We start from the raw sequence: 72089 nt of genomic DNA on the forward strand, positions 1-72089 counted from the left end.
CAGTTAGGCTGCTCGGGGGTCGGGGGTCAGGGGTCACAGAACCACTTGAGGAGGCAATCTGCCCATTCTCAGATCTCCAGCTGCATGCTCGGAGAACCACTGCTCTCTTCAAAGCTGTCAGACCTGGACATTTAAGTCTGCAGAGGTTACTGCTGTCTTTTTGTTTGTCTGTGCCCTGCCCCCAGAGGTGGAGCCTACAGAGAGGCAGGCAGGCCTCCTTGAGCTGTGGTGTGCTCCACCCAGTTCGAGCTTCTGGGCTGCTTTGTTTACCTAAGCAAGCCTGGGCAATGGCGGGCGCCCCTTCCCCAGCCTCGCTGCCGCCTTGCAGTTTGATCTCAGACTGCTGTGCTAGCAATCAGTGAGACTCCATGGGCATAGGACCCTCCGAGCTAGGTGCGGGATATAATCTCCTGGTGCACTGTTTTTTAAGCCTGTCGGAAAAGCGCAGTATTAGTGTGGGAGTGACCCGATTTTCCAGGTGCTGTCTGTCACCCCTTTCTTTGACTAGGAAAGGGAACTCCCTGACCCCTTGCACTTCCCAAGTGAGGCAATGCCTCACCCTGCTTCGGCCCACGCACAGTGCACTGCACCCACTGTCCTGCGCCCACTGTCTGGCACTCCCTAGTGAGATGAACCTGGTACCTCAGATGGAAATGCAGAAATCACCCATCTTCTGTGTTGCTCAAGCTGGGAGCTGTAGACCAGAGCTGTTCCTATTCAGCCATCTTGGCTCTCCTCAAATCACTGTTTTTAAGGTTTTCTGAAGAAGGTAATCCTTGAACAGGGAGACAGGTGGGAGGCTTTCATTAAATAAAATGTGTCATAGTTATCCCTATACAAATACCTCTCTCACTTACCCTACAGAATGCCTTCTTGAGCAGGAAGAAAAGAGATGTCATTACTTCTCCAGAATATGAGGTGGGAGGATGGGAAACTGGGCATAACTACACATAATATTATCTGCCTTGTTCCACAGCACAGGGCAGAATGTCAGACTGTGAGCTCCAGCCTCTATGCCTGTCTCAGCAGAAAAAACAAAGCCTGAAAACAAATGGACAAGGGCTAGTCATGGTGTGATAGAAACAATATGAGCTTTTGACTCAGAGGGACCTGGGTCTCATTTTTGGCCTTAAAAATGTATTAATTCTCATATTTGAACAAGGTACCAAAACACTCGCAGCCTCAGTTTTGTCTTCTATAAAATGAGACACACTGCTGTCAGGAATTGAGAATCATCATATAAAGAATGAAAGTATTTAACAAGTGCTTAATAACTAGTATCTATTATTATTTGTATTTTTATCTAATGTTTCTAGCATAATTCCTGGAATGGAATAAGTTCTTAACAAGTAGTAATGGCAAACATGTCTATAACACTTAACTATGTTTTGGGCACTATTTTAAGTAGTTTACTTATATTAACTAATATAATCTTCATAGTAACCTAAGGAAGAGCTCTTTTTTTCCTATTATACAGATAAGAAAATTGAAGCCCGAGAGCTTAACTTTTCCAAGGTCACATAGCTAGTAAATGGCAGGGCTAGGATTAGAACTGATGTTCTCCAGCCTCAGAGTCCATTCTCTTAATGGTGTTGTTATAAATGTTACTTCCTGCCTGCCTCTCCCTACCTCTGTGGTAGATGCTGTGAGTAGATATGAAAAGAGCATAAGGCATTCCACTCCCCTCGAAGAACACAAAGGATGAAGAATTCAGCTGCATGAGGCCACTGGAACAAATATAAAACCATGTGGACCCCAGTGGTGCTTCATACATTTTAAACTAAGTGTGTCCAGGGCTGGAGACATCAGAGTGAATGGTAAGAATCCAAGTCGTATTAGAAAAATAATGTGCCAGGAGCTGGCTAAAGTAGTTGACAGGAAAAATATCTGACTCAGTTTCCCCCTTGTCATCTACGGAACACACAGAGCTCTCAAAGGAAGAGAAGGAAAGAATGCTTTCAGCAATCTTAAACCCACAGGACTAATAAACATTAGATGTTATAGAGTCTCCTCATTTTACAACTGGCGGAGACAGTGACCTGCTGGAGCTCACAGAGGTAGACTGTGTAAGGCATCTGGGGGAACTGGAAGCAGCTCATGGCAGCTACAGTGAAGGGCATGTTGTGGAAGTGGGGATGGAGAAGCCTGCAGAAACTATGCATAGGAAGAGCTCACAGGAAGCACATTGGCAGCAGCCTTCAAGCGGTGCTAGGCACTATCTTCATGACAGCCATTATTTTGATAATCATTTTAGAATGCAGAGCATTATCTTTGAGGTGGAGAGATCAGTTAGGAAATTATTTCATAATCTAAGGCAGTGATGATGAGAGTTTGGATGCAGTCAGAGGCCACGGTGGCATAGAGGAGGAAGCATATTGAATAAATACCTCTAATATAAAATATTATATTGGTGTTATGAGCAACTAAGACTTGCAGATGTGGTAAAACATGGTCCTCCTTCTAGGTGGAAGGCTGTGGCCAATATGAGAAGAGTAAGGAAGCAGAGACCAGGGAGGGGACAGAAAAGACTAACCCTTGGCCTGCTTGTCAGTTTGGCCCTCTTCACTGCAGAGAGCTTGGATTTTGTTGAACACAGAGGAACCCTTTCCTCTTTCCAGCTGAGCACATCTTGTTTTGGCATTGAAAGGATCTGAGGTGTCAGGTTTAAATGCCTTATCTGACCAGCTAAAGAGGAGAAAGGATGGGAAGCATGTCAGGTCAACACTGTGACCTCCCTAGGGGCTGTAAGCGATCTCCTAATAATAAACATGAAGCTGTGGCCAGAGGAGGCCCATGATGGTGGTTGTTTCCCTGACCAGAATTTTCTATGCACACAAGCTGGAAAACCTGGTCAGAAGTCTTAGCCATGTGTTTCGTAAGGTCCTAACACGTCTCTAGACTCTTTTCTAATATTATCTCAGGGAGAAATGTAGTAGGGGAGATATGAGTCAGACAACCACCTCAATCTTTTTTGGAGAGTACCATTGATATTTGGGCTACTATGGTGAAAAGCCCTTTACATAGCTATGAAGGAATAGAGTTGGCAATTATAAAAATGGGGATAAATTTGAGAATCAACTTTGTTGCATCCACACTGTCTATTTGGTGATGTTTGTGCTTTGGTAACCTCTTGGATCTTGGAATGCTTTCCATTATTCTAACTTGCTTTCAGCAAAGTGTTAAAAATTAATTCATAGTGAGGTGTGAATTGTTGATGGAAGCTTAAAATGTTGCTCCTCCCTGGGTATTCACAGAAAAAAAAGGAGGAGTCAGAGATAAAGCAGTGGGGCTATGAGGTGCTGGGTTTCAGAAGCTGGCCTTAGTGGTATGAAGACCATCCCAACTGCTCCATTTGAAATGCACTTGCACCTGTTTCCACGGCCTAACATGTTCTGCAAAGCCCATATCAGCCACATATGCTTTTCAACTCTGGCCCACAGGAATTTCCCCTTCATTGAACTTCTCTTGGTTTTACTGCATGCTAGTAACTTAACACCTGTATAGAATTGCAAAAAAGCAAACTAGTTAGCTATCTCCTTTCGGATGGCATGGTCTAAAACTAGCTGAGTCCTTGGAGATGCAGAACTTTGAGTTCAAATCCCAAGTTCACCATTTACTAGTTGGGTGCCCTTAGGCTACATCATTATGCAGTACCTCAATTACCAAATTTGTAAACTGGGTATATGAATGCTCACAGAACAACTGTGAGAATTCAGGGAGACTGCACAGGGAAATTACCAAGACACAATAAAGGTTTAACAAAAGTTAAGAGTGTCCCTCTCTCTCTCTTTTTTCAAACTCCTAAAATGCGGGGAACAGGCAGCATGAAGTAGTTCAGTTATTTCCCAAGCTCTTGGTATTTGCAATCAACCTGTGCAATGTTTTGCAATATTGGTGTGCTACTTGTACTGTTGATGATTGAATATTTTTAAAAATCTACTTATGAAAATTTAAATTTAAATCTGCATGACAACTGTAAATGGAAAAAATCACTATCTCTTGCACTAAAGAGAAGGTAAAGCTAAATGCAATAAGGCAAAGCAATATTATTAAATCCTAAGTAGACTTGGTATTAGATTTGCTTTCTTAATATTGAAAAAGGAGGATTAGCAAATATTAAATAGGTTTTATAGATATGCTATTATGAAATTGAGGATTTTTCCTTGATGTAACGAGGTTTGAAATATAATTGAAAAGGAACAAAATGTTACATGATGAGATTTTTTGTCATTTAATTGATGTCCCTCAACCATTTAAGTCAACTTTTATTCCACTCATTCTTTAGAAGAAAAATTACAGTGGAAAAACCAAAGTTTGGAAGCTAGAGAAACCAGGATATAAAATTCAGCTCCACTCCTTACTTGCTAATTACACTGGGCGAGTTATGCAAAGTCTCTGGGCCTCAGTTCCCTCCTACGTAAAATTAAATATTAATACCCCAGTTGGAGGTTATTTACATGGATACAATAAAGAATGTAAAAAAAAAAAAAGTACCTAGTAAAGTGCCTTGAATTCATAACAGAAAAGCAAAATGATGATGACAGGGAAAATTGTCTTGTCAAAGGGCAGATAAATAAAATAAAGGGCAGGTTGTTTGTGTGCCCAGCCACCTAATTTGCTGGGACAAAGTTTTTCTGTAATTCTCATCCCAGACATCTGGACAATCTGTCAGCACATAACTGGGTGGTTTTGAAACACCCCAGGATTATATAATGTTGGATGGGAACCAGGACTGTTGGACCTTCTTCTTGTATTTCTTGATATATTGGTTTCATTTCTCAACCATACAAACTTAAAAAATAATTTTTTGTAAAAGTCTAAGAAAATACAATTAAGCAGAAAAGAGAAAAATAAATACTTGTGATCCCACTACCCTAAAATAAAAACTGTTAATATTGTCAAATATTTTTTGCATTTTTCTGGGCAGATTATAAGTATATAACTTTTCAAGTGAAAGGCTACTCTACCCTTTGCTTCATTATCAACTTAGTTAACTCAGCAAATAAAACATGTACTCACACAAATATTTGTATCAGTAAATATCATTCTACAACATGATTTTCATGCCTATGATAGAATATCCTAGGAATGCAGCAAAATGTCCTTTGTCAATTCTCTAACATTATTTAGCCTTCTCCCCTTTAAGTTAATAACTACTACTTTTATTTACTTATTTATATTTTTATTTTATTTTATTTTGAGACAGGGTCTCACTCCGTCTCCCAGGCTGGAGTGCAGTGGCGTAATGTCAACTCACTGCAACCTCCATCTCACGGGTTCAAGAGATTCTCCTGCCTCAGCCTCCCTAGTAGCTGGGACTACAGGCATGTGCCACCACATTCTGCTGATTTTTGTATTTTCAGTAGAGACGGGGTTTTGCCACGTTGCCCAGGCTGGTCTCGAACTCCTGAGCACAGGTGATCCATCCACCTCAGCCTCCCAAGGTGCTGCGATTACAGGCGTGAGCCACTGCACCTGGCTAATAACTACTAATTTAAAATATTGTAATTCATTTCCTTTAAATTAATCATCCAGAAACAAACATATTTCTTTCAAATGAATTATAAAAGAATTTCTTGTTAAAAAATATAGAGAGTTTAAGGCTCTGCTACTTTGTCATGTTAATCTTTGAAAACTTAATATCAATTTACAGTAAAAATATAAATAACACTCATTTCTTAGTACCCCTGCCCAAACTAGGTGGTGCAGCATAAAGATATTTTTGCCAATTTAGGTTAAAATGTTATTATTTTAGTTTGTACATTCCTATATACTTGGGGATGGTTTCTATTTCTTCTGATATAAACTTTGTGTTCAAATTTGTACTTTTTTTTTTTCCTTTTGGGTACTGATCTTATTCTTAACGATTTGCAAGAAATCTTTACACATTAAGTTCAGTAATTTGTATGTCTGAACATTGGCACTATTTTTTCCTGTAATGTATTGACTTCTTGTTTTTATACATACCATATGTGATACATAGAATGTTAGAAAATATTTTGTAGTCATAAGGGTTAGTGATTTCTTTTATGATTGCATTTTTGGTGTCAAGCCTAGAATGATTATGTAAATTTCCTCTATAGATGATTATATAAATTTTTGCTTATATTTTCTTCCAGTGCTTTACAAGTATTTTTAATTATATACATAAAACACAAATATAATTTTATCATAAAATTTAAATGTTTATGATAAGAATTACTGAAACATGCCCTTGTTTCCTTGATTATCTCATTTAGTCTCATGGCATAGAATGTGATCTGATGATGCCCAAATTTATACATCTATTTCTGACCTGTCCTGTGAATTCCAGAGTTACATATCCATCCACTATTCAATATCTCCACTTGGATATCTATTAATAATAAGCATTTCAAATTTAACGGATCCACAACTAATCCCTGATACCCCCTTTGAAACCTCCTCCTCGCAGTGATCCTTCCATGTCAGTGATTACCAAATCTACCTTCTTATTGCTCATAATAACAGCCTCAGAGTCCTTCTGCCTCTCTTTCTCTAACATGCTTCTCCTAATTGATCAACAAGTCCTCACAGCAACACTGTCAAAATATATCCAGAAACTAGCTAGTTTACACCACCTGCACTGTCACCTACCTGATCTCACCCACTGCCATCTCTCTCTCCAGTATTATGGCACACTCTTATCTGACTCGTCTTTGTATGATTCTCTACATAGTAACCACAGCGATCCTGTTTAAAACAAAAATGACTAAGTCGGATCATGTCTGTCTGTGGCTTGAACCTTCCACCAGCTTACTCGCTCACTCAGTGGAATCACTGAAGTTCTCAAGTGGCCTATAAGGCTCTGCAAACTGTGTCTTATCTTTTATGCCAGGCTCACTCTCTCTTGCACTCACTGTTTCTTCTGTCAGAGAAAATGCTCCCATAACCAGATGGGATGGCTCTCCCTCACCTCTTCTACATCTTTACACAAATGTCATCTTAGTGAGGACTGCCCTCCTTGTCTTGTATGTGTGTGTGCATGCATGCATGCGCTTTATTTTCCTCTGAAGCATTTGTCACCATTTAATATAGGGTAAATTTTACTTAAATATTTTATTGATGGTTTATGTCCTCCCCACGAGAATGTATGATCCAAGAGGGCAGAATTCTTGTTGTTATTCACTGCTGCATCCCCGCAACAAGAATACGGCCTGGCACTTTGTAGGTACTCAATCATTGTTTATTGAATTAACTAATTAATTTATGATGCTCTCCCCTTTTCTTATCACTCTCAAATTCAGTCTGTTCCCCACTTCCCAGAGGTAACTAACAGTAAGTGAAGAAAGTAAGTTGAAGAATACATTATATGCAAGAAATCTATAATGTAAAAGAAAAAATAAGTAAGTGCCAAAATAAAGTTATGGAAGAACACACACCAAACTAAGATGCTGTTATTCCACCTGGAACTTATTATTTTGTGAAGTGTGAGGGGGAATATATTTTTTCCCCAAGTGACTTGCCAGTTGTGCTATTATTATGAAAAACTCTCCATCAATTCCCCACTGATCTGTTATGCCACTTCTAGCATATATCACATCTGTCTCTACTCAGCTCAGTTTCCTTGACTGTCTATATCTGCAAAGCACAATTTTAAAATTATAGCTGTATAGCAAAGTTGCCTATCTATTAGAGTTAGTCATCTCTTATTACACTTTTTCAAAATGTCCCTGGCTATTTTCATGAGTTTATTCTCTCAGATATCTTTTGGAATTAAGTTGTTGGGTTAAAGGATTAGAATTTTAATTGGGATTTCATTAAATTTACAGATTAATTTGTGGAGCATTCACATACCTACAATACTAAGTCTTTCCATCTTGGAACGTGGTATTTCCTCCCAGTAATTCATCTATTTTATGGCCCAGAGTATAGTCATTCTGTCATCCTTAGGTTTAGTACATTTCCTATTAATTTTTAAAGTAAATTATTACTGGAATATAGAACAGCTATTCATTTTTATGTATTAATTTTTATCATAAGCCAATGTACTGAGTCTTATTATTAGATTTTTGTTGTTGTTGTTTTCATCATTGTTGTTGTTCCTGTTGTTGCTGTTGTGACTTTTTGGTTTTCCAGATAGACACTCATCATCTCAAAATAACAGTAATTTTGTCGCCCCTTTGATTAGCCTGGTTTCCTCAGAATTCAGAAATTGAGGTAGTGGTTTATATACCAGTAATTGAGTAGGGAGTACAATCCCATTTAGTAGCTTTTGCACACTGGAGGGCAACGCAGAGAAAGAATCAAAAGACGTGTCGCTGAGGAGGTCACAGCTAGAGGTGACCACTTGTCTTATTCCCGCAGGACTGACTGAGAAGCAAATGTAATACATCCCTGGATTACCTATGATTAGGAGAGCAAAGGAGAAGAATTTCTCCACTTTCTTGCATCTACCGTTTGTCAAAGTTTCATTCCAAGAAGTGTTCACTTTGCCTCACCTCTGGGTTTGCATGTGTGGGCACTGAGTGCAGTCCCAGCACTTTCCATGCCTCAGAAGTAAGAGAGAGGCTCCAGGGAAGGAGAGGCACATGGTGCAGGTCTGAGGTGAGGCTGTGTTGGACTGGATCAGCAATAAGTCAGTCTGAGAGTACATAGAACTGTGCTTACTGGAATAAGAGAGAGATGAAGCACAGGGGATGTGAAGTGGTGTATAAGAGATGGCTGATACAGTCCACCACTTGTACCCAAGATCCTCTAATGCCTTCCATGATATCCAGCTGCTATAGTGCAATATGGAGGTGAAAATAATGCCTTTACTTCATCTCTGAGAGAAGGGAGATACAAACCCAATCTTTTATAGAGTCACATTCAAAAAGGTAGCCAGCCAAAATCCATGCAAGGTTTTATAAGAGGGTTAATGAAACAAGGTCTAGTCCCTGTTTGTATTAGTCAGGGTTCTCTTAGAGGGACAGAACTAATAGGCTACCTATATATGTAAAGGGGAGTTTATTAAGTATTAACTTACATCATCACAAGGTTCCACAATAGGCTGTCTGCAAGCTGAGGAGCAAGGAGAACCAGTCCGAGTCCCAAAACTGAAGAACTTGGAGTCCGATGTTCGAGAGCAGGAAGCATCCAGCACTGGACAGAGATGTAAGCTGGGAGGCTAGGCCTGTCTCTCTTTTTCACTTTTTTCTGCCTGCTTTACATTCTCTGGAAGCTGATTAGATTGTGCCCACCAGATTAAGGGTGGATCTACCTTCCCCAGCCCACTGATTCAAATGTTAATCTCTTTTGGCAACACCCACACAGACAAACCCAGGATTAATACTTTGTATCCCTCAATCCAATCAAGTTGACAGTCAGTATTAACCATCACACTGTTGTTACAGCTACACCGATGATCTCTCACTTTCTGCCCAGTAGAGTCTCTGACTTCCCTTTTGGGATGCCTGCAGAAACACCCTCAGTCATTCTGATGTTATTTTATATGAGTACCATATATGTATTTATACTGAAAATGCCTTTCTTATAGGCAACCATAGAGTCAGGTCTTGCTTTTTGAATCTAGTTTGAAAATGATCCCCCTTTTAATTATAGTATTTAGGCCATTTAAATTTAATGTAATTATTGATACAGTGGGCATAAATGGTCATTTTGCTGTTTATTTTATATTTGTTTCTATTTCTTATTTCCTTTTATCTTCTTTGCTGCCTCCTTTTGGATTATTTTTTAGCATTTTACTATTCATCACTATTGGCTCAATAGTTGTATTTTTTTTTTGCTGTACATTGTTTAGTGGTTGCTTTAGGATTTATGATTTTCTATTTTAACCTACAACCGCCTTCAAATTATATTATGTGACTTCGTGTACTGTATAAGAATCTTACAATAGTATACTTCAATTTCCCCTTCTTATACTTCATCCTGGTATTGCCATGCATTTTACCTCTACCTATATTCTAAATTTTACAAATTAATATTATTTTTGTTTTACAAATTGATTTAAGGAGGAAAAAGTCTACATTTAAGATTTCTAAGGGTCATTCCTTTTGTAGATCTGAATATCTACCTGGCCACATTTTTCTTCTTCCAAAAGAATTTTCTTTAACTTATAGTGCAGATATTCTACATACAAATTTTACACTGCTTTGTTGGTATAAGTTTTTAAAAGAATAACTTTTTTTGAATAATATTTTCTTTGTTCTGTCCTAATGCTCTTTTTATGTTTCTTTCGCTTTTATGTATTTCATTTTGGGCAATTTCTACCATTATATCTTCAAGTTAATTTTTCTTTTTCAGGAGTCAATCTGTTTATTTTCTATTTTAGTTTCATTGTATTTTTATTTCTAGAAATTCCACTTGCATCTTATTTTTATATCTTGCATTTTTTCATCTTATTCTGTTTATGTTTTCACTTTCTTCTTGAAAAGATGAAACATTTTAACATATTTTTGGTCTGATAGTTTTATTATTTCTGTCATTTAAGGTCTGTTTCTATTAATTTTTTTCCAGATTATGGTCTATAATATACTGTTAATTTTGTATTGAATGTCAGTGTATTAGTCAGCATTCTCTAGAGGGACAGAACTAATAGGATAGAGGTATATATAAAGGGGAGTTTATTGTGGAGAATTAACTCACACAATCACATGATGAAGTCCCACAATAGGCCATCTGCAAGCCAAGGAGCAAAAAAGCCAGTCCAAGTCCCAAAACCTCAAAATTAGGGAAGCCGACAGTGCAGCCTTTACTCTGTGGCCAAAGGCCCGAGAGCCCTGGCAAACCACTGGTGTAAGTCCAAGAGTCCAAAAGCTGAAGTACTTGGAGTCTGATATTCAAGGGCAGCACAGCAGAAAGATGAAGGCTGGAAGACTTAACAAGTCTGTTTATTCCACTTTCTTTTACCTGTTTTATTCCAGCTATGCTGGCAGCTGATTAGATGTTGCCCACCCAAAACAAGGGTGGATCTGTCTGTCTTAGTCCACTGACTCAAATGTTAATCTCCTGTAGCAACACCCTCACAGACCCAACCAAGGACAATAATTTGCATCCTTCAATGCAATCGAATTGACACTCAATATTAACCATCATAGCCAGACATTGTGATTTTACATTGTTGGGTGCTGAGTTTTGTAGTATTCCTTTACATAGTATTGGATGTTGTTCTGGCATGCAGTACTTTGGAATCAATTGAATCCTTTTGATGTTTGCTTTTAAGCTTTGTTAAGGCATGTCAAGAGTAGCTGTAAGTCTAGAACTAGTTTAACCACACTACTATGGTGATTGTCTTCTGGGAATTTGACCTGATGCTCTATTACAATGTCTTTCCACTTGGGTTGGTTGTCACACAAACCACTTCAGCCCTCTGAAAGCTCTGGAAATTTTTTGGTTTACTAATTTCCAATGGTTCTTTCTGGATTTGGGTTGTTTCCTTTCATGTATGCATAAATTAGTACTTAGCCAAACATCTGGAGGACCTCTCTAGAGATCTCTGGAGCATGCTCATGGTCACTCTCTCTACCTGTGTGTGTGTGTGTGTGTGTGTGTGTGTGTGTGTGTATGTATCTCCCTCCACTCTTGTACTGTATCTATCAAGATTTAGTCACCTTTTACGTCCCCAGATATGATCTACTTGATCAAGTAGATATGATCTACTTGAGTTTTCCCTACATGCTTTGCAACTCTAGACTGTAAGTTGGGCAATCATAGAACTCACCTTCTTTGATTTCCTTCTCTTAATCTTTTGCTGCTTGTTGTTCAATGTCTAAAACTCACTTTTTAATATATTTTTCTGGAATTAAAATTTTTTAATAGAGGATAGTAAATATGTTCCCTGTTCTTCCCTTATGTCTTGGAAAAGAAAGTCATTTACACATAAATTATACTTCAGAAAACTTTTTTTAAAAAAGGAAAATGATTTTTGTAAATTAATCAGACTCTAAGTGTTTGGTAGTGACAGATACTTTTTGAGAATTCTTATTTCCTTTAATGATGCGTTGAATTTTTCAGTTTCACTCCAGAACTTGGGTATGTTAAAATAAAAACTATAAGTAGACACTTGTGGTTTATATTTTTATTTGACTAATTGTCAAGGGGAGAAAGAGCTTTGGGGTAAATCTGATGAGTTCAGTTTTGGATTTATGCTTGAAGTCCTGTTTAATGCCAGATGGCAATGGTCAACAATCAATTGGACCTATGGTTTCTGGCATTCAGAAGAGTCTGAACTGCAGATAGAGATTTAAGAATCATACTTGGAGAGTGGTAGCTGAAGCCCATCAGGATGGAGTAAATATGGATAGCTGGTAAAGAAGAATCAGAGGAGAAGCAGGTGCAGGACTGGAATCCTAGCAGAAAGGCAGAGAAAAAAAGAACTTACAAAGGAGTATAATCTATAAATATGTTGTTAGAACTAAATTCAATGTTGGCTTTCCCAAAGAAATTAACATCTAGATGAATAAAGAGTACTGTAATCTCATTTACTATTATTAATAACCCTGTGTGGTAGGCTGTTTCATAAGCACTTATTGTCATTTTTTATTCTCTCTTCCCTCTCTTTCTCTTCTCTCCAGTAGGAGGCAGTTATTCAGCCCTTGGATTCTGAGGATGAGATGCCTACATGAGTGGAATATTGCCTGAGATTATGACTAAGGGCCGTTCTGAATCTTGTTGATCATGAAAATTTGATAAAACACAGATTTTACAATAAAATAACAGTAAAAACCAATCAGAAAACTATGTAAGGTGCTCTGCCACATACACTATTAAGGTCAAAATAGAAGCTCAATATTTTTTCTATGACTGCTATAAATAAATTCCTGGAAAATATTGTAAACTGGTATCGGGCTCCTCACTTATATAACTCGTTTCTGTTTAATTTCTCTCCATCTGAGGTTGAATAACTCTGAGGTTAGAATTGTATTGCTCTTTATGTGGTAAGACAGTTTAGTGTTTGAAATTATGCTTCCACTCAGGGTTTTGGCAGCTAGTGGGTTCTTCCCTTCTGTAAATAATTTAATGAATCTACAAAAAGGAATTAGATTGGTCTTTGATTTGATCACATTTCTTCCCAATAGATATCATTTTATATAAAGACATTAACCCACAAACAAAGAAGAATTCAGTCTTCTTTGGAAGACTATAATTGGAAGATTTAGAATTATATGGGTAGAGTAAATTCCTTCTTAAAAATATATTCATTATTGGCAGCAAAAGGAGATAGTCATTTATGGAATGGAAGAGATGGTGAGTTAACATTTGTCAATTTGCCCAGGTGTTTAAAGTATGATTTTCATTCCTTGCCACTCAGTGAAATAAGACATATTATTCTCATTTTCTACATAAGAAAATGCCTCCAGGGAGTTAATAACTTGCTCAAGGCCATCAAGTCAGTCCATTGTGATTTGTCTACTCTGGTTCATAAGTCTCACTTTCTATATGTCCTGCTGCCTTCAGAGTGCAGGAAGGCAATTTCTGCTGTATTCTGAGATGTCAGAGAGTTTGTATCATTCCAAAAGACTCAGGAATGGAGAGTGGTACAGAAAATAATTTCTACCACCATACCTAATAGATATTTTGTTTGTTTGTTAGTACTGAAGTATGTAAGTACATAGAAGAAAGTAACCTATTTTATTATATGCACAAGAAACATGTACTTAGAAAATAACACAGGATTTTAACTCAAGGCACCTGGGTTCCAGTTCTAGATCTGACACTCACTAGCTGTGTGTCCGTGAACAAGCTACTTAATTGTCTTAAGGCTCGGTTTTCTTATTGGGAGAAATGGGGTAATACTGCCCACTTCATATTGCTTTTGTAGAAATCTGAATGTGCATCTGGCTTTAGCAATGTTCCAGAAGATTCAAAGAAGCACCTGTTGCCAGTAATTTTTATGTTTGGAGTCCAGAAACAGTTCACGAAAGGACTACCTTAAGGGAATGTCAGATCATAGCTCCTTTGAGTAATATGAAACTCTGTTGCTGATCTAATGGGTCACAGTAAGGAAATGGAGGCAGGATCCAAAGGTGATATGACAGATAAAAGTGACAGCCAGTAGAGAGGAGATACACAAAGGGTAATGAGGAGTGAAGTCTGGTAGAGTTTGCTGAAAGTAAAGTGGCTTGCAGCAGTTCTCACATTTATAGGAAGCCATGTGCTGGGCAAATGAATATATGAGAGTCAGTATGGAGTGGGAAGGATGAGAAGACATTTTAAATGCAAAAGTGTGTAGCATACTTCCTCACTTAAATAGTCTATAAAATAAATATTAGTACTTTTCCCACATCCTTTATTGGAAGTTTAGTCCTAGAGAGATAAAGGGTACAGATGAAGGGAGCTATGGATGTCAACAGGAAGAGTTTCACCCTTACATTGGCAACAACCTGGAGCACTACTGTATTGAGGATGGAGCCATAACATCTGAGTGGTGCTTTGGAAAGATTGGCCTTGCCCTGGTGTGAAAGATGAGATGGAGGGATTACAAGCTGAAAGATCAGTTAGGAAGCTGATGCAATAGCCTAGGTTTATGATATGAATCTGAGCTGGGGTGCCACTAGCAGAATAGAGCAGAAAGAAGGAATTTGGAAAACACAATGGAGAAAGACTAAGATTCTAAGATAAAAATTCGTTAGGGAGGAAAAAAAAGAGGTGGAAATGATTTTTAAATACTTAATCAGTGACTGGAAAAGTGGAGGAAACATGAACTGAGATAGAACTCACCGTAGTGGGGTTAGGTTTCAGGGCCAGCATTGAGACTGAGGGATTGGGATTCTGAAAAGTGTTGTAGTAAAAGAGGAATTGGAAATTTAGTTGTGGACCTCAGCAAGTTAATAAAGAAGATGAGATGAATCAATATCGTATAATTAAAAAATGCAGTCAGAATAGAGTAAGAAGGAGATTTCTGCTTTGAACTGCTACATGTTGAGCTAGATAATACTCGAGGACTTCTATGTGCAATATAAAGGAAGAGAGAGATGCAAAAAAAAATCACTGCATTTTCTGTGTACTATGTACACAGATATTGTTCTTTGCACTTCACATGCAAAACAAAATTTTACTCCCAGAACAATCTATGAAGTGGGTATTATAGGTATCTCTATTTTATAGAAGAGAAACTTGAGGCACAGAGGTGGTGATAAAGTTTCCTAAAGTGATATATCTAGTAAATTTGAGTCTGGGTTTCAAACCAGGAAACCTGACTCCAAAGCCTCTTATCTTAATTGTCATATGATTGTTTTCCCTATGGTACATCTATATATAATGGGGAAAATGAACACTAGTGATAATTAATATATGCATGAAAGTGTTTTATAAATAATAAACATCATATATTTAAACCGCTATTCTCCCTATTTTACAGAGGAGGGTGTTGAAGATCAGAAAGGATAAATATCTTTCTGTAGGGTAAATGGTTAGTAAATAGTTGATTTAAGACTCTTTCAGCTGGCTCCAGCCACTCGGAAAGCCATTGTTTTTCCTACTAACCAGTGCTGTTCATCTGTAAAGCCAGTTTGAGTGTGTGAGTATAATCTCATTGAGGAAAGCATTTATTCAACCAACATATGAATGCCCACCAGGCTCTGACTTAGACACTGGGAACAGTGACATAAGTGATCATTCTTTGGGGCTATCAATGCTCACAGGCTAGTGTGGGAGACAGACATATTAGAAAACAACCACAACAAAATAAGGATAATTCCATATATTGAATACTCTGAGAAGGGAGGACTTTGTAGTTTGCATTTTATTCAATTCACTATATACATATTGAGTGCCATTATGTTTTGAGCACTGGGCTGAGAGTTAAGGAAATAGAGAAAAATAACACAGAATTCCTGTCTTCAAGTTGGCCACCCAAAAGTGGCAGCATTGCTGAGATTTGTTTACTTGAATTTAAATAAATGTCTAGCTATTCCACTCTGAGATGTCTAAGTCCTATTTTGCTGCCAGGTTAAATTGAGAAATCTAATCTTTGCTTTTCTTGTGGCTATTACACCATGTTTCCTTTCCCCTACATGTGCCTAGAGACCCAAGTATCAGGTAAAGTCTTTAAGTTCAAATAAGTAGTGATGGATAAAGGTGATATACTGAAGAAATGACTAAACTGAATGTGGGTAAGAAAATGATACTTCAAAAGTGGTTTCATCTTATATGAGCATTGAGCTTTGGCCAGTTTTTACACCTCAGCACCTTGACTGTATTGTATTTCTAGAAGGTAGAGAATATTAAACATTGTTAATGATTGATTGCATCTCAGCTTTCAAGCGTTACATCAAACGGACTTTTAAAAGGAGGAATTTTATTCTTTTAAAGCATATTGACAGAACTTTTTGATTATTAAAAACTAATGCCCTGGATTTACTACATTTAATCCAAATTTGATCTGAGAGTGAAATTCCTTTTTGGCAGCGTCATCAGTAATTTACTGCATTGTGGGCTTTCCTTTCTGGGGCAAAAAATATTGGCTAGGGGAGTTCTGGCTAACACATTGTAAAATAAAGCTGGCAAATGGATTATATGGGACTTTGCCAATTCTATACCCATCTGAAGATTCCCAAGTGAACCAATACAGCTTTCCTTTACAGCTGCCCTCTGAGAACTGGTAAGCACCTCTGAGCACTCAAAAAGACCTAGGGCTGTGGAAATATACACCTGGAATGGATATTAATAGTCATCCAGCTTACCCATTCTCCTAAAGCAGGAATTATTTTATTTGAAAACACCCCGATAGAGGTTCATCCAGATTCAACTGAACTTAGTGTATTGAAAGGCTACATTTTTGTTATTGGTTAGCTCTAAATGCTAAACATCTGATAAAGGTCTCTCAGACACTTCTACCCATAAACTCTAGTTACTTCATCTGAGATCGCAATGGACTTATCTACCCCTTCTTTAGCATATAGCCCTGCAGATACTTGGAAGAGTTTACTCTTATCCTTACCCAAGTCTTCTCATTTTTCTGGAAAACATAACCAGGTCTTTCAACTATACTGATTGCTCTTTTCTGGACTTTCTGTTTTATCAGAATCCTTTAAAAACTGTGAGGCCCAAACAAATATCCAAGTGTTCAGTGAATTTCAATATACTGCCTATCTGTTGGGCATCCAGTTATGATCAATATGATTCATCTCATGTGCCACCTCTCCCGCCTTCAGTTAATTACCAGTATCTGCCTGGAATGCTATATTAAGGAAGATTCTAACGTTATCTCTCAGCTCCAATGTGATCTGGGTTCTGATATTATCTCTGCGCTCTGCAGTGTGCCATGGGCACATGAGGTGGGTGCATGAAGTGGAAATAGTTTTGCCCTATTGATACCTTAGGTTTAATGACTGTCTGAATGACCATGTCTCCAACTTCTCACATTCCAAATTTCAGATTTTCCTGAATACCAAATCTAAGAAGGCTTGCCACTTGTGTTTTCTACATTTCCTTTAAGCTTACAGTATCCTATTTACTCTCTGAAAACTGCACTGTACTACATAGTTCTCTGTAGCCCTGCTATTTATATATTGGTAGACAGCAGTGGTGAAGCTTTGAAATATTCTGGCATATAGAAAAATCATAGATTTGTCATAAGATGGCTTGTTGAAATAGTTTTTTAAAATCAATGGGCATCTCTGAAGGTTATAATACTAACAATGATGATAATAATAATAATGATGATAAAATGAGTGGAATTTCACTGTCTTGTAGTTTTTGAATAACTCTCAGATATACTATTTTCTTTGACCCTGATGGCATCCTTGACATTATTATTCCCATTTTAAGCTAAGAAGCCTATCTCAGAACATTTAAATAACATTTCCAAGAACACCTAATGAGTATGTCACATGGAATCCAGGGTTTGTTTTTTTTTTTTACTATGAAATCAGAAACATTTCCCAGGCAGGATGGGCTTTGGAAACGTTTGTTCTTATCTTTGCCAGCTAGGCTGCCCTGCTGGTTTAGCAGTAGCTGCCTTTCTCCATCTATGGCTACAGCTCCTTCCAGGTGCACCCTTTTCCATGGCTACACCGCTCATCCTGTTCCAGGTATTGCCCATTCGGTACTAGAGGCAGTAATGGCTTCCCCCATTGCTAGTCCCTTAGTCTTTCTCCATCCCATGTTGGTTCCCCTATCCCTGACCTTAACTGTAAATGGGCCTTTGATTAGACCCTTTTCAATTATCCCTTTGCGTGTGCCTGCCTGGGTGCTTACTGATACCACTGACCTCAGAGCAGACAACATCTCTGCTTCCTTTCTCTGGTTTACAAGGCAAGCTTGGGCCTCAGTGACATTCAGACTGGATATTAAACAGAGGCTGCCTCATGCTTTGATGGGAACAGTTGCCAAGGCACAACTCAATTCTTTTAGCTGGGACTAGTCCTTTAGCAGAAATACTTTCCAAAATTCAGGACCATATTGAAGTTCTAGGGAATTCTCTACAGTTAGGATTATCAGAATTGATTTTCTCTTTTGATACTCTGCCAAGTTTGATTTATTGAATCTATTTATATTTGCGTTAAAATAGCATGTCTTTCTTTCCTTATGTTCTTGGTAAAATAAAAGTTTCAATTATATTGTCTGTCATCTAAAGGGTTGTGTGTGTGTGTGTGTGTGTGTGTGTGTGTGTGTATTTCCCAACAAATATATGTGGGACTACATCTTCAAAAATAAAGCTAATGGAGAGAATACAGAAAAGTCTATTTTTGAAATGATCTACCTAAATCATTTAACTGTTCAATGAATCCTAATAGCAGAAATGGAAAGTAGCTCATTAATTCCTGAGCCTTCTAAACATACAGGTCATGATGGCTGAAATGTACTATTATATTTCCTATTTCTCTAATACAAAAGTAGTGGCTTTTCTCTCTTAAGTTATTAACATATTACAACGTATCATCCAAACTTACGTATAGAAAACATGTATCACTCAAGGTACCTTAAGGATCTTTTAACAGGGAATTCAGGCTTTCTGAAGTGTTCTAAGGGCTTAAAATGTGGAAAATAGCTGAGTCTTCAAAAAATGTCCCAGAATATCACAAGAATGATTCCAGCCACCACCCCCCTCCACACACACACACACACACACACACACACACACACACATACACACACACAGCTTCTGTTTCTGCCACAGTCCAAAAGGTGGAAAATTAGGAGACAGCCACTGGAACTCTTAAGAATATCCCTCAGTGGCTACAGCCAAGGATCAATAAGCCTGATTAGGAGGCATCTGCTGCTGTCGTCACAAATGCTCTCAACCTTCACAGATTTGGTAACTGGGCAGTGAACACTGAATCCACTCAGTGCTGTGACTTTTGACATATAAGCCTGCAGTCCAGTTGCTGGAATGCCACTGCAGAAAAATTGTCCAAGTCTCAAACAGGACAATAACCTCCACCTTATTCCCATCTTAAAAATCTCAATGTGAGTGCATCTAATTGAAAAATACTAATTGGTCTCCTGAGCCCCAGCTGCAAAAGAGCCTGGAAAAAAATGTCTTTTAACTTTATAGCTTTTTGACGTGCAGGAAGGACTGATACACTAAAAGGAGGTGGGACTGAATGTAGAATATTAAGCAACACTATGCACCCCAGTTTTTCATATTTATCACGTTTGTTCTTCCCAATAACTCCCAGTTTTGTATGGCCTGTTTGAAGAACCTGGACTAATACATAACCAAAGCAAACAAATACAGTAAGTGTGATTATTTAAGTATATATTTTTTCAATGTAAATATAAGTATTTATCTCTACCCCAGTAGTAGTGCTGGAAAACTGAGTACTAGACCTGATTCTAGTATTTATTAACTGTGTTACCTTGGTAAAATTACATAGCCAGTCTTAGCCTCAGTTTTCTCCTCTCATAAATAGTTAAATGGACAATACTAAACTGGAAGTTAATGGGAAGACCAGCGTGATAAATATGTAAGTCACCTATCGCTATGGTTCTCAAACTCTGTGGTAAGGTGTTCTGGGCACCACAAGTGATAGGGACACCTCAAGATATCCCACATTTTAAAGGAAAACACAGTGACGATTGACATTTGCAAAGTATTAGCTTGTGATAGTTTCCATTAGGTGAGTCTCAATATTAGATAATGCTTCATTCTATTTGATGATGTTACATCTTTGTGAAAATGGGTTTTTGGCAGCTACTGTGATGCCAAGCTTGTATTGTATAAAATTCAGTGTGAGGGTGGCAGTGATGAAGGTGATTCCAAGGAATGAGAAAATGTACAACGGCAAATGGGCCCACACACCGCGTTAGTAAGTGTTATTGGTTGACTTGGGCCTCCCCACCTTCAAAGTCATATGTTGAAATCGTAACCCTAGTACCTCAAAATGTGACTATATTTGAAGATAAGGTCATTAAGGAGGTGGTTAAATTAAAATGAGGCCATTAGGTGGGCCCTAATCTAATCCGACTGGTGTCCTTATAAGAAGAGAAAATTTGAACACACAGAGAGACCCCAGGGATGCTCACGCACAGAGGAAAGACCATGTGGAAACACAGTGAGAAGGCGGCCATCTGCAAGCCAAAGAAAGAGGCCTCAGAAGAAATCAAAGCTGTCAACACCTTCATCTTGTACTTCTAGCCTCCATAACTGTGAGAAAACAATTTTTTGCTGTTTAAGCCACCCAGTCTGGGATATTTTATTAACATCAAAACGAGTGATGGCTAATTTTATGAGTCAACTTGACTGGGCCATTGAGTGCACAGATATTTGACTAAATATTGTCTGAGTTTGCCTGTGAGGGTGTTTCTGAATGAGACTGACATTTGAATTGGCGGACTGAGGAAAGCAGATCGCCCTTCTTAATGTGGGTGGGCCTTGTGCAATCTGTTGAAAGCCTGAAGAGAATAAAATGATGGGTAAAAACAATTTATTCTCTCTCCCTAACTGTTCCCTAACTGTTTGAGCTGGCACCTTGATCTTCTCCTGCCTTTGGACTCAAAACTTGGATTAGAACTTACATCACTGGCTCTCCTAGTTCATGGACTTGGACAGGAATGACACTATCCTCTCTTCCGGGTCTGCGGCTTGCTGATTGCAGATCTTAAGTCTTGTCAGCCTCCAAAATGTGCAAGCCAATTTTTATTTTATATACATAGTCTCCTTGGAGAACCCTGGCTAATGCAAAGCCATAGCAAACAAATACGGTAAGTGTGGTTATTTCAGAATATATTTTTTCATATATAATATATAGATAATATAATATAATGCTTATTATAACAAGTTGTTTTGTACTAACTACTTAATAAACAGAATTATTAGGTATTTCTTTAAGCCTAGGCATGCCATGAAGGAATTACTGAGACACTAAGTACCATGAACTTGAGGAAGTTTAGGAATTTCAGAGCTATGATAAAACATAACAGGTGCCAATAATGGCTGTCATGATGAAGAATGGGAAAACTGTTTTCCTATTCTAAAATGGTGTTACTTATAGTATGAGGAAATGATTGAGAAGTCTAAGGAAATGGTGTAGATGAATTTCCCCAGAAGAATCAAAAGGCACTCTCAGTTAAAGTACCCATGGCAGAATTATAGAGAGTAGTGTCAATTAGCAGAAGCCTGTGGAGGAAGGCAACGTGACTGAGGCCAAGGCACCAAGAAGGGATAAAAGCAGGAGCTGCCTACACTAAAACTCTGTCCCAATCCTCAGGAAAGAATTAACTGGATTTCTCGGATACTCCACCTGTTGTTTGTATTTTTACACTTTTAGAGCCCATATTTATTACTCAAGCCGAGGCAATTACAAAAGAGAAAAAAATAATAGTTACAAGAAGGAATATAAGAGACAAGCTTATTACCTTGTGGCAGGGTAACTTCCAAATCTGCTACAGTGGATGACGGGCACCCCTGCCGGGCTCAGGTGGAACGCAGCACTGAAACAGGTGCTGCGAGCCATCTGCCTTCACCACATCCACCTGTGGATCAGCTACATCCACACCATACCCTCCTTTATCCAGAGCATCCTGTGGCCTGACGGTCCTAGGGCCTATAGCCAGTGGTGCACACCTACTACCCCTAGCTGTGCTGCCACCCCAAGCACTCCTGGGGCTCCCTGTGTGGCCAGCTCCTCTTCTCAGAGTTGATATACCCCTGGAGTCAAAGAGGGCCAAGGTCCTGGTCAGCTCTCCACTCTGCCAGGGTGGCATTAACTGCTGGGGCAGCACACTGCTCCCACAGTGGCAGGCTGGGCACTGCAGTGTGTGTTCCTTTATGTGTGTGAGCAGGCCCTGCTCTTTGTCTTCTTTGTCCCCAGTTCTCCAGGGATTTCACAGGTGCTGCCTGAGCCCTGCCTGTCACACTCGTCCTTCTGGTTCCCAGGTGGCGGGGAGAGTGATCAGGAGGTACGAGCTACCAGCCAGGTCAGCAGGCCTGCTCTCTGTCACTAGCACTGGTTGCCTTGGGACCTGCCTCCTGAAGTTGTGATCACCACACTGTTAAGCTGCTATCCCTAAACCACTAGGTCTGCCCAAGAGCCTCATCCATCCTCCCTCCCAGCAGAGCTGGGGTTGTCTCTTCCAGATTCTGGGAGAGAGAGGTTTGCAGAGCCTTGGCCTTTGCCCACAATACCCATTTCCAGTGGGGTGTGCTTCCAGGCCTCCTTGGCTGCTTTCCAGCGCCCGACCCTGTCAGGCTTCAGTGGAGGTTCTACCCAGGATGCACTCTGCATTCCTTGAGACTCTGACCCCAAGTATCCTCTTCTTTGGGAGTTTTTCTGCAGGATACACTCCTGGGTCCCTGATGCCTTCCAGCTGTCTCAACAGAGCAATTGCCAGTGGATCTTGGGGAAAGAAGCAGCCACTGACCCCAAGCCAAGACCAAACCATCTGGCCCAGCGAGCCAGAGCCCTCCAGGAGGCCAGCACCAGTGACCCTCATGCCCTGCATTGCACTGAGTTTACTCCTTGATGGACCCTGGAGAGATGACTGCAGAAGAAGCTGCTGACAGGTCATGGGGTGTCCCTTTGCTTGAAGTCAGCCCATATGGGGTGACCAGGGCTGCTCTGTTAGCAGCCTGCCCACCCTCTGTCCTTGTGGGAACAGGGCCCTTGGCCAAGTCGTCCATCTGCCCTAGCTAGCTCTAGAGGAAATAGGCCACTCCCCAGGTGCAAGAGACAAGCCCTCCTAGGCAGGTGTGAGCAGCTCTGGGGAGGTGGTCCTAGCATTTAGCCTGGGTCTGTTTGCCAGAGTCCCTAGAATCTGGGTGTGGGTGTGAGCGGAAGTGAGTGTGGGATGTGCCTGTGTGAGCACCATGATCCCCAGGAGCAGGGAAGCCTGAAGATGCCCAATGGTGTCCCATGCAGTTTGTCATTTTTGAGTTGGACATCTTTGAGATGTGCTGGAGACAGAAGGAGGCTGTGCTCACTGTCCATCTCTCAGGGGCACTTGCACTGTCTACTCCTGCCCACCAGCTCCTTTGCTGCAGGCCACAGGGACGCTTTGCACCCAGTTGGGAGAGCAGGCACTGATGGGGCCTAGGAGAGTCCCCACTAGCCCAACATCCTGCAGGAATGGATCCTGAATTCACCTTTTTATTTTTGCTGTGAATATAAAGCTTCCAAGATGTTAAAGAATAAGAATTTTTAAGAAAACAAAGCCTCCATATCATTACCTATAGCATGAAATTAATAATTTGGCTTCTCTAGGAAATGAAGCTGCACAATTCAGAGTCCAAGATCCAAATGGGGCCTTTGCCACTGAGTCAGAAATCCTGCTGGGGATGTCTCAGTGCCTTCAAAGAGGAAATGATGCTCCTTGACCCCAGCCATAACAAGCAGGGTGAAAGGAGATGGGACAGGACCTTGGCAGTTTCATGTCACTGTTAGAAAATGCTGTTAAGTAACCTCATATCTTAAACTTCTAAATATATTCTGTCCAAGTGTATGTTGCAGGTAGAAAGAACTCTATTATGCATAGTGAAAAAAGTCTGAGATACAGGATACCATATACCAAACAAAGGGGGACTTGCCTTTAGGAAAGTCCTTAATGTGGACCAACACAGAGAGGCTGGACACATGTGGCATATGTTAATCTTGAAGGCATCATTAATATTTACTAATTGCTTACACTTATTGAGAGCTTTTTACGTACCAGGTACTAATTTAGAGAATTTGCACAAATCAGCTCATTTAAAAATCACAGTGAATTTAGGCCAGATGCAGTGGCTCAAGTTTGTAATCCCCGTATTTGGGGAGGCCAAGGTGGAAGGATCACTTGAGGCTGGAGTTTGAGACCAGCCTGAGCAACATAGTGAGATCCTTATCTCTACAAAAAAATTGAAAATAAGCAGGACATGGTGGTGCATGCCTGTAGTCCCAGCTACTTGGGAGGCTGAGGTGAGAAGATTGCTTGAGCACAGGAGTTCAAGGCTGCAGTTAGCTGTGATAGCACCACTGCAGTCTAGCCTTCTAGCCTGGGTGCAAGAGCTAGATCCTGTCTCCAAACAAACCAACCAACAAATCACAGTGAATTTACGAGTTTGGCACTATTAGTATCATTGTTTTCAGATGAGAAAAGCTTACATGTAGAAGGGCTAGTAACTTCTTCAAAGTTACAGAGCTAGTAAGAGGTGGAGGAGCCAGGATACAAATGCAAGCGATCTGATTCCAGTACCCTGTGATGTGTCTATTACACTTTACTGTATACATGCAAGTCAGCTTAGATGAGCCCCTTGAAACTCTTCTCCCCACTTCCACTAGACCTGATGATTACACACAAAAGGGCTCCAAACTGATGATTCTCCACTGCTATGGTCTGAATGTTTGTATTACCCCAAAATTCATATGTTGAAACTTAATCCCCAAGATGATGGTATTAAGTCAGGACTTTCAGAGGTGATTAGGTCATGAGGGTGACACCCTCATGAATGGGATTAGTGCCCTTATAAAATAGGCCCCAGACAGTTGCCCTTTCCCTTCCACTCTAAGGACACAGTGAAAGTGCTAATGATGAACCAGAGCATGAGCCCTCCACAGACACTGACTCCGCCAGTACCTTCATCTTGGAGTTCCCAGTGTTCAGAACTGGGAGCAATACATTTCTGATGTTTATAAGCCACCAAATCTAAGGTATTTTGTTATAGCAGCCCAAATGAACAGGACAACCTCTCTCCTCCAGCCATTCCTTGTACCTTGTCCTATATTTCTATAAACTCACCAAACTCTTTATTTACCAACTCATTCTTAGGTTGATATTCTGTCTTTGGACCAGACATGTGGTCTGGATTTATTGACTTTGACCTTCAGTCTTTCAACAATGATTCCTTCCTGGCTGCACTCCCTTGAGATATCTTGAGTGATGAATATCCAGGCTCAATTCAGCTCCTGGAATTGTCCTAGCTGTTTTTTTCTCTCTTATGAATTTATTTATTCAATGAGTCTTTATTGATAAAATGAGCCATATGTTGTGCTAGGCATTAGTGTTATGATACGGTTTGGCTCTGTGTCCCCACCCACATCTCATCTTGAATTGTACTCCCATAATTCCCATGTGTTGTGGGAGGGACCTGGTGGGAGATAATTTGAATCATGGGTGTGGTTTCCCCCATAATGTTCTCATGGTAGTGAATAAGTGTCACGAGATCTGATGGTTTTATCAGAAGATGCTTTTGCATCTTTCTCATTTTTCTCTTGCCACCATGTAAGAAGTGCCTTTCACTTCTCGCCATGATTCTGAGGCCTCCCTAGCCATATGGGACTGTAAAGTAAGTCCAGTTAAACCTCTTTTTCTTCCCAGTCTCAGGTATGTCTTTATCAGCAGCGTGAAAATGGACTAATACAGTAAATTGGTACCAGGATTAGGGTGTTGCTGAAAAGATGTTTGAAAATGTGAAAGTGACTTTGAAACTTGGTAACACACAGAGGTTGGAAGAGTTTGGAGGGCTCAGAAGAAGACAGGAAAATGTGGGAAAGTTTGGAACCTCCTAGAGACTTGTTGAATGGCTTTGACAAAAATGCTGATAGTGATATGAACAATAAGGTCCAGGCTGACATGGTCTTAGATGGACATGAAGAACTTGTTGGGAACTGGAGCAAATGTGATTCTTGTTATGTTTTAGCAAAGAGATTGGTGGCATTTTTGCCCCTGCCCTAGAGATTTGTGGAACTTTGAATTCGAGAGAGCTGATTTAGGATATCTGGCAGAAGAAATTTCTAAGCAGCAAAGCATTCAAAACATGACCTGGGTGCTGTTAAAAGCATTCCATTTTAAAAGGGAAACAGAGCATAAAAGTTCAGAAAATTTGCAGCCTGACGATGCAGTAGAAAAGAAAAACCCATTTTTTGAGGAGAAATTCAAGCTGGCTGTGGAAATTTGCATATGTAACAAGCAGCCAAATGTTAATCCTCCAGACAATGGGGAAAATGTCTCCGGAGCATGTCATAGGTCTTCATGGCAGCCCCTCCCATCACAGACCCAGAAGCTTAGGAGGAAAAAATGGTTCTGTGGGCCTGACCCAGGGTCCCCATGCTCTGTGCAGCCTAGGGACTTGGTGCCCTGCATCCCAGCTGCTCCAGCCATTGCTAAAAGGGACCAATGTACAGCTCAGCCCATAGTTTCAAAGGGTGCAAACCCCAAACTTAGGCAGCTTCCATGTGATGTTGAGCCTCTGGGTGCACAGAAGTCAAGAATTGACGTTTGGGAACCTCCACCTAGATTTCAGAAGATGTATGGAAATGCCTGGATGCCCAGGCAAAGGTTTCTCACAGGGGTGGGGCCCTCACCTCTGCTAGGGCAGTTTGGAAGGGAAATATGGGGTTGAAGCCCCACACTGAGTCCCTACTGGGCCACTGCCTGGTGGAGCTGTGAGAAGAGGGCCTCCGTCCTCCAGACCCCAGAATGGTAGATCCAGTGATAGCTTGTACTATGCACCTGGAACAGCTGCAGACACTCAACACCAGCCTGTGGAAGAAGCCAGGAGGGGGGTTATTCCCTGCAAAGCTACAGGGGCAGAGCTGCCCAAGACTATGGGAACCTACCTCTTGCATCAGCATGACCTGGATGTGAGACACAGAGTCAAAGGAGATCATTTTGGAGCTTTAAAATTTGACTGCCCCACTGGATTTCAGACTTGCATGGGCCCTGTAACCCCTTTGTTTTGGACAATTTCTCCTGTTTGGAATGGCTATATTTACCCAATACCTATACCCCCATTGCATCTAGAAAGTAACTAGCTTGCTTTTGATTTTACAGGCTCATAGGCAGAAGGAACTTGCCTTGTCTCAGATGAGACTTTGGACTATGGACTTTTGGGTTAATGCTGAAATGAGTTAAACTTTGGGGAACTGTTAGGAAGGAATGATTGGTTTTGAAATGTGAGGACATGAGATTTGGAGGGGCTAGGAGTGGAATGATATGGTTTGGCTCTGCGTCCCTACCCAAGTCTCCTCTTGAATTGTATTCCCATAATTCCCATGTGTTGTGGGAGGGACCCAGTGGGAGATAATTTGAATCACGGGGGCAGTTTCCCCCATACTGTTTTCATGATAGTGAATAAGTCTCACAAGGTCTGATGGTTTTATCAGGGGTTCCCGGTTTTGCATCTTTTTCATTTTCTCTTGCCGCCGCCATGTAAGAAGTGTTTTTTCCCTCCCACTATGATTCTAAGGCCTCTCCAGTCATGTGGAACTGTAAGTCCAATTAAACCTCTTTTTCTTCCCAGTCTCGGGTATGTCTTTTCCAGCAGCATGAAAACAGACTAATACAAGTTATAATAGTGAACAAGACATAGTCCCAACCCTCAAGAGTTTACAGTCTAGTGGAGAAGTCAGTCAAATAATCTATATAGAGAAATATGTTAAGGCAGGGCTAGAGGTACATAGTGAAGGAACTTAGCCCAGTCTTAGAGATTAGAGAAGGCTTTTTTTTTTTTTTCTCACATGAAATAATATCTAAGCTGGAATGAAAAACAGGAATTATCCAGGATAAATGAGAGTAGTTATTATAGTTCGAGTTTGGGGCAGGGGTGTATGTGTATCTGGTGGGAGATAGGTGGAGAAGGTAAGAAAGATAAGCTATCTTAAGGAATTTGCACTTTATCCTGAAAGTATTGGGAAGCAATGGAGAGTTTAAACTATGTGGTTAAACTTGTGTGTTTGGAACATCATCTTTTCTATAGTGTAGAGAGTCATAATCAGGGCTTATGACAATTGCCGGAGACAAATAAGGAAATCATTACAGCAATGTGGGCAAAAGACAAACTTAGGAATTGGAAAAAGAAATGTACCTGATTTTCCCAGATAATTTAATGCCCCAGAGATGACAAAATATCATTCTTCTTTGGATTCTTTCTTTATCTTAATATTCCTGTTGGTGCCACTAGTAATTCCATGGACTTTTTGGAATCAGCAAGAATATTCTTCTGGGGCCCTTCTCAGCTACTTAGCCTTACATGGTAACTCCTCATTTTTCAATAGATTTTCATTTTCCCCTTTCACAGCTCCTCTCACCTCACCAGTTATTATTTGACCTTTCATCTTCTGAAGGCTGACTAGCATGCAACAGCTTCCTTGGATTTTTTTAGCTGACAGATGTGATCTAAAATTATCTGCCATTGCCTTAAAATAAAGGGATCAGAACACCAAAACTTCTCTGCTCTTTAAAGAAAGGATGATAAAATAAGTGTTGGGGTGGTGGTAATGGGAAGACCATACCTACTCCTGGTTTCCATCTGTGCACACTCAAAGCACTTACCGATGAGAAATCCCAGAGGCTTTGGAATTTTTCATCTAAGAATATTTTTAAATTTGAGATTCCATGTGGTCCAAGTTGCACATGGCCAGAATTTCTGCAAGAAAGGATTGGAACCTTCTATTTCTCAGTGTTATTGCTCATAAAGGAAGGACAGTGATTATTTTATAACTTTTTGAGATAGTAGAAACAAGACTGGACTTGTCAGAAAGCTGAGTTTGGAACTCAGTAGATGTGTGAGGTAATAATCCACATACCATAGGGGATTTCATAAAGTAAATCAGAAAGCATGAAGCCATTTTGGCCCCTGTGCATAGCTCTTGATTGAAATTACCCTCGTCAAGGTTACCAACAATGGCCATGATGTGAAATCCAATGACATTTTCATGTTTTTGTCTTCTTAAGCCTTTCAGCAGTGTTTAACGCAGCTGCTCATCCCCCCTTTCTAAAAACATTCTCCCCTCTTAGCTTCTACATTTGGCTGCTTTTCCACCTGGATTTCTTCTCAGGCTCTTCTGCCAGTTTTTCTTCTTTTATCTGGTGGAAACGTTGGTGATCTTAGTTGCAGGCTTAGTTGTCTAACTCATTTCTCCATACCCCCCTCAAAGTGCTCTCACTTGACATTTCCATTGGTATCTTTCGCAGACATCTCAAACTTAACATGCATATGCCAGATACTTATTGGTTGATTATCAATCCAGAATTTGCTCTCTTGTGGTCTCATGGATGGAGGACTGGAAGCCTGTAAATGACAGGCCCCAGACTCCCAGGCCTGCTGACTACCCATCAGGTTCTGCCAATAAAACATACTACAGGGAGATGAGAAAGGACAAGAAATTAAGAACAGTTCAGCAGTTGGCAGTACCTCTGGCAATGGCAACCCTGATATTTTCTGCTCAGTGGCAGTTGTGACCATTCCAGAAATTTCCATGATAGCACTTTGAGCAGCCGCAGCAATTGAGGGAACAATGGGGTTGCAGCATTTGGTGGTTCCAGTGCTATCAGCGGATACGTGCAGCTCACGAACTCTAGCCCATTGGTGGCAGGACATTAGTGTTGCTGGAATACCCCATTCCCCTTTTGCTTTCCCCTCATTTCAACACTGTTACGAGAGCCAACATATCCATCAGGCACAGTACCTTGGGCCCATGATTTAGAGGCCAAAGAAATGTTTTCATTTTTATTTTTTTATCAGAAGAAAAAAATAAATGTATGACAATGATGCTAGCTTAGATTATATTTGTCATTACACCAATATAGTTATAAAACATTTTAAAATATTAATGGAGGAAGAGGCCCAAGAAAACAAAAGTGCAAAGAGCTATGAAAGCTATAATGCGCCCCTGACCTTTGCGGCCATTTTCCTGCAACAGATGCTTCTTTGGAAGAAATATCTAGTAGTTTCTGTATTCTTTTCCTTTTAACTTGACACTAGCTAATTCTATGACCCCAGTGGTACTTTTGATTTCTGCCCCTCGAACCCCAGTTAGTCCCCACCCTTCTCCATCTTAGGGAATAGCACCACCATCACAGACAGAGGAGGCGATGAACCAGAAGTGATGTCTCCCTGTCAGCCCTCACATTTAAAGCATCACCAAATTCTGCCCATTCAACAGAAACAAAATATCTCAAATCTGCCCACTGCTACCACCTAGTCCAGGTCATCATTGGGACTTCCTTTTTGGCCTTAAAATAAAAGAAGTCCCCGTTAGCATACCCTACAAGGCCCTGTGTTGTCCAAATCCTGCTTACTTCCTCAATCTCTTTTTGTGACATTTCACTCCTTGTTTACTATGCCCCAGCATGGTGGACAAATTGCATTAATGGCCCCAATTCTGTTCATGCCTTCTATTCTGACATCCTTAGCTAATGTTTTCCTGCAATTGATAGTAACAGGAGGCAGCCAGATGCCTAGGAAGATAGGGTCGGGTCTCCAGTGAAATCCTACCTCCAAGCCGAAGAGAGTTTAAAGCCTGAAAGCCAAGCTACAAGTTAAATCCTCGGACTGGATTGAGAACTTGTCTTCCTGTTTGGCATGCTTTCCTCTGATTGATCTCCACCCTTCACCTATTTTACATATACCTATCCTTTCCTAATTGGTTTTCTACACTGTCATGCCCAACTTTGAGTAGTGTCTTTTGCTTTAACCTTTTTTGCATACTCACAAACAAATCAGCATGCATTCCGTGTCCTGTGCCTATAAAGATCCCAGACTCGGTAGGTAGAAAGTGAGATGGCCTGACCTTAGGGAAGAGACAACCTGACTTTGGGGAAGAGGACCTGACCTTCCCATCCCATCCCCAGCTCTCCTCTCTGCTGACAGCCATTTTCATTGCTCAATAAAATTATCTGCCTTCACCATACTTCAACCATCCATGTGACTTCATTCTTCTTGGATGCTAGACAAGAGCTCGGGACCCACTGAGTGTGGGTACCTAGAAAGGTTGTCACACTGGCCCTTTGCCTTCAGTGGCAGAGGGCAGCCACCCCATGCAATGAGGCAAGGAGCCAACTGAGCTGCTAACAGGCCACTGTCAATGGATGGTGAAACTAAAGAAGCACTGTAACGCCCCCTCTGGGGCTTCAAGGTCACAGGCACCCTCACCTGGGGGCTGCCGCATTCACCTTGAGGTGGCACACCTGCTTTGGATGCAGGCCCCGCATGGAGCTTGCTCCATGGAGTGGCCAGCCAGGTTCTGCACTTGCTCACTCATGTGCTCCCTCCAGCAAGGGGTTGAGCACAGTGGGCTGAGTAGATGGCACCCCTTCTGAGAGTCCAGTAAAGGGGCTGAGAAAAATCCTGCAACACAGTGACTCTAGGCTCATGTCCTCATGTCTTGCTGCAGATACTATCTCATAGATAACTTGACTGAAATTGCCTCCACTCCTCCAGCATTCCTATTATACCCTTGGAGATGTTGAACCTTGTTTCAGACATTAGCTCTAGCGTTTCATAACTCTGTGACCTCTCAGCCTCTGAGATCTTTTTTCCTCATATGTAAAATGAGAATAAATGTTATCTTATAAGAGCATTGTGAGAATTTAGTGGAATAAAATGCATAATGCTGATCCATGGTAGGTCCTCAATAATGGTATTTTTCCTGATCAAAATGTTACCAGCAATATTTTAAAATTAACTTTTGTTTTTTATTTAGGAGTCTACCTACTTACCAAGCATAGTAAATAAAACAAAAACAACATTAAGGAATAAAAACATCTTTTTCACTCTACTTTAGCAAGTGCTTTATAATTATACTGGAAACTGAGAATCTTGGGGTGCACCACTTCCAAATGCTTTGGTATTAAATATAGGTCTATGCCTACATATGTAGTATACTGGGGACTCATGAGACAAATAACATTGAATTCCTCACGTGAGTGTGTTTTATGAGTGTTTTCCTGAGGATCACAGTAGAGGCATTTATGGCTGCAGAAAAGGAGACTTTTCTAGAGTCATTTCATGGGGCAAGAGACACCAAAATGGTTATAAAACAGAAAAGCACCTCTGCATAGCACGTCTTTTGGAAAGCTGTTCTGCTAAGAACTTGGCATCACTACCCCTTTTTCCCTGGGTCATCTTCATTTGCTTTGTTCCCGAAGGAGCTGTGAGATGTAAAAAACAGGTGAGGTTTGATTGTAACTGCTTCTGCTACTGAAATATTACACTCTTTAAAAGCAAAAAATTTAAAGAGGATAAAACTGCCTACAAAGGATTTTTTCCTTTGGACAGCCCTACCATTTATGACACACACAGCTCAGCCCTTGGCTGCCATTGGCACTGAGAAAACTGTTGAGCCCTTTCCCATGTATTTTGTACTTCTAAATATTACAGCTGCCACTTGGATTTATGTGCTTCAACAGAAGCAGCAGACAAAGAAGTCTATGCTTGTGAAGGAACGAAGTAACAATCTAAAAGAGTAATCAAAGTGAGGAGCAAATCTGGATTGGATTTAGGGATGCCCCACCACACATACCACATACCCGCCCCACCACAAAAACACACACACCATGCAGACACACACACATTCCTAGGTCAAGTGTGGCTACCTCAAAGACAGAAATGCCAACTACTTTTTCTTACCAAGAAAGCAGTTTTCTTTAACAAACTGTTTACCGCTTGCTACACAGCATACTTTCTTTTAGCAATTGATATGATGAAAATTTATTTTATATTATAAAATTAGTGAACTCTACTACTTATCTATCACCCCAAAAACAAAGAGAAAAGAAACATTAAAGAAAGTAATGTATGAAAACTATATCAAGGTTTATTTTCCAAAATATTAGTACACAAATATCAATAAGTGTTCTAAAAAAAAAAAGAGTTCTGTGGTCAAACAGAATTGGGAAATGTTACTTTAGCTGAGGCTAAACAAATCTCTTTTGCAAGAGTTCTTAGAACCTTTATTTACTTATTTGCATTATGAATCTCTGAGACCAGAATATGTTATGTAAATATTTTGATAGAAACACATTAATATTTTATGAGAATAGCATGAAAAAAGAGTAAAAAAAATTAAAGTTCCTGTCCTTAAGACAGTCATTGGCTAGTGGAGAAAAAAACCCATAAACAGATTATTAAAATCAAGTGATTAAAATGTAAAAAATGTGGTAAATACAGAGAAGACTGAGGAAAACCAGAAGGAAGAAACTAGGCAGGGGAGTCAGTGCTTCCTGGATGAGGGGACACTGGAACTGTACCTTAACAAATGAGTGGCATTTTTCCAATTTCATCTACTTCAGTCTACCATCTCTGACCATCTACATGGAATAAACAATACTTTCTCTTCACTAAAGCTTATTGCTTTCCTCTTTTGGCAATTATGTACATTTGCCTTTTGTTGTCTTTGGAAGCTAGATAGATCTAGATCCAAATCTCAGCTCTGACTTTTACTGCCTCTGATCTTCAGCAACTACCTTAACCTCATCTGTTTTTCTGAATTGTCAGGAGAATTAGAGATCAACTAAGTAAAGCACCTAGCAAAGTGCCTGAAACATAATAGGCTTAACCATTTGGGCTATTATTGATGCAGGAGTTTTCTTGACCCCTTTGCTGAACTCATGGCAGGGGTGCCCCCTCTACTCAGCCTACTGCACTCAACCCCTTGTGGGAGGGAGCACATGAGCGAGTGGGTGAGGAACCAGCCAGCCGCTCTGAGTGCCGGTACAGGAACAAGCTCCGTGCAGTGCCGGTGGTCAGATCAGGTGTGTTGCCTTGAGGGGAATGTGGCAGGTGCCCATGATCCTGAAGCCCCAGAGGGGATGTTACAGTGCTCCTTTAGTTACACCTTCCACGGACGGTGGCATGTTAGCAACTCAGTTGGCCCCTTGCCTCATTGTGTGAGGTGGCTGCCCTCCACCAGCGAGGGCAAAGAGCCAGCGTGATAGCGTTTCTGGGTAACCACACTTGGTGGGTCCCAAGTTCTTGTCCATTGTCCAAGAAGAATGAAGTCATGCAGACAATTGAAGGATGGTGAAGGCAGAAAATTTTACTGAGCAATGAAAACGGCTCTCAGTGAAGAGGGAAACTAGAGAGGGGATGGGAAGGGCAGATGGTCTTCCCCAAAGTCAAGTTGTCTCTTCCCCAAAGGCAGCCTGTCTCCCCCTCTACCAACTGATTCTGGGGTCTTTATAGACACAGGATGGGAAGTGCATGCTGATTGGTTTGTGAATATGCAATAAATGTTGAAGCAAAGTCACTACTCAAAGGTGGGCATGACAGTATAGAAAAACAATTAGCAAAGGGTAGGTATAGGTAAAATAGGTGAAGGGTGAGGATCAAGAGGAAAGAATGCCAAACAGGAAGACAAGTTCTCAATCCAGTCTAAGGATTTAACTTGTACCTAGTCTTTTAGGCTTTAAACTGTCTTTGGCTTGGAGGTGGGGTTTCACTGGGGAGTTACCCCTATCTGCCTAGGCATTTGGCTGCCTCCTACCGCTTTTATTATTATTTTTATTAGTTCTTAAAATTGGAATAGATTTACAGACATCTAATCTAAGCATTCACTAGATATACCAATTCCATTCATGGTATGTTTATATTACAGCTTCTGCTTGAAACTCTACTTTTACACAATTTTGTTTAATATACTCTCAGACTCTGAAAGACATAGTGCTATGCCTGGGTTACATACAGAATGAATCAAGCACAGATCTTGTCCTGGACCATATGTTCTCAGTCTAATGCTAGGGCAGGGTGATGCTGGAGAAGGTAAGAGCATAACAATAAGCACAATAGATGGGGGAGCCCATGGGCACTAATGAAGAGGTGCAGATAAGACATCATAGGAGCAAATACCCCTGCCCATTGGCATATGAAAGGCAGATTCCTGAAAGGATTGACATTTAAGCTGAGCCTCAATATATGGTTTATATATGGTTTTAAGAGATTAGCAATGGAAAAAAATCCAGGAGAAAAAAACAGCAGAAGCAATGTAATAACTTGTCAATTTGGCCAAGTCATTAAGCTAGTATGAGTAAATCAATGGGTAATAAATATAAAACCAGAAAGATAAATTAGTAACAGATCACAAAGTGTCAAAACAGTTCACCATCTACTTCTGTCAAGATGTCACATTTGACAGCTCCATAAAACACAACAAACACCATTTAAAGGCATAAGTGAACCAACAAAAAAGAAAAATCCACAGAAACTAAAAAAAAAAAAAGAAAAACAGAAACAAAAACCCTGTACACTTCACCAGTAAGCTCATAAGGAAACCCTGGGACTAAAAAAACTCTTGAATTTGATGCATGCAAATGGATGAAGAAGGAGATATTAGGCCTGAAATGTTGGGATAGAAGGAAGCATAACTGATATCTATCCACAGTGTAAGAGCTTTCCTAGGGCTACAAAAATAGAATAAAAGGTTTAAGAAATCTATCATTATAGGAAGGCACAAATAAAATTTGTTTGTCAACCTGGCCGCAAAATTGAAATTTTCATTTCTAGTGATTTATTACGAAAGACTTTTGACACTCAAGATTGGAGTGTGACAATCTTTGCAACAGCAACAGTAGTGAATCAATGCTGTATGAATGATCTGGAAAACTACAAGCTGAGAAATTAACATAAAAGGGATACACACAGCTATTATTTTGGGGGCTCCAAGAAGAAGCAAGCACAAATCCATTTGATAGGACATACCTTCAAACAAGTTTACAAAATGTTTCCCAAGTTAAAACCTCACTGAAAATTAGCTCACAAAGAAAAATTACATAGTTCCTGAAGTAACAATCATTAGGGAAAGGTAGCAAAGCAATAGCAACAGGCCTCTAAGAGCTTTAGATAATAGATAGAAACTATTAGGTATGTTTAATATGATTAAAGGTACAATCTTTAAAATGATTAAAGATATAAAAGATATAACATATATGAAAGAAGGATGAGACATCATTAAAAAGATGTATTTGAGAAAGAATATATAAATTAAAAACACAGTTGTTAATATCAAAGTTGGAAGGAAGTATAAACAGTAGCCTAAAACAAGTTTAAGAAATAATTAGTGAAATGGAAAATAGACCTGAAGAAACTACTAAGTATGGACAGATAAACATTTAGGAAATTTAGGAGACATGGAAGATGGAATTTAAAATAAGATAAACAAGAAATGGCAGGAAGAGTAATATGTGAAAAATGACAACTATAATTACTTTTTTTTTCACTAACTTCACTCACCACTATGAATACAATCCAACCACTATCATTGTTTGTCAGGATTATTTTAGTAGCTTCTTCACCTGGCCTCCCTGATTCTGTCCTTACCCCTAGGGTCTGCTCTCAACATTTGAAACTTAAAAAAAATAAAAGTCAGGCTCTGTCAATCCTCGGCTTAAAACCTTCCAGTAGCTTCCTATCTCATTAGTGGTAAAAGTACTTAAAATAATTTATACCCTGTTAATTCTCAAAATATGTTCCATGTTCATTCTGCTCCAGCCATACCTACTTCCTTGCTGCCTCAAATACTTTAACAAACCAGCACATGTACCCCGAACTTAAAATAAAAGTTAAAAAAAGAATACAGATGCTCCTCAACTTACAGTGTAATTACATCCCTATAAACCCATCATAAGTTGAAAATATTATGTGTTAAAAATGCTTTTAATACACTTAATCTACTGAACATCATAGCTTAGCCTAATCTACTTGAATGTGCTCAGGACACTTACATAAGCCTTACATTACAGTTGGGCAAAACCACCTAACACAAAGCTTATTTTATAATAAAGTAACATTTCATGTAATTTATTGAATACTGTACGTTACATTGACATTGTGAAAATTTCACATCATTGTAAAGTTGAAAAGTTATTAAGTTGAATCATTGTAAGTCAGGGACCATCATACTGATAACCAACAACATTTCTTATCACACTTAGGGTATTTTAGATTTGAAGATTTTAGATTCAGAAAAATTATATCTATGGAAAATTATAGAATTATCTAATGTTCATTCAGTAGTGAATTTATAAACATATGGAAATTGAACTAAACAAGAGTTTAAGTTTTCTAATTTAAATCTGTTTTCCTAAATGTGGCACTTATTTCACTGGTAATATTGAATGATTGTAGTTTTCACACAGACAATTTAATTATTATTAAATTTATAAATTTATCTTAATAAATATTCAAAAAACAAGTTCCTGCTTAGGTTGAAGCTAACATAAGTGGTACCTCTACTCCATCTCTCTGCATTTTTTGGCAATATATTATACACTCTTTGGGTGGTATGTGAATAAGGTAAATAACAAGAAGGTTATTTGCAAATGTCCAAAGTCTGAAAGTCAGGAAACCCTGCTGCAGGCCAAACTTTAGTTTAATATATAAAGAAATGGAAACTCTAGAAAAAAATACTTTAACCATGCTTCTACTTCAGTTTTTGAAATTTCAGTTCCCTCTCTTTAAATGCTTTTCCCCTAGATATTGGCAAGGGTGCTTCCTTCAAGTTTTTACACAAATATCATCTTGTGAGTAAGGCCTTGCCTAATAATTCTATTTAAAATAGCAAAAATCCCATCTCTACCCCCAGAATTCCTCATTCCTTTACCTTGAACGTATTTTATGGCATTTGTCACCTATAAAATGTATTTTACCACTTATTAATTATTTTTGTTCATCACCTTTTACCACTCCACCCAAGAATATAAACTCTGTGAATGATAATGTCAAAACAAGTAGAAATCAATTAAAGCAGTAATTGGAGAAAAAATTGTAACTTGACATGCTGTATTATAAACAAAAGGCATGAAAATTAAAATGCTAGGCTTAAAATTTAATAAACTGGAAACATTTTTGAAGTGTAAACCCAAAGAGCACACAAATGAAGAAATAAGAAGTATGAAAATAGAAATTAAAGAAATAGAAAATAAACCTATAATAGAGAGAATTATTAAAATCAAAAGCTGTGTTTCATTATAAAAATTAATTTAATATAATAAAACAAACTCTGGAGAAGTTAGTCAGGAAACAAAGCAGACAGAGAAGTTAATCATAGGCCTTAAAAGTTTGAAAAGTGGATGTATTATAAAAATAACAGAAAATGAAAAATATTAAAGCTAATCTCCGGAAAACTTTGTTAATACGTTTGAAAATGTAGAAGAAATGGGCCATTTTCTAGAAAAATGTAACTTACCACAACTGATTTAAAGAGAAATTGAAGAAAAGAAAAACACCTAAACAAATCTACAAAATGAGGTAGGAAGGATTATAAACTATACACGAAGAAGAGTGGTAACATTCGTTTGTAAAAAGAATAAACAAGTGTATCCTCACTCCTGTACCACACACAAAAATACATTTCAGTTGGATATATAGAATATAACTTCTATGCACATTTTAAAACCTAGTAAATGTCATGAATTATTTTTAGACATACTGTATTGCATATATAATAGAAAGACAAAAACACTTGCATGAACGATGCACATCAAATTAAGACATTGGTTACTTCTTGGAAGAGTGGGAATTGGATGAGATGAAGGATATAGCAGGAGCCTACAAGTCTAGCTCTAATTTTCAGACTCATTTTAGAATAAAAATGATTCAATCATAGCAAAAATCTGAAATAGCAAAATGTTCAGATTTGGCAAGGCTGGGTTTTGGATATATGGGTGCTCATTTCATTATTCTTTGTATTTTTAGTAACTTTAAATATGTAATTATTTAGAAATGAAGTCTAGGCCAAATGATCTGCCTTTTTTCCTATGAGCAGTGAGGAATTCTTGAAGTTCTTTAGTAGGAAACCTGACCATGTAGAGCTTCAAATGCCATCACAAAAACCTGAGTGTTCTCTCTCTTCCATCTCATAGAAAGACTCTCAACAGAACTCAATTCAAATATCCAAAATGGACAGATACAAACAGGATTAACCTTGTTAAGCCAACCATGGAAATAAAGGTGCTTTATTGAGAAATTTTCTGCAGAGAATAATATATATTTTTAAATATTGCTTATAAGGCACCCAGAGACAACCACACAACATTATGCATTCTGGAAAATAATTAATTTAAACTGATTGTGTTTGGAGCTGGGAAAGCTTCTCCATGAAAGTGTTTTGAATCTAACAACACTTTTGTGATGTGTTACAGTCAAGGCAGAAGCAAAAAGCAAAGTGTGTGCTTCTCCCAAGTGCAACTTTTGAAAGAATGTATACAGAAAGAATCATTTAAAAACTATGTGTATTTATATATCATCTGCTTGTCATAGCTTATGTAATATTTTGTAGAATTCTAATCCCATTAATTATGTTTTCTATTTTTCGATTTTTCTCTGTAATATGTAATTATTTCAACCTATGCCTTAGTTTTGTGTGCTCTATTATTTGGCTGGAATTCGGCAGGGTTTGTCTCCGAGAACGCTGAGAAGATACCAATCTTCCCCACTCAGCTCATCTTCTCTGATCTAAACAGTTCTATTTCGTGAATGTGCCCCCACGACTTGAATAGGACAAAGCATTCAAGACATAGTGTTTCCATAAATGATTTAATCTCACTGAGACACAAGTCTTATTCCCTCAAGAAATAAAATCTAATGCCAAATATGAATTACTTTTCATTTTTTCTGTTTTTTTTTTCTCTTTCCAAGGCTGACTGCATAGATAAAAGAACAAGAGGGTCAAATCCATTAACTGGGTAATTCAACTTTAGTCAGTACATTTTACCCAAGATTACAAGATGAGACAAAAGTGAGGATTTTTCCATGTTGAGTTATTTGCTGGAATCTTGACACTAAAAGTATTCAGAAAAGATGGGGTATCTACCTTTATGGGATGGGAAGTTAAAAATAGAAGGAAAAACCGGGGGAAAAGGAAATGAATGAACATTTTCTGAACACTTGACTATGTTCCAGGTACTTCAGGCAAATCATCCAAATGAAATCTAACAGTACCTCAATTGAGTTTTTTGTGTGTGTTGCTTATGTCACTGATGACAAACAGAGACTCTAACAAGTGGAAAAATAGACCTTAAGACCAAGGGGTGAGCATGGAGGTGCACTAGTCAGACCTCCATTCAGGAAAAGCTGCTGCTGGCAGCATAGGTGAAAATGTGGCTTCTTCTTCAGATCTTGGCATTCATGCTAAGGCCATACTTCACCTGCCCTGCCTCCAGGACATGACAGAACACAGCAGTGGCACCACAGTTAGTTCATTCCTGCTTAATGCAGGAATCCTATAAATCTGCTCTGAGACCCTGCATTGGCCTAGCCAGGGATTTCTCAGGACCGTAATCAGAACTGCAGCTCCTACAACAGCCTCCTTCCTTCCCACTCCCTTTTCACAGGTGCCAGAATGGCATTACCTGCCTTCTCTTGTTCCATCCATCTTTATCCTTCATAACCACTTTCCACAACAAGCCTCTTACACATCTAATCCTGTCTTGGCATTGGCTTCTCAAAAGACCTTACCTGACACAGGCCACAGAACAAATAGCTTTCAGCTTAAAGTGAATAAGCTTGAAGATCTATTGTACAGCGTGGTGATTATTGTTAATAATCACGTTTTATGTACTTGAGATTTGCTAAGAAAGTAGATCTTGTGTTCTTACCACAAAAAAAGAAAATAGTATAATAACTATATGAGATTACACATGTTAATTAACTTGATTATGGAAATCATTATACAAAATATAGTTATATAAAAATGCTATGTTGTACATCTTAAATACACATATATTTAAATTTGTAAATTATAACTCAATAAAAACTGGAGAAAAACCCTAGTAAATGTCAGAATTAGGGTCTGATGCCAAAAAGGATCACCCTTTCAATATTGACATTAATACTACTAGTAATACTAATATTGATACTACTGCTAATAATTAACATGATATATACTATTTATTGAGCATTAACTATGAGCTAAGTATTGTGCTTACATGCGCTATTTTATTCAGTTTTCATTAAAATTTTATAAGACAGATATTATCTGCATTTTATAGATGAGGACACAAAGAGACATCATTAACTTATCCAGATTACACCATTATCCAGCAGCATATCCAGGATTTGGACTTGGATCTGTGTGGCTTTAAAATCCACGTTCTTACCCACTGTATTAGTCCATTTTCATGCTGTTATAAAAAACTGCCTGAGACTGGGTAATTTATAAATAAAAGAGGTTTAATTGACTCACAGTTCCACCTGGCTGGGGAGGCCTCAGGAAACTCACAATCATGGCGGAAGGCGAAGGGGACATAAGGCACCTTCTTCACAAGATGGCAGGAGGGAGAAGTGCAGAGAGAAGTGTAAAAGTTCTCGTGGGAATTCACTATCACAAGAATAGCATTGGGGAAATCACTCCCATGATTCAATTACCTCCGCCTGGTCTCTCCCTTGGACACATGGGGATTATGGGAATTACAATTCAAGATGAGATTTGGGTGGGGAAACAAAGCCTGACCATATCACTCACCTGTGCAGTTTTTATACTTTCATTAATTTCTACGTTTTATGGCTATTATTTGATGGGTTTTCTTATACTTAAGATGAGAATAAGCAACATATATTTATAAAACATTAACTCTGTGGCCAGTTTTTGGGTTATATCCTGAGGATTCAATAGAATAAAAGTCCTAATTTCTGCCCTCAAGAAAGTCATTATTAATCTGTAAGTTTTTTAATAATTTAATGAAAAGAAACTATTGATACCTCTGAAACAAAGAAGCAACCAAGAAGCTAGACAAGTGTATGGTAGTTATTAAATGGTGTTAGCTACTCTTCTGAACAAAGTAATATAAAAATAAACACATCAACTTCAAAGCCTGTGAAATTTCAAAATAGCAAAAAAGCAAAATAGTTCCTATCAGCTGGAATGGAGGAACTAGGGTTTTAAAATCTTGTAAAATTTGAAGAGGTCCAAAATGTAGGATATCAAAGTGAAGGTGAACAATTAATACAATTTGCTAACAGGAGGGGAAAAAGTCAATCCTTAAAATTAAGTCAGATTCAAGGAGAAATAGAACTGTCCACTTGGTGTCACTTACATTTCCTCCATGTACACATGTATCATGTTCCTTCAGAACATATTGGAATGTAATATAATGGAAATAGTATGTACTTGACAGTCAAACAGAACTGTAATCCACAAGACTGTCAGTGTGAACTGGTTAAACAATAAAATCATGAACTAGGGCAAGAAAGAGAATGTTTAATGATGCTACATGGGAAATTTAATGTTGTCCAGGTTTCTCCCCAGTGGAGGAGGCTGCTGTAATCTTGGACTCCATCCAGAAATTTACACTTCCTAATTCAAGGACTCTTAAAATACTTCCTCCTGACATACAATGGAAGAAATAACATATGTATTTTTAAAAGACAGACAAAGATACATACTAAGCCTTAACTGAAAAATAAAGAGGCAGCTGGCCTGAGTACACAGACCACCAAAAATCTGTTGGGTCCTATAAGCAGAAATAAAAATCAAGACTTGCTATTTAGTAACTTTTTACCTGTCGTTTGTTAGTATCTGGAGACCAAGCAAAACTTCCTTACCAATTCTTTAAAGAATCCTCATGATGTGGTTTAGGTCTGTCTCCTTGCCCAAATCTCATAATGAATTATAATCCCCAGTGTTGGAGGTGAGGCCTAGTGGGAGGTGATTGGATCATGGGGGTGGATTTCCCCCTTGGTGCTGTTCTTTTTTTTTTTTTTTTATTATTAATATTATTATTATTATACTTTAGGCTCTATGGTACATGTGCGCAACGTGCAGGTAAGTTACATATGTATACATGTGCCATGCTGGTGCGCTGCACCCACCAACTCGTCATCTAGCATTAGGTATATCTCCCAGTGCTATCCCTCCCCCCTCCCCCCTCCCCCCACCCCACAACAGTCCCCAGAGTGTGATGTTCCCCTTCCTGTGTCCATGTGTTCTCATTGTTCAATTCCCACCTATGAGTGAGAATACGCGGTGTTTGGTTTTTTGTTCTTGCGATAGTTTACTGAGAATGATGATTTCCAATTTCATCCATGTCCCTACAAAGGACATGAACTCATCATTTTTTATGGCTGCATAGTATTCCATGGTGTATACGTGCCACATTTTCTTAATCCAGTCTATCATTGTTGGACATTTGGGTTGGTTCCAAGTCTTTGCTATTGTGAATAATGCTGCAATAAACATACGTGTGCATGTGTCTTTATAGCAGCGTGATTTCCAGTCCTTTGGGTATATACCCAGTAATGGGATGGCTGGGTCAAATGGAATTTCTAGTTCTAGATCCCTGAGGAATCGCCACACTGACTTCCACAAGGGTTGAACTAGTTTACAGTCCCACCAACAGTGTAAAAGTGTTCCTATTTCTCCACATCCTCTCCAGCACCTGTTGTTTCCTGACTTTTTAATGATTGCCATTCTAACTGGTATGAGATGGTATCTCATTGTGGTTTTCATTTGCATTTCTCTGATGGCCAGTGATGGTGAGCATTTTTTCATGTGTTTTTTGGCTGCATAAATGTCTTCTTTTGAGAAGTGTCTGTTCATTCCTTCGCCCACTTTTTGATGGGGTTGTTTGTTTTTTTCTTGTAAATTTGTTGGAGTTCATTGTAGATTCTGGATATTAGCCCTTTGTCAGATGAGTAGGTTGCAAAAATTTTCTCCCATTTTGTAGGTTGCCTGTTCACTCTGATGGTAGTTTCTTTTGCTGTGCAGAAGCTCTTTAGTTTAATTAGATCCCATTTGTCAATTTTGGCTTTTGTTGCCATTGCTTTTGGTGTTTTAGACATGAAGTCCTTGCCCATGCCTATGTCCTGAATGGTAATGCCTAGGTTTTCTTCTAGGGTTTTTATGGTTTTAGGTCTAACATTTAAGTCTTTAATCCATCTTGAATTGATTTTTGTATAAGGTGTAAGGAAGGGATCCAGTTTCAGCTTTCTACATATCGCTAGCCAGTTTTCCCAGCACCATTTATTAAATAGGGAATCCTTTCCCCATTGCTTGTTTTTCTCAGGTTTGTCAAAGATCAGATAGCTGTAGATATGTGGCATTATTTCTGACGGCTCTGTTCTGTTCCATTGATCTATATCTCTGTTTTGGTACCAGTACCATGCTGTTTTGGTTACTGTAGCCTTGTAGTATAGTTTGAAGTCAGGTAGTGTGATGCCTCCAGCTTTGTTCTTTTGGCTTAGGATTGACTTGGCGATGCAGGCTCTTTTTTGGTTCCCTATGAACTTTAAAGTAGTTTTTTCCAATTCTGTGAAGAAAGTCATTGGTAACTTGATGGGGATGGCATTGAATCTGTAAATTACCTTGGGAAGGATGGCCATTTTCATGATATTGATTCTTCCTACCCATGAGCATGGAATGTTCTTCCATTTGTTTGTATCCTCTTTTATTTCCTTGAGCAGTGGTTTGTAGTTCTCCTTGAAGAGGTCCTTCACATCCCTTGTAAGTTGGATTCCTAGGTATTTTATTCTCTTTGAAGCAATTGTGAATGGGAGTTCACTCATGATTTGGCTCTCTGTTTGTCTGTTATTGATGTATAAGAATGCTTGTGATTTTTGTACATTGATTTTGTATCCTGAGACTTTGCTGAAGTTGCTTATCAGCTTAAGGAGATTTTGGGCTGAGACAATGGGGTTTTCTAGATATACTATCATGTCATCTGCAAACAGGGACAATTTGACTTCCTCTTTTCCTACTTGAATACCCTTGATTTCTTTCTCCTGCCTAATTGCCCTGGCCAGAACTTCCAACACTATGTTGAATAGAAGTTGTGAGAGAGGGCATCCCTGTCTTGTGCCAGTTTTCAAAGGGAATACTTCCAGTTTTTGCCCATTCAGTATGATATTGGCTGTGGGTTTGTCATAAATAGCTCTTATTATTTTGAGATACATCCCATCAATACCTAATTTATTGAGAGTTTTTAGCATGAAGGGTTGTTGAATTTTGTCAAAGGCCTTTTCTGCATCTATTGAGATAATCATGTGGTTTTTGTCTTTGGTTCTGTTTATATGCTGGATTACATTTATTGATTTGCGTATATTGAACCAGCCTTGCATCCCAGGGATGAAGCCCACTTGATCATGGTGGATAAGCTTTTTGATGTGCTGCTGGATTCGGTTTGCCAGTATTTTATTGAGGATTTTTGCATCAATGTTCATCAAGGATATTGGTCTAAAATTCTCTTTTTTTGTTGTGTCTCTGCCAGGCTTTGGTATCAGGATGATGCTGGCCTCATAAAATGAGTTAGGGAGGATTCCCTCTTTTTCTATTGATTGGAATAGTTTCAGAAGGAATGGTACCAGTTCCTCCTTGTACCTCTGGTAGAATTCGGCTGTGAACCCATCTGGTCCTGGACTTTTTTTGGTTGGTAAGCTATTGATTATTGCCACAATTTCAGCTCCTGTTATTGGTCTATTCAGAGATTCAACTTCTTCCTGGTTTAGTCTTGGGAGGGTGTATGTGTTGAGGAATTTATCCATTTCTCCTAGATTTTCTAGTTTATTTGTGTAGAGGTGTTTGTAATATTCTCTGATGGTAGTTTGTATTTCTGTGGGATTGATGGTGATATCCCCTTTATCATTTTTTATTGCATCTATTTGATTCTTCTCTCTTTTTTTCTTTATTAATTGCTAGCAGTCTATCAATTTTGTTGATCCTTTCAAAAAACCAGCTCCTGGATTCATTAGTTTTTTGAAGGGTTTTTTGTGTCTCTATTTCCTTCAGTTCTGCTGTGATTTTAGTTATTTCTTGCCTTCTGCTAGCTTTTGAATGTGTTTGCTCTTGCTTTTCTAGTTCTTTTAATTGTGATGTTAGGGTGTCAGTTTTGGATCTTTCCTGCTTTCTCTTGTGGGCATTTAGTGCTATAAATTTCCCTCTACACACTGCTTTGAATGCATCCCAGAGATTCTGGTATGTTGTGTCTTGGTTCTCATTGGTTTCAAAGAACATCTTTATTTCTGCCTTCATTTCGTTATGTACCCAGTAGACATTCAGGAGCAGGTTGTTCAGTTTCCATGTAGTTGAGCGGTTTTGAGTGAGATTCTTAATCCTGAGTTCTAGCTTGATTGCACTGTGAGCTGAGAGATAGTTTGTTATAATTTCTGTTCTTTTACATTTATTGAGGAGAGCTTTACTTCCAAGTATATGGTCAATTTTGGAATAGGTGTGGTGTGGTGCTGAAAAAAATGTATATTCTGTTGATTTGGGGTGGAGAGTTCTGTAGATGTCTATTAGGTCCGCTTGGTGAAGAGCTGAGTTCCATTCCTGGGTATCCTTGTTGACTTTCTGTCTCGTTGATCTGTCTAATGTTGACAGTGGGGTGTTAAAGTCTCCCATTATTAATGTGTGGGAGTCTAAGTCTCTTTGTAGGTCACTCAGGACTTGCTTTATGAATCTGGGTGCTCCTGTATTGGGTGCATATATATTTAGGATAGTTAGCTCTTCTTGTTGAATTAATCCCTTTACCATTATGTAATGGCCTTCTTTGTCTCTTTTGATCTTTGTTGCTTTAAAGTCTGTTTTATCAGAGACTAGGATTGCAACCCCTGCCTTTTTTTGTTTTCCATTTGCTTGGTAGATCTTCCTCCATCCTTTTATTTTGAGCCTATGTGTGTCTCTGCACGTGAGATGGGTTTCCTGAATACAGCACACTGATGGGTCTTGAGTCTTTATCCAATTTGGCAGTCTGTGTCTTTTAATTGGAGCATTTAGTCCATTTACATTTAAAGTTAATATTGTTATGTGTGAATTTGATCCTGTCATTATGATGTTAGCTGGTTATTTTGCTCGTTAGTTGATGCAGTCTCTTCCTAGTCTCGATGGTCTTTACGTTTCGGTATGATTTTGCAGTGGCTGGTACCGGTTGTGCCTTTCCATGTTTAGCGCTTCCTTCAGGAGCTCTTTCAGGGCAGGCCTGGTGGTGACAAAATCTCTCAGCATTTGCTTATCTGTAAAGTATTTTATTTCTCCTTCACTTATGAAGCTTAGTTTGGCTGGATATGAAAATCTGGGTTGAAAATTCTTTTCTTTAAGAATGTTGAATATTGGCCCCCACTCTCTTCTGGCTTGTAGGGTTTCTGCCGAGAGATCCGCTGTTAGTCTGATGGGCTTCCCTTTGATGGTAACCCGACCTTTCTCTCTGGCTGCCCTGAACATTTTTTCCTTCATTTCAACTTTGGTGAATCCGATAATTATGTGTCTTGGAGTTGCTCTTCTCGAGGAGTATCTTTGTGGCGTTCTCTGTATTTCCTGAATCTGAATGTTGGCCTGCCTTGCTAGATTGGGGAAGTTCTCCTGGATAATATCATGCAGAGTGTTTTCCAACTTGTTTCCATCCTCCCCGTCACTTTCAGGTACACCAATCAGACGTAGATTTGGTCTTTTCACATAGTCCCACATTTCTTGGAGGCTTTGCTCATTTCTTTTTATTCTTTTTTCTCTAAACTTCCCTTCTCGCTTCATTTCATTCATTTCAGCTTCCAGGGCTGATATCCTTTCTTCCATTTGATTGCATCAGCTCCTGAGGCTTCTGCATTCTTCATGTAGTTCTCGAGCCTTGGTTTTCAGCTCCATCAGCTCCTTTAAGCACTTCTCTGTATTGGTTATTCTAGTTATACATTCTTCTAAATTTTTTTCAAAGTTTTCAACTTCTTTGCCTTTGGTTTGAATATCCTCCCATAGCTCGGAGTAATTTGATTGTCTGAAGCCTTCTTCTCTCAGCTCGTCAAAGTCATTCTCCGTCCAGCTTTGTTCTGTTGCTGGTGAGGAACTGCATTCCTTTGGAGGAGGAGAGGTACTCTGCTTTTTAGAGTTTCCAGTATTTCTGCTCTGTTTTTTCCCCATCTTTGTGGTTTTATCTACTTTTGGTCTTTGATGATGGTGATGTACAGATGGGTTTTTGGTGAGGATGTCTTTTCTGTTAGTTTTCCTTCTAACAGACAGGACCCTCAGCTGCAGGTCTGTTGGAGTACCTGGCCGGCCGTGTGAGGTGTCAGTCTGCCCCTGCTGGGGGGTGCCTCCCAGTTAGACTGCTCAGGGGTCAGGGGTCAGGGACCCACTTGAGGAGGCAGTCAGCCTGTTCTCAGATCTCCAGCTGCATGCTGGGAGAACCACTGCTCTCCTCAAAGCTGTCAGACAGGAACATTTAAGTCTGCAGAGGTTACTGCTGTCTTTTTGTTTGTCTGTGCCCTGCCCCCAGAGGTGGAGCCTACAGAGGCAGGCAGGCCTCCTTGAGCTGTGATGGGCTCCACCCAGTTCAAGCTTCCAGGCTGCTTTGTTTACCTAAGCGAGCCTGGGCAATGGCGGGCGCCCCTCCCCCAGCCTCACTGCCGCCTTGCTGTTTGATCTCAGACTGCTGTGCTAGCAATCAGCGAGACTCCGTGGGCGTAGGACCCTCTGAGCCAGGTGTGGGCTATACTGTCCTGGGGCACCGTTTCCTAAGCCCGTCGGAAAAGCACAGTATTCGGGTGGGAGTGGCCCGATTTTCCAGGTGCCGTCTGTCACCCCTGGAAAGGGAACTCCCTGACCCCTTGCGCTTCCCGAGTGAGGCAATGCCTCACCCCTGCTTCGGCTGGTGCATGGTGCACTCACCCACTGACCTGCGCCCACTGTCTGGCACTCCCTAGTGAGATGAACATGGTACCTCAGATGGAAATGCAGAAATCACCCGTCTTCTGCGTCGCTCGTGCTGGGAGCTGTAGACCGGAGCTGTTCCTATTCGGCCATCTTGGCTCCTCCTCCGGTGCTGTTCTTGTGATAGTGAGTTCTCATGAGTCTGGTTGCCTAAATATATGTGGCATCTCCCTCCACTTCTTCCTGCTCCAGCCATATGAGGTGCTCACTCCCACTTCGCCTTCCGCCATAATCGTAAGTTTCCTGAGGCTCCCCAGAAGCCCAGCAGAAGCCAACATCATGCTTTCTGTGCAGTCTGCATAACCATGAGCCAATTAAACCTTTTTTCTTTATAAATCACCCAATCTCTGGTTTTTATTTATAGCAGTGTAGGAACAGATTAATATACCTCAATATTTGAAGTAAACCCTGAAAAACACAAACAGTTTCATAAAAATAGTATAGAGAGCTCCTGTTGCAAATAATCAGGACCCCAGAGCAAAGCTGTTTTAGGTCCATAATGGGGGAATGACTCAGAAGCTAATCTGAATAATTTGGAAAGAACGAGCAGTTGAGACCAGACCAAAATTGAAGTTGTCCCTGGCTAAAGCCTTCCTCCTCAATGAGAAGGAACGCAATGCTATTATCACAAACCTGCTGCATAGAATCTGTTCCTCTGTTTAATGATGCTTTAGCCAATTGTAGCACAAGGGACACATTTTATAGACCTTATCCAGGCTGGGCCATCCCTAAGTTCCAACATGGATACATTGATTACTTTTATTTAAATGAACTTCTGAGGAGGCAAAGTGAGAATACCTGGATGAGAGGAAAGACACAAAGTCTCACTTGTCGCTCTTCATTTGAACTTGTTAATAAGACTAATAATATGGTACACAATTTCAATATAAGCAAACTGAAAAATGCACAGTGTAGCTAGAATAAGAACAATGCTATAGTAAGCATTGGAAGGGCATGGTTTGTGAAGTTTGGAAGAGGCCAGGTCACACAGCCATTATGACATGTACAACCTATACAGCTATATAAGAAGCCCTTGAATAGAATGAGTGCAAATGATGAATGGAGGAACGGATGATTGATTCAATGAATGAATGAATAAATGAATGCAAAATATAGCAATAGAATAGACAATGGATTGAGAACCAGGAAATACGGTTTCTAGCCTTCAGGTCTTTATCTTGTGTGACCCCTGGAAACTCACTTCTAATTTTATAGTTTAGTTTTCTTATTTGTTTGATTTACTCTTTTTGATATGGCACAGGTTCTTAGCTTGTATTTAATTAATGAATAAGGATAGTTGTCCTGACTTCATACAGGAAAGGAGTCTAACATCTGTTGAATAATACTTAACATGTGCTACCACCCTGCCAAACACACACACACTCTCTCTCTCTCTGTGTTAATCCTTTTAACCATACTTAAAAGTAGATATAATTGTCATCACTTTTACCAATGAAAAAATTGAGATTCTAATATATTAACTGATGTTTGTGTTTCACACAGAGTAAGTAAATAGGATAAAATTGGAGGCCGTTACAGACCCAAACCTTTCAATCTCACCATGTTGCCACTTATTTGAGAAACTGAAAAAAGTATACATATGCAAAGTATCACCAGTGTTGCAGATATTTGCCCAAAGGCACATATCTAAGTGTTTGTTTCTATACAAAATAGTCAGACTGGTTCTCATACCAACTCACACGGGATGTGAGGCAACAGATAGACCCAAATATTTATTAAGTGGGAAAGTAAGATGTCCATAAGTTGATGAAGACTGTTTTGTTTTGCTTTTTTTCTTGTGACCAGGAAACTAATAGCAAGTGAAGAAAAGGAATTGTTGGCAGACAACTTGGCTAAAGTACCAGACTTCTTTGTCATCCAGTCAGACACTAGGGGTGAAAAAAAATCTGCCTGGTTATCTTTGTCTGGTCTCTCTTGGCTGAAAAACAGGGTACTCTTCAGAGGTAAAAGGGACGGTCTGTTCCTTATCATTAAATGACCCTACACACAGAGATAACTGAGTAAAAGGGGAAAAATTCTCAGATCTCAAATTTTTTTTTGTAAAAAGTAAGAACAATATTTGAAAGAGAGAGCATGAATGATGGGCATGTATGAGACTATTAGATTAAGAATTTATCTTGTAATATGCTAACAGTCCATTTTCTAACTATGTGAAATGTATGTGAATGTATACATCTAGAGTAAATATATTGGTGAGTTAGATATATATGTGTCTATTTAATTTTCATCACAAATTGCTACTCTTCATTTTCTCAGACATCTTATTTTCCTTTCCCTTTTGCCTTGACTATCAGGAATCTCAGAAATCATAACCATGCCTGATGACAACAGTTTCCTTTGGCCTGGTGTGGTATTGTAAATGGTCGCTTTTAGACCAAATTTTTAGTGATAGACCCTCTCTATGCCTTTTGTTGGAAGCTACTGCAGATTCTTGCTACAGGTATGAAGTAAATTCTGTTAATAGCCTTGATTTTTCACCTGTGCCACCATATACATCTTTGCCATGGCCTCATCATGGATGGAATATACTTCCCTGCCCCTTGACTTGATACACGACCATGTAACTTGCTTGGAACAATGAAAGATGATGGAAATGACAGTATACCAGTGCTCAGCCTAGGTCTTAAGAAGCCTCCAGTGTTTCCAGCTATACGTCTGCCATCACCATGAGAAGGACCTGCTCAAGCAAACTACTAGTCACAGGAGAATGAGAGACACATGGAGCAGAGTTGCCCTCAGAGTCCACCTAGATTAGTTGTCAGCAGACCTCCAGTGGACTCGTAGAAACATAAGCAATAATAACAGGCTGTTGTTTTAAGCCACTGAATTTTAGGGTAATATTTTATTCAGCAAGTTAACCAGTACAAGGTAGATGGAAAATATCTATATTTCAATGTTTATCTTTTAAATATACATATTTGTATTTATGGTTAGTAAGAAAGTTTTCATAAATGAGTGAAAAATCTTTAATTTTCATAAACAGAATATTATTGCATAATTTCATACTTTTGAACATTTCTATGGTTTCAATTATTGCATAATTTAATACTTTTGAATATTTCTATGGTTTTCAATATTTCTATGTCCTGCCAAAACTCATGTTGAAACTTAATTGCCACCGTAACAGTGTTGAGAAGCAGGACCTTAAAGAGGTGATTAAATTATGGGACTCCACCCTCATGAATGGATTAATGCCATTATCAAAAAAAGTGAGTTAGTTATTGCAAGAGTTCTGCCCCCTTTTCCTCTCTTCCTTTTCTTACATGCACTCTGTTGCCCTTCCACAATGTTATGAAGCAGCAAGAAGGCCTTCACCAAATGCTGAGCTGCTGTTGGTCCCATGCTCTTGAACCCAGCCTCTAGAATCATGAGCCAAATATACTATATATATATATATATGGTTTTATATATATATATATGGTTTTATATATATATATATGGTTATACATATATATGGTTATATATATGTGTGATTATATATATATGGTTATATATATATATATGGTTATATATATATGGTTATATATATAGTTACATATATATAACTGTATATGCAGCTGGCCATCCCCAGTGTCTGCTCAAGTCTGGCTGAGTCCAGAGTTTCTACGGGCTTCAGAAGGGAGGAAGTGTGTGCTGATTGGTCCATGGGTGGCCATGGGTAGGCTGGGGAAAAAAATATATATATATATAGCCTCTAGAATCATGAGCCAAATAAACTATATATATACATATATATGTGTGTGTATATATATATGTATATATATATGTGTGTATATATATATATGTATATATATAGTGGTATTCTGTTATAGCAGCAGAAAATGAACTAAGACTTATATGATATTTTTTTACCCTGTTTGATAAACTTCATTCTTCAAAACTGTTATATCAGAATTATCTGTGAAGCCTTGCCTGATATCTCTCAACAACTAAATACATTCCTACTCTGTGCTAAATGTATATCTGGAACATATTTCTATTTTTTTCTATTTCTCACTAGATTTTTATGACACTCAAGTTCAGGACTATGTTTTATGTCTCTTTGTAGCACATTTTATGGACATAGCAGTCATTCAAAAAATATATATAACTGGATATGCTCAATGATAGATTTTCAATCAGTTCACATATTGAGAATATACTATCAAAACAGATAAGCCTTTAAGCAATACTGGATATTTGCTTTTGAAAAACAAAGCATTATTGTTGCTAAGGGGACAAAGCACAGTATAGTACATAAAATCTAGTGTGGTGAAATACTAGTCAATACAAATAAGCTCTCAAGCCCACACTTGCTCTCAGGCATCTAGATGAAAATTGACAGACATATCACAACAATTCTGGCCTTCAGTAAGACAGGCAAAGCCAAATAAATTTACCATTGATTCTCAGAAGGTCTCAGTTACTTCATTATTCCTTACAACACAGAATGAAATAATGTGCAAATTACCTTCAACAGTATCAACAAAATCAAGGGAAAAGTGTATGTAGCTCAATGAAGTGATGATTTTGGGAAGAAAATTTTATTTGATGGTCTAAACACAATGTATGGACAGAAAATATTTATACTTTAATGTGAATATAAAACATAGCACAGAACTAGGAAAAAAAAATCTGTTGGCTGTAATGGGCACCAGGGTTCCAGTCATAAAATCTGTTACATTGTTTAGATAAATTATAGTAAAGTGGTCCCCGCTCCTAGGATTGAAATATGGTCAGCTGGTGAGAGGGAAGGACATGGGTTACTCTGGGATTTACATCTCACTCTAAATCATTTGTTAGCAGTGAAATGACTGGAGTTCATAAATTCTGACAAGGATTCTCTACCTACAACAAAATAGTTAAACTAGAAGGAAAATGTGGTACAATAACAATTCTAATAATTAGTGTCTATTAAGCTAGGGCTCCTCGGCATTTTTCATGTATTAATTCATTTAAATCAACATTCTGCAAAGTAGGGTTACGGAATCTTCGGATGTCACTTCACCAGCCAGAAACCTCTGTGGCCAGTGGTGCCTTCACCCGAGTTTTGCTGGGGCCCACTGGGCCCACACTGCATGGAAGGCTGTGCTCAGCTTGTGCTACCGGCCTGGATCCCATGCCTGCCTAGGGCAAGTGGAGCAGTGAGGAGTGTGTGAGTGAAAGAGCATGGGGTCCAGCCATCACACACAGCCAGGCATACTCGCTGCAGTGGGCCAGGCAACTCCAGGCACTGGTACAGCCACTGGCTCCCTTTGAGGCTGTGGCTGGACCAGACATACTGCAAATAGTAGCTTCCATGGCTAGCATCAGGGAACATGGTGGTGCCTGGAAGCTTGGTGACTCCAGGAACCACAGAGCCCTAGAGAGGGCATCACAGCCCTGGCTCAGGGAGCTCCTAGGTTTGGGCTTTCCAAAGGGCCACAGTTCTTCTCTCATTCTCTCTTCTCTCCTTCTTGCCACCCACAACGTGGTGAGCAAGGGGCATATTTCAAGCCCTATTTGTGTTACATCTCTTTTAGCACTGACATTCGGTGGGTCCCAGGTTCTTGTCCTGCACCCAGGAAGAATGAGGTACATGAAGAAGTGGAGAGTGAGCAAGGTGAAGAGGAGCTTTATAGTATGACAGAATAGCTCAGAAGAGACCTGCAGTGGATGGCTCCTCTCCACAGGCAGGGTGTCCTGACTGCAGCTTGTCCTTCCAATGTCTGCCCAGCTCTCAGCTAAGAGGAGACCCTGGAGTGGGTAGCTCTTCTCTGCAGCTGGCCATCCCCAGTGTCTGCTCAAGTCTGGCTGACTCCAGAGTTTCTATGGCTTCAGAAGGGAGGAAGTGTGCGCTGATTGGTCCATGGGTGGCCATGGGTGGGCTGGGGAAAAAGCACCATAAGTTCTCCCTCCTGTCTGCAGGACTGGCAACCCTGCCTCTAGGCTTCAGGCTTTCCTGGGCTCGAAGGTGGGGCTTCACTGGGAACCCACACTTTTCCACCCAGGAGCCTGTCTGCCTTCTACCACTGTTTATAGTGCTCAGGCTATTTGTGCCCAGGGGCACCTGGAGGCCAGTGCCAAGCTATCCTCAGGTGCCCTCCCCCCTGCTTCCCTCCCATGCTCATTGGCACCCAAAGTCTGGAGGGGGCCTAGGCGGCAGGGACCTGACATGTCAGTGCTGCCCTGAGCTTGTACACATTCAGTTGTGTTGCGACAGCACTCAGGCTCAGCCTCAACTTCACTCCAAGATCAGAGTGGGTACTGGGAGCGGGGAGTGGCCAGAGAACAGGAGCAGGCACTCCTGAGCCTGTGGGAGAGCAGGTACTCCTTAGCCTGCACCCGGGTGCATGGGGCTCCTGTCTGCTTCTGGCCCCCAAGAGTACAGGGATGTCCGGGTCTGCAGCCATGGCTGGGCGTCTGCAGCTGCACCTAGGGAGCACAAGTCTCCCTCCCTTCCAATTCAGAAGTGAGTGGTGCTTCCACCTGTTCCCGACTCCCACTGGCTCCATGCAGCATGCAGCCCTGGCCATGCCTCCCCCACTGAAGCCAGTATCATGGCCGCAGCCTCTTTATATAGGCTGCTGCTGCCATCAGTAGCATTACTATTATGCCCATTTTATAAATCACATTTTAGTTAATGTTTAATATGGCTTTCTTCTTCCATTTCTTTTTTTGTAAGTATTTTTAAATTTAAAAAAATTTTAATTACTGTGAGGGTGCAATCGTTATATAATAGTTATATATTTATGAGGTACATATGATGTTTTGATACAGGTATACAATGTATAATGATCAAATTAGGGTAATTGGGGTATCCATCATCTCAAGAATTTATCCTTTTTTGTATTAGGAACACTCTAATTTTACTGTTTTAGTTATTTAAAAATATATAATATTTTATTTTTAACTAGAATTGCCCTACTGTGCTACTGAATACTAGGTCTTATTCAGTCTATCTAACTGTGTGTCCCCATTAACCACTCTCACTTTATCACCCATTCCCGCTACCTTCTTCTCCGATTTGTGAGTTCCCAATTAAGGAATGAAACAAGCAGAAATCAACATATCACATTATTTTTAAGTCATGAGAAGAAAAGGTTGCTTGGTCTATGTCAAGACTGTCTTCCTATTATGTTCCTCCAAGTACAAACTTGTTATACAAAGAATACCTTAACAGACAAATATATACTGCATAGATTTGAAAAGTATTCATATTGCTAACATTCTCTCTTCCCTGATACGGTATACTTACTAATACAGTAAAGATTCACTAAAAAATAATTGAACAAAAAATTTACAAATGAATATATGGATAGGTGGATGGATCTGGACTTGAGAAAATGAATCTTGTTTAGCTATCTGGGTAATAATAAAAGCCATAAGATACTTGAGGAGTTGGTGCAGATAATAAAGAAGACATCATCTGGCTGGAAGTGAGAATGAACCTGGAGAGGTAGCACATTGGATGGAAGGAAATTCCAAGATACTATGGATAATATTGGCAAGGTGTGTTATTAAATTATTTAAGAATTTCCCCTCACCTAGTAAGAAAATTTATTGCTCCTCAGAAATGGGAGGGGGTGAAGTAAGAGGATAATCAAAGGTAAAATTAAGGAAGTTAAAAATAACCCACCCACATTTCTTAATTAACTTCAAGGGGGAAATTACTGCCAAGTATAATGATGCAGAAGTTAGAATGTCTTTATTCTGCAGGGGGAAAAAAAATTCCTCCTTCTGCCACATTTTTTTATGCAATTTAATTGGCTTATATTTGTCTGTCAGTAATGTAGGCAATTCCAGACCAAATAGGTTTAACTTTCCTTATAAAAGGACCAAAATAGCTGCAAAAGGCTAGATGTATGCCCATCACACAATCTTGGCAAGCAATATTTGCCACATGAAACATGGGTTGCTCTCCCTTTCTGCTCAGAACTGTAGGCCACACCTTTCAAAATGCAATGAAATGTTTGGGATAGTTGAAACTGGCCCTATAAATACTCTTTTAGGTGTTTCTTCAGTAAGCAAAAGAGGAAGGAAACCCACCATAACAGTAATGCGGAATGGTGACCAGGTTTTTGCCAGTAATAGAGAACACATACGTGGCCACTGCCTTTATTCCACACACCACCCACTCCACCCTACTTTTAAAACAGCAACTGGGTGATGCAATTAGTAAAATAAAAAACACACCATATGAGAAAACCATGGGGAGTAGTGGATATGTCACTATCTTAAATGTAGTGAGGGTTTCAAGAGTGTATACACATGTCAAAACTTATCCATTTGTACATTTTAAATATATGCATCTTATTTTATGTCAATTATACTTCAAGAAGCTTGTTTAATGCAAAACAAAACAAACAGAAAAACATCATATGAAATGGAAGGATGGTCCTGGTAAGAAACTAGGAGTTGAGAACTTATGTAGCTGCTTGGATAGGCCCAGAATATATATAGCTTCCAGCTATATTACCCACATTACTTACAGAGCGGTCCTTTAAAAATCAAAGTCAGATCATCTCCCCCTCTGCCTAAGACCCTCCAGTGGTTTCCATTTCTCCTTGAGTGCAAATCAAAAGCCTCCTTATTCTCATAGGGCACCATAAGGCCCACCTCTCCAGCCCCTGTGATTCCTCTGGCTTTGACATCTATTACTGTCCTCTCTTCAGCCACACTGGCCTCCATGTTATTCTTTTTTTTTAATTTTTAATTTTTATGGTTACATAGTAGGCATACATATTTATGGAGTACATGAGATATTCTGAGACAGGCATATAATACATAATAAACACATCAGGGTAAATGGGGTATCCATCACCTCAAGCATTTATCATTTGTGTTACAAATCTTCTAATTATACTCTTAGCTATTTTTAAATGTACAATGAATTATTATTGGCTGTAGTCATCTTGTTGTGCTATCAAATACTAGATCTTATTCATTTTATCTGACTCTATTCCTCCCCCTCCCCTGCCACTACCCTTCCCAGCCTCTGGCAGCCATCATTCTACACTCTATCTCCCTGAGTTCAATGTTTGTAATTTTCAGCTCACACAAATGAGTCAGAACAGGCAAAGTTCGTCTTTCTGTGTCTGGCTTACTCCATGTTATTCTTGATCAAGCATAGTAAACTTACCTTAGGGCCTTTGCCCTTTCCATTTCCTCTGCCAGAAATGTTTCTTCTGCTACCAAACATGCACAAAATGTACCCTGGCTACAGTACTTCTTTTTACTTTGTATTCAAATTTTACATCCTTAGTGTAGCCTTCCCAGATCTGGCTATAAACATATCACTCTCCTTCCTCACCTTCACCCCAGCGTTTCCCATTTCCTTGCCTGCTTTACTTTTCTCCATAGTACTTCATCATCATCTGCTATTCTCTATAATTTACCTCGTTATTCTTTATTGTGTTTCTCCCCACCCTCCTACTATAATATAAAAGGCAGAAGTTATTGCCTATTTTGTCTACAATAGCACATATATATGCATGCACTCAATAGAAAATTAAAAAATCATTCAGCCAAAGCAAACATATTCAAATTATGATGGATTTTATGTGCAATAATAAATAATAAGTATACTTGTATTTATTTATAGAGGATTATTTTCAGCTCTTCTAAAAATTCTCTAGTGATATATGCCACTCCTAGACTCGTGAAGTACAAAAAAATAGAGAAATCTTAAAATTCATCTAATTCAGTCAGATACTTGAATGGCATTTAAAATATCTCAGCCCATCACTATTGAGTACTATGCGCAGTACTTGATCTGGGTGACCAGATCGATCATACCTCAAACCTCAGTATCATGCAATATATCCAGGTAGAAAACCTGCACATGTACCCCCTGAATCTAAAATAAAGGTTGAAACTATATTGTAAAAAAAAATCTCAGCTCATCTTAACATGAATATCTCCAGTATTGGGTAACTCTCTAATCATTTATTCCTAAAGCATTTATAGTTACCATGAGGGTTGATTTTATGTGTCAACTTGAGAAGCTGTGGTACCAGATGTTTGGTTAAACATCATCTAGATGGTGCTGTAAATGGTTTTTTTTTTTTTTTAATGTGATTAATGTTTAAATTAGTAGACTTTGCGTAAAGCAGATTACCAAAATAATATGAATAGGCCTCATCCAATCAATTAAAGGTTTGAAGAGAAAAGACTGAAGTTTCCTGAAGAATAAGGAATTCTGCCTTTAGACTATCTTTAGACTCTAGACTGCAATATTAACTTTTCCCTGGGCTCCAGCCTGCCAACCTGCCCTGAAGAATTTGGACTTGTCAGCCCTCACAATTGTATGAAACTGTTCCCTACAGTCTTCCCCCACTCTCTCTTTCTCTCTGTCTGTCTGTGTGTATGTCTCTCTCTCTCTCTCTGTAAATATATATGTATAAAAAATGACATATAGAACATACATATATGATATATATTATGTCATATATACTTATATATGATGTTTATATTATTATATATACACATATATGCACACATGCACACACACACATATATATGTACACATACATATGTATATAAATAAATGATTGGTTCTGTTTCTCTGGATAACCTTGACTAATACAGCTACTCAGCCACTGCTTTGAGCCAGACACTCTTCTAGGCATTAGCATATGATGGTGAACAAATAAGTAAAATGTTGAGGACAGCTTCAAGATACTGAAAGTGCTGGAGAAAACTCGCTATAATGTTGCCTTTTAAAACTGAGTTGAAATCCCTATCTCTGTAGTTTTCATCTGTTGGTTCATTTTCTTTCCCCTGAAACTGTGTAGAACTCATCTCCTCCCTTTTTTACTTCACAGCCTTTCCTACACTTAGGGTGGGGGTGATCATCATATTACTGGCCCCAGCCTTTCCTTTGTTAAACATCCTTAGTTCCACTCACTGATTTTCCTGTGCAATGGCTTCCAACCTTCTCACGATCCCGGGAGCCCTCCTCTGAACAAAGCCAGGTAATTTCTGCCTCTCTCAGCGTACTTCCCAGAATGAACCGACACCAAATGTGCAGGAGCCAACAGACTAACATGGGGCTTCCCCTCCCTGCTCTGGGTTCTGCACCTCTATTTAAGCAGCCTCAATGGACTACACTGGAGAACTCAAATCTTAGACTGAGTAAACTCTATTAAGATGATGGGTGCACATTCCATCTTACTTCTATGAGGACCCAGTCTTTAAAGCCATTTTTTTCCTCATATTTAGGAAAATAGCCATTTTCCTAAAATGTTTAGAAAAATGTTTATTATGTTTATTTGTTTTATTTATTTATGGTTTCATAATTCCTAATTTAAAAATCTGATCATATTGTCACCAGCTTCAGTATGGCTATAGATTTTGTATGTATCAATATCATAAGGTACAAATTCTTTTAATAATAATGACTAACATAAATCAAGCCTATTACACGTGAGGCAAAATTCTTAACACCTTACAAATATTACTTCATGTCCTCCTCACTGCCTGCTGAAGGAGATGCTCTAAGACAGCAGTCCCCAACCTTTTTGGCACCAGGGACCAGTTTCATGAAAGACAATTTTTCCATGGACAGAGTGGAAAGATGGTTTTGAGACCAAACTGTTCCACCGCAGATCATCAGGCATTAGTTCAGCTATCATAAGGAGCATGCAACCTAGAGCCCTCACATGTGCAGTTTACAGTGGGGTTCACAGTCCTATGAGCATCTAATGCTACCACTAATCTGACAGGAGGCAGAGCTCAGGTGGTAATGCTTACTCGCCTACCACTCACCTCCTGCTGTGTAGCTCAGTTCCTAACAGGCCACAGACCAGTACCTGTCCACAGCCTGGGGGTGGGGGTCCCCTGCTCTAAGAGTATCTGCATTTTACAGATGAGGAAAATGAGGCCCAGAGGACTGAGCAACTTCCCGAAACTACTCAGCTAGTAATGGGAAGAGTTGAGATTCACATCTAGGCCCTCTGGTTCTAGACTCGATGCTGTGGATCCACTGTGAGATACTACCTCTCCAGATGTCATTTATGGCCCCAACCAAGCTTTCCAACATCATGGTTCCTAGGTGCAAGCCCCTGGTCTCCACCATTAGGCCACACTCATGAATTCTCATGCACACACAACACTTAGGTTCATACAACGTACACTTGTACAGACACTCCAATCACACAGAATTTTCTGTCCCTGCTTGGATACCATACTCCTTCACATGCCACAGGCTATTGTTCACATGGTTCTTTAAGTAAGAAATATAATAGTTCCCCCTTGAGCCCTTTCATAATAATAACAACATTAACAACTAGCATGTAAATATAGCTACATACCTTGAACTATGCTAAGCGCTTTATATATATTGAATCATTTAATCTCACAACAAGCAACCCTATGAGGTAGACACTGTTAAATTGAACTAAATATGACCTGGAAAGCCTCTGTACTTCCACACTTGAGTCCTTATGGACGAACCATAGTCTAACTTAATAAGTAGACAAGACTGACAACCTAACTTAGGAGCATGCTTCTATAACCGTAGCTGAGTCTCAGCCAATCCCAGCAGTCATACTTCAACCACTCATAGGCAGCTAGCTGACTGTTCAAACTGCTTTCAAATGAAGCAAATGCCAAGCTGTAACCAATCCAGCTGTTTCTGTATCTCAATTCCATTTTCTGTATGTCACTTTCCTTTTTTTTGTTTATAGATTTGCTGTGACCATGAGGCATCCTTAGAGTCTCTCTGAATCTGCAATGGTTCTGGAAGCTGCCTGATTCGTGAATCTTTTTTTTTCCTTGCTCAATTAAACTCTGTTAAATTTAATTTGTCTAAAGTTCTTCTTTTAACAACACATTATTATTTTTTCAATATTATTGTTTTTCAATAATTTCCTCTTTTTACAGATGAGGAAATTAAGACGGAGAGATACATTAAGACACAGCTAATAAGTGGTGGACAGGAATCTTGTCCAGGTAGCCTAGTGCCCTCAACCACTCACCTTCTTTTCTTCAGTCCTTTTTAAAATGCCCCCAATTCGGCCAACCAGAGACACTTTATTTTATTTAATTAATTAATTTATTTATTTATTTTTTTTTTTTGAGACAGAGTCTCACTCTGTTGCCCAGGCTGGAGTGTAGTGGCCCGATCTCAGCTCACTGCAAGCTCTGCCACCCAAGTTCACGCCATTCTCCTGCCTCAGCCTCCCGAGTAGCTGGGACTACAGGCTCCCACCACCACGCCTGGCTAATTTTTTGTATTTTTAGTAGAGACAGGGTTTCACCATGTTAGCCAGGATGATCTCGATCTCCTGACCTTGTCATCCACCTGCCTCGGCCTCCCAAAGTGCTGGGATTACAGGTGTGAGCCACCACGCCTGGCCCAGAGACACTTTTTTAAGCATTTTCAACTTTTGGTTGTAATTATTTATTATTTCCCCCTGGTAAATTACACCATCTTCAGGGACAGGGCTTGCAGCATCTAGTACAATGTCTGAGACTCAGTATGTAATTGCTAAATAAATGTATGAATGAAATATTGAATCAGTGACTGAATGAAGGAGCACGGGGGAAGTCTATTGCAATTAAAGGTAAAGAATGAAGAAGAGAGATTGTTCTTTTATCCTTTTCCAGAAAGATCAGCATACAGGAACTTCCAAGAATCCAGGAAGAAAACAAATGCAAAGGAGAGGTAAAAACCAAACCACAAATAAAAGAAACAAAAATCTCTTAGCTAATAAAGGACCTAGAAAGACTTTAATAAGACTTCTTTATTAGAACTTTGGTATAATATTTCTTATTGTAATATGGAGCTCTGCAACAGTCCCTTTCTTACATCCGTTTTCTTACTTCATTTCCTGTGCTGATATTTCCATGACCCTGAGTTTGTACAACTCCTTTTCTGGGCCGTGTGTCCATTTGGGCCTAACAGCCCCTATTAAAATGGGATAAATGCATGAGAACTTTGTTATAATTTCCTGAGCCAGGAATGCCAGCCATCAGGGACAGAAAATCAAAAGCAAATGAGTTGTTAAGTATTCTACTTTGTCAAGTGACTTAATAAGAAAGCCACTATAAGTGCAGAGGTTCTCAAAATTTAATGAGAAGAATCATCTATATGTTTACAGTGCAGATTATTAAGCCCAACTCCCAGAGATCCTGATTTAGTATATTGGGGGTGGGGCTCGGGAATGACAATTGTTATCAAGTGTCCTCAGTGATTCCACTGTAGGTGGTCATCAGACCACACACTGAGAAAGGCTACGGTGATGGAAAGAGCCCAGAATTTTGGATTTTAGAAACCTCACTGCATGCTAAATAGCATTGAAACTTGGGCAGCTTTTTAAAAGTCCCTGAACTACAAATTCTTTAACTATTAATAGGAGACAATAATACATATACCAGACTACTAGAGCATCAGGCCATGTATCCATGGAATGGAAGATTTAATGAAGTTGCATGAACATGTCACTGGGTTTGGCACCTAGCTGTGTTGTAGAGAAAGGGTGGAGCTGAATTCAGTCTAATACCACTTTTATGAACAAATATATAAACCCTCAAACCACCATACAAATACCCAAATACCTCTGACAAACATAATTTATCATAAAGAATGAAATAATTACAAAGAATAACATTATGTTAGTACATTTGCAAACTTAGTTAAAATAGATGCATTTCAGGAAAAATATAAATTATCTAAATTGACTCAATATAAAATAGAAATCTAAAATAAACCAATAGCCATTAAAGTTAGACTGCAACAAAAATGACCCCTATATAAAGCAAAAACAGGATCAGATGTAAACATGCTAAATAAAATATTAACATGAAGATTTCAGCCAAATTAAAAACAAGACACCATAAGCAAATAACGTTTACTTAGGAAGCAAGGAGGTTCACCACAGTAAAATCTATTATATAGTATACTACACTAATAAGAGAAACAATAAACAACTATCCCAATGGATGTAGAATAAACATTTAAAATGTTCAGCATCCATTCAAGGCGAAAATGAAAAAAATCTCATAATCAACTCTGATTAGGAAGAAAATCTCTTAACCTGTTGAAAATATCTGTCAAAACCTACCAAACACAATACTTATGGTGAAACAATAGAACCATTTCTGCTTTTAGTCAATATTGTATTAAGAGCCCTAAATAATACAATGTGAAGAAAGAAAAGAAAATACAAATTATAAAGGAATAAAGATAACTATCCTTATTTGTAGACAATATAATTGTCTTGTAAACAGTCCCAAGAGATTCATAGACACTATGTTAGATCTAATTAATTAATTCAACAAAGCTGATAGATACAAGATATGCATAAATCAAACACACTTTTACACAAATGCAAAAATTAGAAAATATAATAGAAAAAGAAAGATTGCATTCAAATGGTGATTAAGAACTTTATATTATATAGGAATAACTATAATGAAAATATATTTATGTTCATATTAAGAAAATTATAAGGAATTATTAAAGGATATAAAGAAAACTTGAATGAATGAACATGTATATTAAGCCTATGGTTGAATAGACCCAATATACTAAAGTATGTCAGTTCTCCATAGTTAGTTTATAAATTCAAGTCACTCAAAACCAAATCTTAATGGAATTTCTTTACTAAGTTGAAAGGGCCAAAAATAACTAAGAAAAAGTTGAGAAAACATAACAAAGTGCTGGTACTTGCTCTACCCAATATTAAGCTTTATTATTAAGCCCTAGTAATTAAAACCATGCGGTATTAGCACAAGCTCATAGACAGACCAATGAAAATAATACAGAGTTCAGAAACAGAATCATGCATATAGAAACGTCATATATGACAACTGCAGCATTGTAGATCAATAAAGTAAAAAATGATTATCCCAATAAATAGTATAAATGCAATTGTACATACTTTCAGAGAAAATAATAAGTTCCCTACCTCACACCATATGCAAAAATTTATTGGAAGTGAATTAAAGTCATAAATATGAAAAGTAAAACTCTAAAACTTTTGAAGAAACAATAGCAAAGAATTATTAAATAATACAAAAAAAACCTATGAACCATGAAAATTGACATAGTTATCCATATTTAAAATTTAAAAAAATTACTAAACAAAATACAATGTAAAGTGAGAAGAGTAACAAGATGTTTGGAGTAGATATATGCAATAATAAAATTAGCAAAAAATTAGTACAAGAATATTCAAAATATCCATATAAATTGACATGAAAAAGAAACTCAATCTTAAAAATTGTCCAAAGATATAAGTAGAAGCAAAAATGGCCAAGAAACTTAGAAAAAGATGTTTAATTGTATTAATAATCAGAGTTATGCAAATTAAAGCAACATTTAGATAGTATTTTATATCCAGATTATCAAATATTAAAAAGCTTGTCATTTCTGAATATCTGTTTCTGGTTATGATAGAGTAGCTAAGAACAGACTTTATCACTATGAAAAACTAGAAAGATAGTAAACGAAATTATTTAAAATGTTTTATGTTTAGCAACTGCAAACCAACTGTTTTAGTAGAGAGATCTTAAAGGCAAAGAAGAGTTCCAGAGGGATGAGAGCTATGTAGAGGAAAAGCTCCAGAAAATTACACAGAGATGCCTTTTATTGTATTGCTCCATATAAATTTACTGATGTGTACAGTGAAATTATATGAATAAGGGCAAAGGGGCCAGGCGTGGTGCCTCACACCTGTAATCCCAGCACTTTGGGAGGCCAAGGTGGGCAGATCATGAGGTCAAGAGATTGAGACCATCCTGACCAACATGGTGAAACCCCATCTCTGCTAAAAAAAAATACAAAAATCAGCTGGGTGTGGTGGCACGCACCTGTAGTCCCAGATACTTGGGAGGCTGAGGCAGGAGAATCACTTGAACCCAGAAGGCGGATGTTGCAGTGAGCCAAGACTGCACCACTGCACTCCAGCCTGGTGACAGAGTGAGACTCCGTCAAAAAAAAAAAAAAAAAAAAAAAAGGCAAAGGACAATTGGGAATGTGCAAGCTGAGAAATTCTCAAAGCTCATATAGAGCTGGGGGATTCCAAGCACCAAACAGAATGAAAAGACATAATGTCATACCTGGATCATTTGCTTGAGACCCAGAAAGAGTTATGCCTTAGTCTAAGGACTAAATTATACCCAGGGTAAAAGAATACCTTGAAACTTTAAAAACTAAAACCTCAAATAATAATGCTAATCTGAAAGTGACCTTTATTGCAGAATAAATCAGAAAATTCTTCTTTTTTTTTTTAGATGGAGTTTCACTTTTGTCACCCAGGCTGAAGTGCAACAGCACATGATCTCGGCTCACTGCAGCCTGCACCTTCCAGGTAAAAGTGATTCTCGTGTTTCTCCTGCCGCAGCCTCCCAAGTAGCCGGTATTACAGGCACCCACCACCAGGCCTGGCTAATTTTTGTATTTTTTTAGTAGAGGCAGGTTTTCACCTTGTTGGCCGGGCTGATCTCAAACTCCTGACCTCAGGTGATGCACCCACCTTGGCCTCCCAAAGTGCTGGGATTACAGGCATGAGCCACTGCACCCAGCCTGAAAGTTCTTTAAAGGAAAAAAACAAACCCACACTCAACAATGTGATAATCATAACAACCATCAGCCAATCAAAAATTGGTAGACTTCAGCACAGGAATTCAAGATTGCAGTGAGCTATGATCACGCCACTGCACTCTACTCTGGGCAACATGGCGAAATCCTGTCGCAAAAAAATTAAAAAAAAAAATTAATACAGAGAACCAAATGCAGGAAAATACAACCCATAATGAGTAGAGGGAAAAATCCAATAGAAACATACTCAGAAATGATAGATATGCTAGAATTAGCTGACAACGAATTTAAAGAAATTATTATACCTGTCTCTACAAAAAACACAAAAATTCACCAGGTTTGGTGGCACATGCCTGTAGTCCAAGCTACCTGGGAGGCTAAGGTGGGAGGGTCACTTGAATCCAGGAGACAGAGGTTGCAGTGAGCCATGATTGTGCCGCCACACTCCAGCCTGGACAACAGAGTGAGACTTTGTCTCAAAAAAAGAAAAAGAGTTATACATAAGTGTGTGTATATGTGTATACACATGTCTGTGTGTATGTGCATGTAGCAGAGGTTTTAAGGAAAAACATAAACACAACAAAGAGAAAAATTGGAGATATAAAATAAAAATCCAAGTGGACCTTCTGGGGATAAAAATGCCATACCTAAAATTAAAATCTGATTGGATGGACTTTATAGCAGACTGAACATAACAGATTTTTAAAAAGCAGTGAATTTGAAGACGTAAGAACTATCAAGACTAAAGCACAGAGAGAAAGATTAAAGATTCAAAAAATAAACACAGCCTCGGTGACGTGTGGAGAAATATCAAGTGGTCCAAATAACTTGCAATTGGGAACTCAAAATGAATGAAAGGACCTCAAGACAGAAAACGAAATTTAAAAAATAATTACCACAATTTTTGAAAATTGGATGAAAACTAGAAACTCAAGAAAATTAAAGAATTTCAAAAGGATAAGAATAAATGTGCATGTACACATACACAAAGGCATACTATCATCAAATTGCTAAAAATGAGTGACTTACTGTAAGAAGCTATGCAAACTAGAACACAATAAAATAGTATAATTAAAGAATAATAATAATAATTCTTTATTATACTTTAAGTTCTGGGTACCTGTGCAGAATGTGCAGTTTTGTTACATAGGTATACACGTGTCATGGTGGTTTGCTGCACCCACCAACCCGTGATCCATATTAGGTACTCCTCCTAATGCTATCTCTCCCCTAGCCCCCCAGCCTCCAACAGGCCCCACTGTGTGATGTTCCCCTCCCTATGTCCATGTGTGCTCATTGCTCAACTCTCACTTATGAGTGAGAACATGTGGTGTTTGGTTTTCTGTTCTTGTGTTAGTTTGCTGAGAATTATGGTTTCCAGCTTCATCCATGTCCCTGCAAAGGACATGAACTCATCCTTTTTTATGGCTGCATAGTATTCCACGGTAGGACTGAAAGAAAAAAATCTATCAACACAGAATTGTGTAACCAGTAGAAATGTCTATCAAAAGTGAAGGTAAAATATTTTTTTCAGGTAAACAAAAGCTGAAAGAATGTGTTTCCAGCATACTTCAAAGACAAGAAATGTTAAAGAAAGTTGTTCAGGTACCTGGAAAATAATACCAGATGGAAACTTGGATCTGCAAAAATAAAGAAAAGGCAACAGAGATGGTAAATATATTTTTATATAGAAAATATTTTCTTATGAAAATTTAGAGAACAAATAACGTATTTTGGAATTCATAAAGTATATATAAATAAAGTATATGACAATGATGGAAAAGCACAGGAGCAACATAAGAGAAGTATGCAGTTTTAAGGAGCCTACATTAATTGTGAAGTGGTATAATATATAAAGTTAGGCTAATGATGAGATGAAGACTCATTTTGAAAACCTTATAGAAACCACAAAAATAAATAAGATGAAGCTGGATGGCTAATATTCCAATGATGGAGATAAAATATGTATTAGGGTTCTCTGGAGGAATAGAACCAATAGGGTATGTGTGTGTGTGTGTAAAGTGATTTATTATAAGACATTGGCTCATTTGAATTATGGAAGCTAAAAGTCCAAAATCTGTAAAGTGATCCAGCAGTAAGCCAGTCCAGCCTGGGCAACAGAGAAAGACCCTGTCTCTAAAAAGAAAAAAACACAAACACAGAGATAGATTGGAAGTAAAAAGACAGAAAAGGATATACCATAAAAATACTAAGCATAAGAAAGCTGCAGTGCCTTTATTAGTAATAAAGACTTCAGAACAAGAAATATTACCAAAGAGAAATTTCATAACAATAAAGTGGTTAATTCGTTAATAATTCATAACTCCTAAATGTGTATGGGCCTTATTTTAAAACTTTGAAATATATAAGCAAAAACTTCAAAACTTCTCTTGACGCAATTGATAAAACAATAAATAGAAAATTAGTAAGGATATAGACGTTTTGAAAAACATTTTCAATGAATTTGTCATCATTTACATTTATAGAATACTGCACTCAACAACAACATCATATACATTTTTTCCAGGTGTACATAGAAATTCACCAAGATAGAATATATGCCAGCCTGTTTAACAATTCTTAAAAGAATTTTAAAGGATTAAAATCATACAGAATATTTTCTCTGGGTTCAAGAACTAAATTAGACACCAATAACATACGATGGCTTTATAAATCCCCAAATATTTGGAAATTAAATAATACAATTTAAAAATAGCCCATGAACAAAAAAAAAATCAAAAGTGAAATTAAGAAATACTTTGAACTGAATATAAACTTTTAAAAAGCATCAGTTTTATGAGATCCAGCTAAAGCCCCGTGACAGGTCTAAGATTTAACCCTGTTACGAAAGCTAGTAAGTGAGTCAGCTATGGTTTGTAGATACTGACAGAAGCCTCATGATTCTTGGGTAAGAGATCAAGGACAGAAACAGTAGTAAACAGAATATCAACATTTTTCTTGTTCCAGTCCCCTGACTACCAATCCTCGTAATGTGACACAAGTAAGACTTTAGTGACACATTTACACACAGTGGATGAAGTACAAAAGAGAAGCCCTGGCCTAGAGAACTTGCCTCTTTTATAATGGTCAGCAAGCACATCTGTCTTTTGCTTCAGAAGCAGACATTATCTCTAACTTTTAAGGCTGTAAACAAACCCACCCTTTGCTTTGGAGGAAGATGCTTCCTTTATCTTGTAAGACTGTTAGATAAACATACTTGAAAAGACAGTTTCAAAAAAAAAAAAAAGCCATCAATGCCATTTGCAAGAAATACAGAGATGTTAGAGATCTTGGGAGAATTGTCCCCATAACAGTGCTTAGAGTGAAACTTTTAATTTAAATACTACATCACAAAAAATCTAAAATTAATCATCTGAGTTTCCATCTTATGAAGCTAAAACAAAAAGCAAATAAATCCTGAGTAAGTAGAAAGAAAAAAAAAGTAGAAATCAATAGAATGGAAAATAAAGAATAGATAATAAAACCTAAAGCTGTTTGTTTTAAATGGTCAATAAAATTGATAAGCCTCTAGCTACAGTGATCAAGAAAAAAAGAAGGAAGACACAAATAGTCAATATTAGGCATGAAAAAGGGGACAACACTATAGATCCTACAGACATGAAAAAGGACAAAAAGGGAATATTACAAACAATCTAATAAATTAAACAACTTTGATGAAATGGCCAAATTCCTTGAAAAACACAAATTACCAAAATGGACTAAGAATGAATAGAAAATCTGGATATCTTGAAATCTATTAAATAATATACATTTATAATTAATAATCTATCCACAAAGAATCTTGATGCCCAAATGGCTTCTCTGATAAACTCTATCAAATATTCAAGGAAAAAAATAATACTGATCCAATATAAAATTTTTCAGAAAATAAAGAAGAATTAAACACTTCTCAGTTCATTGTATGGGGCTAATATTACCCTTATGGAGAAACCAGACAAAAATAATTCAATAAAAGAAACTATATTGTGCTAAGTGAAAGAAGTTAGACATCATGGGTGCATGCTGTATGATTTCATTCAAATGAAATTCTAGAAAAGTCAAAACTAACATATAGTGACAGAAATCAAATGAATGGTTTCCTGGAGCCAGGACTGAGAGGGAGCATTGATGTGAAAAGTTCATAGAAAATTTGCAGGGGTTGGGATGATAAAATTGTTCCAAATTTGGATTGTAATGGTGTTGTTCATAGAAGTGTATACATTTGTCAAAACTCACCAAATTGTTTCCCTGAAATAAGTTCGTTTTGTTATAAATTTTACTTCAATACAAGTACAAATTGATTTTTAAAAATTTAGTTGAGTTTTTACAAATTTAATAAGTCTAAATATAAATGAACATATGAGCAATCAAATGTTCACATACTTCTAATTGTAATGTCAATTGGTCTATTTATTTAAGAGAATTACTTGGTCATATCGAGTTGAAGATGAACATGTTCTTTGACTCAGCAACTTGCACACATGAACAAGAAATCATGTACAAGAAAGTTTATTGCATCATTGTTTAAAAAGTAAAATAGGAAGCAACCTAAATGTCCATCAAAAAGGAAAAGGAAAATAAATTATGGCATATTCTTCTAATTAAATGATATTCTGTAGTTAAAAATCATTGCCTAAAGTTACATATTTTAACAGGACAAATTTTAAAAACAATGTTAAAGGATAAAAGCGATTGACCAAATATGTGCAGTACAATACCATTTATGTAAAATTTGAAAGCATACAAAAAAGGCTATACATTTTTATGAATATATCCTTATATAGTATTTGTATGAAAGCATGGGAATAATAACACAAAATTCAGAAATAAAGAGGGATAACAGGACTTCAACTGTATATTTTTATTTTTTCATGAATAAGAAAATGCTGATGCAATAATGAAATGAAAATGAAAGAATATTCTAGAATCCAGAAAATAAGATAATGAATACAGAAGCATTTATGTGATTTTTTTGATTGACTCTATTTTTGAAGTTGTAATAATAAAAAGTACAATGTTTAAAAAATAAAGTTATCTTCGAATTAATGAAAAAAACAAAACCTCAACAAATTTTGACCATCATTTTAATTTCATTCATTCATTTTTTTATATCTTTGATCCACAAGTAATTTCAAGCATCTACTAGATGTCAGCTACCAAGCTGAGCATTGGTAATACAAAAATATACGTATACAATGTGTTTTTTGCCCCTTAATATCTCACAGTCTAGCCAGGTAAGTAAATATACCACTGAAATAGATACGGAAACTACTATAATTGAGCAAAAGTGTCATACTGATATAGATAAGAGAGTAATGCATTTTACACAGTAACTTTGAGTGAGCAATTGCAAGATGATTGGAGTTTAGCAACAAAGACAACAGTATGTTTAGAGAAATTGAGGCATAACATGGTATGGCATTTCATTTACTGAGGCTAAGGGAGGATGTGAGGTAAAATGGTGATAAGGAATAAGGCTTGAAAATGTTAGGAATTGATTGAATAATGGGTTGGAGAGCTTGGACTTTATCTTTTTGTCTGCTGACAGTTACAGGAGGTATATAAAGCAAAAAAGGGGCATGATTAGGCTTGCGTATCAGAAACATAACTTTGACCATCTGCTATATGGAAGATGAAGTGGGACTGGATTGAGGAAGGGGAAGAAGATGGACATAGATATGGAGTGACTCATTACAAATCAACTGAAATAATCCAGGGTGGGGTCATGAGGGCCTGAACTGAGGTACCTAGAATTTAAGTGGTGAAGAATATCTTTTTTAAAAATCAGAAGTTTTGTATGTGAATCCATGCTCTTCCAATTATTCAACATTTATCCTTGAGCA

The 72089-nt window shown here is 38.5% G+C and overlaps 2 long non-coding RNA genes across 2 annotated transcripts; one reads left to right on the forward strand and one right to left on the reverse strand.

The window, feature by feature from the left end:
- Window positions 1-12022: 12022 nt before the first annotated feature.
- On the reverse strand, window positions 12023-17066 carry LOC129035470 (uncharacterized). Its single transcript, XR_008502198.1, has 2 exons — window positions 16901-17066; window positions 12023-12308 (listed from the first exon to the last, which is right to left on the reverse strand). It is a non-coding gene; the product is annotated as an uncharacterized LOC129035470 (long non-coding RNA).
- Window positions 17067-17189: 123 nt separating this feature from the next.
- LOC129035473 (uncharacterized) lies at window positions 17190-51558 on the forward strand. The gene is made up of 3 exons (XR_008502199.1): window positions 17190-17237; window positions 39731-39777; window positions 51035-51558. It is a non-coding gene; the product is annotated as an uncharacterized LOC129035473 (long non-coding RNA).
- The last annotated feature ends 20531 nt before the right edge of the window (window positions 51559-72089 follow it).

This window comes from Pongo pygmaeus, chromosome 1 (genome assembly GCF_028885625.2).
Source record: "Pongo pygmaeus isolate AG05252 chromosome 1, NHGRI_mPonPyg2-v2.0_pri, whole genome shotgun sequence".
NCBI classification, from domain to species: Eukaryota; Metazoa; Chordata; class Mammalia; order Primates; family Hominidae; genus Pongo; species Pongo pygmaeus.